This window comes from Leguminivora glycinivorella, chromosome 12, assembly GCF_023078275.1.
Source record: "Leguminivora glycinivorella isolate SPB_JAAS2020 chromosome 12, LegGlyc_1.1, whole genome shotgun sequence".
Classification (NCBI taxonomy): Eukaryota; Metazoa; Arthropoda; class Insecta; order Lepidoptera; family Tortricidae; genus Leguminivora; species Leguminivora glycinivorella.
The window spans coordinates 7404975-7477063 of NC_062982.1; the positions used below are offsets into that span (position 1 = coordinate 7404975).

The 72089-nt window shown below is 37.6% G+C and overlaps 2 protein-coding genes across 2 annotated transcripts; both read left to right on the forward strand.

The window, feature by feature from the left end:
• Window positions 1-6447: 6447 nt before the first annotated feature.
• LOC125231972 (trichohyalin-like) lies at window positions 6448-50322 on the forward strand. The gene is made up of 3 exons (XM_048137579.1): window positions 6448-7206; window positions 10691-10853; window positions 50297-50322. Exons 1-3 carry the CDS (start codon window positions 6448-6450, stop codon window positions 50320-50322), a joined length of 948 nt encoding a protein of 315 aa, XP_047993536.1.
• A 7110-nt stretch (window positions 50323-57432) lies between these two features.
• On the forward strand, window positions 57433-58479 carry LOC125231974. Its single transcript, XM_048137580.1, has one exon. It carries the CDS (start codon window positions 57433-57435, stop codon window positions 58477-58479), a length of 1047 nt encoding a protein of 348 aa, XP_047993537.1.
• The last annotated feature ends 13610 nt before the right edge of the window (window positions 58480-72089 follow it).

Genomic DNA, 72089 nt, shown 5'->3' on the forward strand with positions numbered 1-72089 from the left:
ACGCCGGCAGGTACCATAAAAGTACCAACATACTTAGTGCAAATATTTGTCACTGACCAACACTGAGTTTGGTCGACCAGGCTAATGTTGAGTGTTGACCTAGGATTAAACATGCTTATGAATGAAAAATTTTATAAAATACGTGTCAGAATATTATACAGTGTGTGTATAGCTTGCTAAACGTTAATCCTTTCCAACATCGGTTCGATAAGCATGATGTAAATTTATATTATCTTTTTTTTTTCTTTTTTATTGTCACGGTCACATTCACAGTATGTTATTGTTTTCTAGTTTTTTCTTTTTACGTTTCTCACGATTGTTGCCATTTTTTAACTTCGTGTCCAATGTTTTTGTATATAGGTATTTTGTTTTTCTTCTGTCTGTTACCTTCCGTGATTTTTTCTCACTCGGTGGTCTCATCGGAAGATCAGCGCTGGAAGTCACAGCAACACGCTGAGATGAGGCCATTTCGTGGCACTTCATTCCTTTCTGTTTGTGTTGTTATATGTGATTAGTCTTGACTGTGCTAACGAATAAATTCTTTTCTATTCTATAAATTCTGGACTACATCTGTTCATCATCAAAAGCTTTTCTTTATCCAATAAGATCATAACATAATAGACTTCATTCAATGAAGTTCATTGGTCTATATTAAAGAAAGTTTATTTTGATGTTAGCCCCATATCAAAAGCATTATTGTCTATTACCAAAAAAGTTTCATATAAATAACGTGCTTGAACGTCCAATAACAGTCAATCCCCTCCTTTATCGATCTTTATCTAACCCATAACTACAAACTACGAGAGCTACTGATTTCATCGAGTCATTTAACTGTAATAACAAATTCAACCCTTCTTCCGCGGACATGGGAGGGTTAATGGGGCTTATCGGACCTTCGTATCTAAACGTCGGCCATCAAGTGCGTGCTTAGACGGCTATGTGGCGTTCTAGACCAAAAGGTTTCAGCCTTTTAGGTCTCCCTTCGTGTACTGGGCTTCTCATCTAGCTGAGCCCCTCAGGTTTCCGAATGTCGTCCATCCAATGAACCAACGGATGTCAGTCGCTTCTTACATCCGAAAGCGGCCACCATTCTGTCAACATTTTGGTCCATCTGCCATCACTCTGCCTAGCAACATGCCCCGTCCAATTCCATTTAAGCTTGGTAATGACTTCATCCACGTCTCGCACCTTGGTGATGGCACCGTCGGATCTCGACTTTCCTCGCTCGGTTTTGTAGCTTAGGCACTGGTCCCACCGCGAGCTAGTAAGCTATGAGCTATCGGCTACAAAAACGTACAAAAGTTATTCATTCCCGTGCAAATAAAAGAGACACGGCGATTTTAAAAGCTCACACCGCTGGGCGAGTAACTATAAACATCGCCGTGTCTCTTTTATTTGCACGGGAGTGATTATCTTTTGTTCGTTTTTATAGCCGATAGCTCATAGCTTACTAGCTCGCGGTGGGACTAAATAGTGCCGAGCATGGTGCGCTCCATGGCTTTCTGAGTTAAAATCTGACCAGAAATATATGACTATTGTCAGGAGGGCGCTGTTACTCTGTATGAGGTGACAGTTCAGTATAGTATGAAAAAATTAGTTTTAATGAAATTCCGCAAAATGGCGCGTCGTCATATATTTCTGACCAGGCCTTACTCGTATTTTATTTATGCATATTCTTCTTAGTGAGCGTCCATGTCTCGGCACCGTATGTCATGGTGGGCAGGACACATTGATGAGGTACCATATTCTCTACTAAGCATGAAGAATTGAAGACGCTCTAACAGGTTATAAATATAAATATAAGAGCAAGTTTCGTCTTTACGGTAAGCGACTATGTGGCCCTTTTAGGACCTTTTATTTGAAAACGTCACAAGGATGATTGAGAAAGTTATAAGTGCAGATAATCTTATTAAGTGTTTCGAGTATGAAAAGCATTCCGAGGGTACGTTCAAAATGATCCTATTAAATAAAAAACACATTAAACCTATTTTTAAAACCGAAATGATCTTATAAGCGCTCTGTGGACAAAGTTTTGAAGAATGTTGAAGGATTAAAAAGTTACAACGAACCGAATCTTTCCGGGCGGCCGGTCTGGCCTAGCGTGTAGTGACCCTGCCTGCTAAGCCGCGGTCCCGGGTTCGAATCCCGGTAAGGGCATTTATTTGTATGATGAGCACAGATATTTGTTCCTGATTCATGGATGTTTTCTATGTATGTAAGTATTTGTATATCATATATATCGTTGTCTGAGTACCCACAACACAAGCCTTCTTGAGCTTACCCTGGGACTCGGTCAATCTCTGTAAGAAAGTCCTATAATATTTAATTTAATTATTTAATATATTTAATTTCCATAAAAACGGCATTTTTCTTCTTAAAGAATAGTTATGCATTCACTTTTCATTTTGTCGAAGTGAATCTGTTGATGGATGAACTCTGATAAATATGTGTGATGGCCTTTATTTGAGAGGTAAATAATTTATAGATGGGAGTAGGACCCATGCCACAGAAAAAACATAGTGAGTACTGTTTCTGCTTAATTTTGTTATGTTGTCGAATATACGGTTGATCTTTAAAAGGATGTCTAAAAAGTTGAATAAAATTAAAATTTTTTAAAAAAACCCCTACATATGGACCGATTTTCATGAAACAACTCGACTAATTCAGCTTTCAAACAAAAACAACTAAATCTAAATCGGTTCATCCGTTCGGGAGCTATGATGCCACAGACAGACACACAAACAGACAGACAAACAGACGGACGGATAATATTATTATTATAATAATATATCGTTAATGGACTCATTACCGAAACTTCTCAAATGAACAGGAAATCCTAATTTAGATCCCGGGCAGGCTAGCTGTGAAACTTTTTATTGGTCCATTAAATCGATCAAAGATCGAGATGGATGGAATCCAGAAAATATAACATTGGAATGTATTGGCACACGTAACTAGGAATGTCGTAAAATGATTGTGTAAAGTTATACAGGATGTACGAGTAAATTTGAGACGTGATAAGAATTATTCAAACATATAACAGCAACAACAGGGGAATTTTAAAGTATTTATTTCTCAATATACATAAAATGGTAAAATAAACATAAATAATTAGACTTCTATTGACCGGGATACAGACCGTGATTGATTACCTTTTTGATTTTTGTCGAGCTCCTGATATTTCGACGCAATTGCATGCATCATGATCACGGAAAACTGGCGAAGGCGGGTAGATGTCAAAGTTGCAAGTTTAGTTGGATGTAGAGTTGCGTGGTCTATATCCCGGTCAATATAATTTTAAGTTTAAATTTAAATAATATTATCGCCATACGATAAATAATAATAATATAAGTCTAATGAAAATAACCGTGAATCATTCAAAACTCTATATCCCGGTCAATATAATTTTAAGTTTAAATTTAAATAATATTATCGCCATACGATAAATAATAATAATATAAGTCTAATGAAAATAACCGTGAATCATTCAAAACTCTTAACATAAATAATGTAAAAAATAATATCGTATCGTCTTCGGCAAATTATTGTCGTCTTGGCTAGACTATGACAACGCATCGAAATCAAACAACAAAAATTTGATGCAACAATTTCTTTGCTACATAGAACAAAAAACAAAGCCAGCTTCTTTGCTGTATAGAATGAAAAAGAATGACCAAAAGGTACTAAGTACCATCAGGAATGTTAACAAAGCGACTTTTATTTACTTGTTGCAGATAATTCCAGAATAACAGCTTGAAATATTATCACGACTCCATTTTTCATCCTGTATATTCAATAAATTCATTCAGTCACAAGGTGAATTTATCATTCCTGCATTAAATCTTATACTATTAAACGAGCAATTCTTGTATATTTATTTATTTATTTATTTATTTATTTATTTATATAAACCGACGATCTCGGAAACCGCTCTAACGATTTCGCTGAAATTTGTTATTTGGGGGTTTTCGGGGGTGAAAAATCGATCTAACTTATCCTTAGGTCCCGGAAAACGCGAATTTTCGAGTTTTCATGTGTTTTTCTTCGCGCGCCATCTCGTGTGCAGTAGTTGTATTGTTAAGACAGAATTCTTTCGGTCGATGTAAGTACTATTTATTATAAAGACTAGATGGCGACACAGATCAAGGCCTCGTATACGAAACAACAAACATTAAGTAACTTACAATTCACGGGCGAGGTGTTATAATTTTTTCAAGTCATTTCATATTAATGAAAAGAATACTTAACACGAATAGAAAAATTCACTATTTGAGCTTTTGCTGTAAAACGCGCGCCATCTCGTGTGGAGTAGTTGTGTTGTTAAGGCAAAATTCTTTCGCTCAAACTAGATGGCGACACAGGTCAAGGATACGAAACAAACATTGACTAACTTATAGATCTTATGATTCGCGGGTGACAAAACTTACGTATTCATTAAGTGTTTTAATTATTATTACGAATTTTAAGCTTCTTCCTTTATCTCAGTTCTATTTTAAAACTCAATACTTTAAAAACAGAACATTCTAGAATTATCCGGAAATAATAGGCACAATACCGCCATCTCTATTTGAGCTTTTGTGGTGAATCGCGCGCCATCTCGTGTGGAGTAGTAGTACTATTTATGATAAAACTAGATGGCGACACAGGTCAAGGATACGAAGCACAAACATTGACTAACTTATAGATCTTATGATTCGCGGGTGACAAAACTTACGTATTCATTAAGTGTTTTAATTATTATTACGAATTTTAAGCTTCTTCCTTTATCTCAGTTCTATTTTAAAACTCAATACTTTAAAAACAGAAGTGCTATTACATTCTAGAATTATCCGGAAATAATAGGCACAATACCGCCATCTCTATTTGAGCTTTTATGATGAATCGCGCGCCATCTCGTGTGGAGTAGTAGTACTATTTATGATAAAACTAGATGGCGACACAGGTCAAGGATACGAAGCAACAAACATTGACTAACTTATAGATCTTATGATTCGCGGGTGACAAAACTTACGTATTCATTAACACGAATAGAAAAATTCACTATTTGAGCTTTTGCTGTAAAACGCGCGCCATCTCGTGTGGAGTAGTTGTGTTGTTAAGGCAAAATTCTTTCGCTCAAACTAGATGGCGACACAGGTCAAGGATACGAAACAACAAACATTGACTAACTTTTAGATCTTATGATTCGCGGGTGACAAAACTTACGTATTCATTAAGTGTTTTAATTATTATTACGAATTTTAAGCTTCTTCTTTTATCTCAGTTCTATTTTAAAACTCAATACTTTAAAAACAGAAGTGCTATTACATTCTAGAATTATCCGGAAATAATAGGCACAATACCGCCATCTCTATTTGAGCTTTTGTGGTGAATCGCGCGCCATCTCGTGTGGAGTAGTAGTACTATTTATGATAAAACTAGATGGCGACACAGGTCAAGGATACGAAGCAACAAACATTGACTAACTTATAGATTTTATGATTCGCGGGTGACAAAACTTACGTATTCATTAAGTGTTTTAATTATTATTACGAATTTTAAGCTTCTTCCGTTATCTCAGTACTATTTTAAAACTAAATACTTCAAACAGAACATTCTAGAATTATCCGGAACTAATAGGCACATACCGCCATCTGTTAATTGTAATCCGTACTAGCAAGTAATGTTATTAATACAAGTACAAACAAATAAACACAGTATTTAAATGATAATGCAAACATATAAGTCGTCGTCGATAAATTGTTTGCTGTGCTGTAAAATAATAATTACGAATTTTAATAATTTCAAGTAAACAGTTAAACTAAACACTGTGTTTAATTAAAAGCAAGTATAACAATTGACTACACTCTCTAACTAATCAATCAACGTGTTGCATAACATAATAACATGTTGGTAACGTGTGACAATTTTGTACATGAATGTTGAAAATGTTAAAATACGTGTTGTAGACCAAGAAAATAGTATTTTAAAATGTGTATTTGTTACATTCGTCCACACCAAGACTTCGAAATGCCTCGGAAACCTGCGAGAAAATTATTTAACTTCAACTCACGCAATCAACCCTCATCACAAGAAAACATAGAAGAAAAACCTCCCAACCAGGATTCTCGAACTTCACCCGGGCAAGAAACGCTATCTTTAGCTCGACCTACGCGTGCTGCAAAAGAAAAATGCACACAAAATTTATCTATAATTATCAGTGAAGAACGATCATATGATTTAGATGTTCAACGTGAACGTAATCGCTCGCGTGCATCCCAACGTGCGGCCAATGAAAGTGCCGAACAACGTGAACATCGACTTGAAGATATGCGGCAACGTGCATCACGACGAGTGGTCAGTGAGACCGTCGAACAACGTAACCAACGTCTCAAAGATATGCGGCAGCGTGTGTCTCAACGTGTAGCCAATGAGAGCGTCGTACAACGTGAGCGACGTCTCGAAGATATGCGGCAACGTGTGTCACAACGTATAGCCAATGAGAGCGTCGAACAACGCGAGCAGCGTCTTCAGGATATGCGGCAGCGTGTGTCACAACGTTTAGGCAGTGAGAGCGTCGAACAACGCGAGCATCGTCTCGGTGATATGCGGCAGCGTATGTCACAACGTGTAGCTAATGAGAGCGTCGTACAACGTGAGCGACGTCTCGAAGATATGCGGCAACGTGTGTCACAACGTGTAGCCAATGAGAGCGTCGAACAACGTGAGCAACGTCTCGAAGATATGCGGCAGCGTGTGTCACAACGTTTAGGCAGTGAGAGCGTCGAACAACGCGAGCATCGTCTCGATGATATGCGGCAGCGTATGTCACAACGTGTAGCTAATGAGAGCGACGTACAACGTGAGCAACGTCTCGAAGATATGCGGCAGCGTGTGTCACAACGTGTAGCCAATGAGAGCGTCGAACAACGCGAGCAGCGTCTCGATGATATGCGGCAGCGTATGTCACAACGTGTAGCTAATGAGAGCGTCGTACAACGTGAGCAACGTCTCGAAGATATGCGGCAGCGTGTGTCACAACGTGTAGCCAATGAGAGCGTCGAACAACGCGAGCAGCGTCTTCAGGATATGCGGCAGCGTGCGTCGCAACGTGTGATCAATGAAAATAATGAACAATATGAGCTCCGGTTGGAAGAACAAAAACGTCGAGATAGTAGACGTCGCGCAGCCATAGAAATGAACAATTTACCGACATATAAATGCGCCGTTAGTACGGATGTGTCATATCACGCCTTAGGACCGTTTGAAGTTTTGTGTATCCATTGTGGTGCATTGCATTTTCCCGAGGAACGTGTTTCCAACCGCATAGATAGAAATTCTTTCGGTGACTGTTGTTTGCATGGACGAGTTTCAATGGACGCACCAAACTTTTCAAATGAATTAGTTCGTCTTTTTTTGTATCGTCACCCACTTGCGGAAGAATTTCACAGAAAAATAAGAAACATTAACTCGTCTTTTGCATTAGCATCTTTCAATGTCGAAGATGACAGAACAATAAATAGTCACGGAATTTATAGTTTTATTGTGTGTGGGCAAGTGTATCATAAGATGAATATGACGGCTCATCCAACACAAAACGATGAAGGTGTTTTTGAGCGACCGCTATACGGCCAACTATACTTTTTAGATACCGATGACGCTGTTAATGAAAGAGTTAACCACCCTCTTAATCATGGAATTAGTACCTTACTAATGGAGATATTAGAGTGCATTATTCGAGCGCACAATTTTTATGTACAGGGATATATAATGATGCGAGAAGTAGAAGAGGAAACTAATCGGATTGCTTCTGACCAAGGGATACCTACACCGTACGTAAAGCTTTTATTTAGATTACCGGAGGAGGCTGACTATAGAAGGTATAATATACCAGCCTGTAATGAGGTTTGCGCAGTGTTTACACTTAATGCTGACCAAAGCTTCCCAGATAATGAAATGATTGTTCACCAACGTAATAAAACTATTGTCCAATTAAAAAATACCGATAAGCGAGTGGACCCATTTACTTATCCATTATTTTACCCGGCTGGTACACATGGTTATAGTCCAGATTTGCAGTTACAAATGCCATATGCTAGCCGCAGTCATTTAACTCGACTTGAGCTGGCACAATACAGACTTTCATTTCGACCCGAACTTATAAAATTCTTAGTGCAAGCGCCATCTACAGAAGGGCCTGATTTACGACAAATACCTTTTAATGCACTTCATTTCGGAGGCAAGCTATTTCAACAATATCTGGTAGACACATACATTCGTGTCGAACGTGACCGTATTCAATGGATAAAATATAATCAAAACAAGATTCTAGCAGAACAGTATACTGGTGTAACGCATTTCATTAATACATTAGCCGAAAAAAATGCCACAATCGGTGAAAAGATTATTTTACCTTCGTCATTTCCTGGTTCGACAAGATATTACACGGAGAATTTCGAAGATGCTATGGCTATTGTTCGACGGCTTGGGTCGCCTGATTTCTTTATTACTATGACATCGAATCCAAACTGGCCGGAAATAAAACAGGCATTGCAAATACAATTAGAGGATGGGACAACCTTGGAGCAGCTTCCACAGAACCGTCCTGACATCGTGGCACGAGTTGCTAAATTGAAATTTGACCAATTAATAGATGATTTGGATAAAAAACAAATATTTGGAAAGGTAGCGGCTTTTGTATATACCATAGAATTTCAAAAAAGAGGCTTACCGCATATGCATTTACTTATCATTTTAACATCTGATGACAAGATTCATCAACCAGAAGAGCTCGATGACTTGATTTCAGCCGAAATACCCGGAAATCATGACTTAGAGTTAAGAGATCTCGTACTCAAATGGATGATTCACAATCCGTGTGGAGATTTAAATCCCAACGCAACTTGTATGGTTCATAAAAACGGAAGAACAAAGTGCCGGTTCGACTTTCCTAAGCCCTTCCAGGAAGTATCATCGTTTGTAGATGATGGAAAACCAAATTACCGACGACGCTACAACCCACAGTTAGATCCTCAAAGTCCCCAATTCTCCCACGAACAAGCAGTTTACCGCAAAGATGTAAATGGTCGTCGTATAACACGAGACAACCGCCATGTAGCCCCATACAATGCGTATTTATTAAAAAAATATAACTGTCATATTAACGTTGAGTATGTAGGCAGTATTTTGGCTGTGAAATATCTTTATAAATATATTTATAAAGGACACGATTGCGCATCAATCAAAGTTATAGAAGAACAAAGAACATTGATTTATAATGAGGTAAATACATACATTGAAGGACGTTGTGTAACCCCGCCAGAAGCATCCTGGCGATTATTTGGATTTGAAATACAAAAAAAGTCATAGTGTCCAACGACTGGACATCCACTTACCGGGTCAGTATCGAATCGCAAACTTAGATCACGTTCAGGAAGATTTAGCGGATATTGGTCAAAGAGGGTCCACTTTAGAGGCATATTTTAGACACAATAAGCAAATTAAACAACAAAGAGAACATAACCAGCTAAATGATATAGAATGTCATTATTATTGGCAAATGCCTGAACACTTCAGATGGGTCGGAAGAACAAGCAAATGGGAGCGGAGACTTCGTCAATTACGTGTCATTGGTAGGATTCACAATGTAAATTATATAGCCCAACCGGAACTATACCACTTGCGATTGTTGTTATACCATGTAAAAGATGCGACAAGTTTTGAAGATCTTCGAACTGTCAATGATATGCAGTATGAAACATATAAGCAAGCCTGCTTAGCGCGTGGTTTAGCCTACGACGATCAGCAATGGATAGAAGGGTTACAAGAATCTGCGTTGTCTAAAATGCCTACAGCAATGCGAAGTCTTTTTACACAAATATTAATTTACGGATGCCCTGAAAACCCAAAGCGACTATGGGAAACCTTTAAAAACGATTTGGCAGAAGACTTTATACGCGCAGCTCAACGGAATGGACAGTCTATTGAAAACGCAATTCATCGCGCCTACAGAATTATTGCACACAAATTAAACACTGAAGCAACTGAGGGCAGAAATTTCCAATACTGGGTAAAAACTTATGGCTTCGCTGATCTTGAGGATTGTGATGTTGAAGATAGTGAAAATACGCTAAATACGGATGAATCGGCAGTCTTAGGAGAGCAAATGTATCAACTACTAAAAGGAAAACAAATAGAAATAGTTGATGCTATTCTTCATGCTGTAAATGATACAAATGGTGGCAGAAAATGCTTTTTCATTGACGGTCCGGGTGGCACTGGAAAAACATTTATCTATAAAACTCTATACTACTTGCTTACTGGAAAACGGTGCAATGTGCAATGTATGGCCTTTACCGGTATAGCTTCCATATTGCTGCCTAATGGTCATACTGCTCATAAAACTTTTGGACTTAAAGTACCCCTAACACCAGACTCAGTTTCGAGTATCAAACCTAACTCTTCAAAAGCCAGAAAATTAGCAGAAATCGATGTCTTTCTTATGGATGAAGCTCCGATGCTTCCAAAATATGGCTTGCAAAACATTGATCAACTTTTACGATCTATTGGAAATGAGAATCTCCCTTTTGGTGGTAAAGTGATAGTACTTGGAGGAGATTTTCGCCAGTGTCTACCAGTACAACCGCGAGCTAATAAATCTGAGTTATTAGATCTGTCCATTAAGCGTTGTTCCTTATGGTCCCTGTTTCAGACGTTTACTCTAGAAGAAAACATGCGAGTTGATATAGAGCAACGGGAATTTGCTGATTATTTATTGAAGGTAGGCAACGGTGAACTGCCATTAAACACAATGGAAGAGATTGAATTGCCACAAAACATCATAGCAAACAATAATCTAATTGACGAGGTGTTTGGTAACTGCTTTGCCAGTGAAAATTACGAGGGAATGAAAGATAGAGCAATACTTGCTCCACTCAATAAAGACGTAGACAGAATTAATGAAGATATAGTTGCCAAACTTCCCGGAGAGTACAAAACCTATTACAGTTATGATACGGTGAAAGACCAACCTGAAGGAGCACTTGAATTTACTACAGAATTCCTCAATGCAGTCAACATTTCAGATTTGCCACCACATGAATTGAAATTGAAAAAAAATACCTTAATAATGCTTTTGCGTAATTTGGACGTTTCTGAAGGTCTATGTAACGGTGTAAGGCTCATTGTGGCTGACCTATGTACTAACATAATAAGGGCAAAAATAGTTACTGGTGAACAATCCGGCAAAGAAGTACATATACCTAGGATCACTCTTGACTCATCAAAAGGTCAACTGGGATGTACTATGCAGCGACACCAATTTCCAGTAAGATGTGCATTTGCCATGACAGTCCACAAATCTCAAGGTCAGACTTTCGAATCTGTAGGAGTAGACTTGAGATCATCAGTTTTTATGCATGGTATGCTGTATGTAGCATTTTCCAGAGTCAAGCGACCAACTACATTAAAAGTACTCCTTCCAAAAGAAAATCCTCGGCATACCCGCAACATAGTATGGAGAGAAGTTTTACGTTAGGACCTGATTAAACCAGCCTGCTTATGTTGATTGTGTAAACTGTCAGATAATTATCTTTAAAATAAAATAAAGTACCTATACAACTATAGTGTATCAATTATTTGTTTATTTAAGTGATTTAATGTTGATTTTTCCATACAAATTTGTATGGTAGTGGTAGGTCTGTCATGTAAAAAACACAATAAGTATAATAAAATAGAACACCGAGCGAAGCTCGGTCGCCCAGGTACTTACATTTATTTGTCGCATTGAATGGTATAAATTGCGGTCTATTCATGTTTTCTCACGCTTCCTGTCCAAAATTAAACGAGAGACTTCCTGGCAGATTGACGCGGGGGTTCTTTCGGGGTTCTGCTTTGATTATGATTATTCAGACCCAGAGAGAGAGAGAGAGGGATCATATTATTAAATTAAAACGGGACTTACGTCTCGTCATTATGTCCGTGGTCACGGGTAGACTCAAGTGACTCAACCCTACCCGTGACCACGGACGTAATGTCATGTCCGAAACGTCGGGTTAAATAAACGTAAGTTTTACGCGATTAAGTCCCGTTTTAATTTAATAATATGAGTGAAGATCGTGTTAGTTTAAATCAATATATAGAGAGAGGGATATATGTTATATATCGTGCTCTCGCATACACTTTCGCTATCACTAATGTCTTACAACAGGTTTACATAGAATTTACAGGCACATAGGTAAAAAGACGATATTATCCCTATAATCTCTTTCAGGTAACTTTATAGTTAATCAGAGAAAAAAATCCGATAAATAAGACAGCTGATAGAGAAACTTACACTAGATACTATGTTGTATGAAAATGTAATCAGGAACCTAACGATATAAGCTAGGAACATACTACGCGGACGTCCGTCGTAAAACGACCGCGACCGCGACCTATCAGTGTGCACGGAACAAAACATCCAGAGAGCCAGATTTCGATCGGACGTCCGTGCGCTCAAGGCCACGTCCGCGTCCGTCGACCGATAGTTTGCACGGTTATGTGTAATGTCATTGTCCAGATTCCCGTCCGCGGTCGATTCACGACGGACGTCCGCGTAGTGTGTTCCTAGCTATATGCTGGCTGACCGTTGGCAACCGGCCAGGGTTCCGCTCCAAATGAAACCGTTCGGTCGTCCTTTTGGAACGGGATCGTTCCAAAACGTCGCGCCCAGTTACAGGTGCATTTGATAACAGTATTATTAACTGAAATAGATAGCATACACCATACATTAAAGAAAGCTACCAAGTCCAATAAACATAAATATAAGTACAGTAAGTATAGTCACAGATTATTAACAAGTTACGTAAGTACTAAGTATAGTCTTAATTCGTTCATTTGTCACTTTCGTCAGTAGACTTTGACCAAATGGGTGACGAAAGCAGAATGGGATGAATTTAAGAACTCGACAAGACGATACCATACAGGAATATAGGATATTTTCATTCCTGAGTTAGTGTTTATTTACTTCATTGACTTTTATTTGCTTCTAGACCCTTTTATGTTTTATTTTACAGAAAGCTCCTACACCTTAGGTTTCATACATATAAAACTCGTCACTTAAACTTAAAACATGTATTTATGCATGTATGCATGTAATTATGCATGCATGCATGTGCAAGTATGTTTATCTATTTGTCTTCAACTTCAGAAATTCTTAAAAAACGTACATACCTTAGGTACTTAAAAACGTTCAAATAGAGCTATTGAACGGATAATCAGGCAGACACCTTCATTCATATCGATAATGTCAGATAAAGCTCATATCATATCCACGAAGATAAAGTAACGATTGTCCAATATACATAATATACACAAGCACACATATATGATATGTCGTATTATAGACATAGACATTTTATTAATAATATTATAAATATTACACGTTCATCAATAAAATTATTTAACAGCAATTAAATTAAGATTAATACAATTTCAGTCTAATTACAAATTTCGAATATTAAATATATTATAAAATTATCTTCTTCTTCTAACTTAAGAGCTGTGCTCTTGTCGGTGGAGCAATCTCCAACTCGTCCGGTCCTCTGCAAACTCCTTCACCTTCTGGTACGACACGACCTGAACCTTTTCTTTAATTTGGGTGAAATAGTTTCTCCTGGGTCTTCCTCTTCCCCTCTTTCCTTCTACTTTTCCCTCTACGATGTTTTTGAGAAACAGGTCGTGTCCGTAGCATTGAATACTTTGTTTGAAATGCGTACTAAAATCAGAAAAAATAAAGAACAGTGGTTCCTAAACTTGTCAACCCTTTGACTATTAACAGTATTAACTACATATTAGGAAACTTCATCTTACATCTCTTCCGTACATTATTCCCAAGTTAGGAATAGGAACTGCTGGTTTAGTGACATCTTGTAAAAATTAGTTAATAAGCCGTAAAGGCCCACTGACAATAATTTCGCCGGACGCGTTAGGGCTATCAGCACAGACAGCAGACAGATGTCAAATTTATGAGACACAGATGATAAATAGTAAGTTAAGGTGTAAATATTCAACACAATCTTGTATTGTTCTATGAAAGAATAAATAAACAATAATATACCATAGATCAATCAAACGTACATATTATCTACTCAGCGTGACAAATGAACTCAGTAAAATCCACTGAGTTGTCCGTCTTTAATCGCAACTTGCAGCTTTCGGGCGTCAATTCTTGTAAGTTTAAGTCAACAAAAACATTAAAAATGCCTTGTTACGTGATATTTAATTGCAATAACACAAAAAATATGAACACTCAAGGGCCTGAGACTTATTTAAAAACACAGGCAACTAACAACTTCAGTACAAAATCTGATACGCTCGACCGCCATACAAATATTGGGTTGGTAAGAAAGTAATGAGCGAATCATAACCAATATTGTAATTTTTATTTAATTTATTATTTTAATCATTTATCAAAAATATAACGGCCTTCGTTATCTACTACTTGTCTCCATCGTTCTGGTAAAGAATGAATAGCATCGGCGAAGAAGTTCTTAGGTTTAGATTTAAAAAACTCAGCTATGTACTGTCGTAGATGGGCTTAATCATCGAACTTTTTTTCATTCAAGGCATTGCTTAGCGATCTGAACAATGCGTAATCCGTAGGTGCCAAGTCTGGAGAGTACGGTGGATTAGGTATCACTTTCCAACCTAGCTCCAATAGCTTTAGCCGAGTCACTTTTGCAATGTGTGGGCGAGCATTGTCGTGTAAGAAAAAAACTTTAGCATGCTGTGGACGATTCTGACAGAGATTTTGGTTTAAATTTTCAAGCTGATTACAGTATACTGATGCGGTAACAGTCATTCCACTTGGTAGGAGTTCCCAGTGAATAATACCATGAATATCCCACCAAACGGACAGCATAACTTTTTTCGGGTGAGGCTCTGTTTTTGGTGCCTCTATTCCTTTTTCGTTTGGAGCTAGCCACTGACGTTTGCGTGTGTGATTTATATATAAGACCCATTTTCCATCTCCAGTGATAAGATGGTCCAACCAGTTGAATGTGCGGCGAAAAGACAGAAGTTGTATGCAGATATCGGCACGGCGGTTTAGTTGATCTCTATTAAGTTCGTGCGGTATCCAAACACTGTATTTGTAGTTTTTTCCCAACTCGTGTAAATGTGTTTCTATGGTGACATGAGAACAGCCTAACTCGGTAGCAAGAGTACGACTCGTTAGCCTCGGATCTCCTTCAATTAAGGTTTTTAATTTGGCTACATCAATCTTCACCGGTCGACCAGCCTTAGGTTGATCTGATAATGAAAAGTCGCCACTACGAAACCGCTGGAACCATCGTTTCGCCGTGGCCTCAGACACAATTTCAGGAGCAACACGCTGACATATATTACGCACTGCTTCGGCGGTTGAATGGCCAGACTGAAATTCATATAGTAAGCAAATGCTTTACATACACTTTTAATTCGTCCATTTTCTTCCTTATATTAGCTCGGCGACAGCTAGTGAATGACTGACGAGAAACTGTGCGACTCGCCCTTTATATACTTTCGACCATAGAAGATTCTAGAACTCTCTCAAAAATTTTATGTGGAATTCAATCGATCGCTCATTACTTTCTTACCAACCCAATAGATGAACTTGTTTCTTTTTTCTAAATCTAATAGGATAGTTTCCTACTAGTCAAATCAGATTCTTTTTAAAAACTGTCAAAACGATTTGCTAATATTTTAATTACTATGAAATACTGAGAAGTGACGTCACAGTCAATTAATTTACTTTATATCTTTCTCTTTGACTTATTAAATAGAAATTATGTTAAAACATAACTACTGTCCATGTTTTTCTTCTAATGATGTGGTGCTTTATTTCGTGCACTGCATAAAATATTTTATTTTAAGTATAGGAAACTATATAGCCTGTTCTGTATTTATCAGGGCGTCCGGTGAACCCCTTACTCAGCTTAATAAGCACTTACAGAATGTACGGCGACATCTTCGAAACGAATTAAATTTTAACGCACTCCATGAGGACTGAGGGCGGTAGGCTGTGAAATGGTTCCTCTGGGTCCTAACCTACCACTTACTAACCACTTCTCCAAATAATACCAGTATAATTAGGTCCCTGAGATCATAAGCAACCATTCGACATAAGAGCTCAATCATAAACTGGATGTTCCAGTAAGACATTTGCTAAGTGATGATATTAAGAGTTCTGGACCCTCATTAAGGGTGTCCTTTTAACCAAATATAATTCCCTCGAGTGCCATCGTAATGTGAATATTTGCTGTCTTTGCAATTTGTGTTAAATATTTGATTCTTGATAGCAAAGTGACCTTTTCATTCGTTGCTGCAGATGTTTTACGGACATTTTCCTATTTGCTCATTAGGGAGTACAAACTTGTCCAAAGATATCACAAAAATTATTGATTTGAATAACTTATTGTAGCTGAAATACACAGTTTGGGTTGTTCTTTCAGTTTTATCACAAAGTTCCTATGGCACGTCCTGTCTCCATCATCAGTTCAGCTCGATATTAGCGACTTACTTTTGTTTTGTAGGTATTGAAATGTAAGATTTCAGCTCAGTCCAATGAGAAGTGGATCTAAAGCTTTTGGCTTGAAAATTTTTACCGAACAAACATTTCTAGTTTTTTTTTTATATTGAATATATAATTTATTGAAAAACAAACAAAAGAAAACCACTATAAATAAACTTAGAAATAAGATTTTTTTTTTAACATGAATCTGCTAATTCTTATGAAAAATGTAATTTTGAGAGATAAGCTCGAAATTGCTCAATTACTCCTACCGTTTAATTTTCGTAAACAGTTCACGCTGCCCCGATTTTCCCTAATAAAACTAATGCACTTTTATCAAGCCCCAATCGAAACGGGCCCCGGGGCGCACACAACAATCAATCACAATTTAATGTGGCCCTTTCTGCCCCTATTGACCGATATACGAAGACCATTATACCCTGAGCTTCTGCCCCTGTTGACCGACTACCTACCTACTGTGTGAAAGTTGCGGAAACTTTCCAAAAAAATCGAATTGTTTTGAAAATTTCATGAATATAGGAAATTTAAATTTATGAAATGGAAAGTTTCAATCTCTATATAAAAATGAGAAAGTTTCATATTTTTTCAAACTTTTCAAAGTTAAAACTTCGCAATATTTGTAAGTTTCTGTCGGCACATCAATATGCCCGATATACCGTGACCATTATACCCTGAGCTTCTTCTGCCCTTTTTGAACGATATACGGTGACCATAGTACCCTTGAGAAAGTCTCAGGGACACACAGGAATGTCAGGAATTGCGCTACTAACTAGACTTGTGCTAAATTTGGCAAGTTTTAAAGATGCCAAACTGCCAAGTGGCAACTTTTTTGTTACCGAATTGGGGCTTCCATCTTTTTATTTACACGCAAGAAGTATTTTCTGCCGTACCATAAACGACTATAAGATATACAAATTATTACTTATGCGATGTAGATCTAGATTGTTGGTTCTATGTTTTCGGCATATTTTTAAGCAGCACCCAAATCACCTTGGCAACTTCTTTTCACAGACCCCCTGTGAAAAGAAGAAACCAAATTCTTTAGATGTTAAATTTAGCAAGTTTTTAATACACTTAACATAATAATGTAGTAACTTTTCCATTAAAAAAAAACTTTTGACATTTTTGCAATATTTCCTCGTAACAAGACGCTAAGTGTAAAGTAATGAAGGTCTCGTTACGCTGGTGATTGAAGACCAATCAACGCTCTGATAAGGGCTAGTTTAAAATGTCGGAATGCGGTTTCGGTCCCTATGTTCATTAGGACTGGCACTTGTTTTGCAGCACTTGTGTGTTTCTATATAAATAAATATAAATAGGTATATCTTATTCTAAATATTCTGGAGGATTAGGTACTTTTATAGCGTACATTAAATAAACGGAAATTATGTCACAATATATTATACCCATGTTTTTCTTTGGTTTTTGTCAATTTCTTGAGGGACAGGAATACCTAATTGGAAACGTTTCAATTGAAAACCTCATGGCCGATACTTTTATTTGCAGCTGCGTAGATTGCGGAAAATTTTCACCCAGTTGGAAAATTTCTCTGAAACTTAAATAGTTTCATAGGGAACAAACTCTCATTTTTTTTCTCGTTTTTTTTTTTTTTATAAATATTGTTCTCGCTTTACATATACCTCTGTAGTGATCACTCTCTCAAGTCTCAGGGACCAGTTTGAAAACCAGCGCCAGGCTACCAGGTAGCCTAGCACATGCTGAAACTGGAACCCATTTGCCATTGCTCGCTCAGGTTTTTATTTAGTTTTAGTTTTTAGTATTATTTTATGTTATAGTTGCCTGCAATTTATTTTAAATAATAGTATTGCAGTAGTTTTTAATATTGTATTCTATACTGTTTTTGGCAAATAAAACGATTCTTATTCTTATTCTTATTCATTTTGCAAGTAACATTTCAACGGCAAATCAGTATTGCAGAATTTGCAAATGTTCCTTGGGCACGTGTATAGTGTCGAATAGTATTATTCCGCCAAGGTGTTATTAGGGTTGTGCCTGAATATTTCATTAACGTGCCAGCTGAATAAAATACTACTCGCGCCTTCGGAGCAGGGGCACAGAAACCTTGCATAACAGAACGTTTCAGTACCTGGGTAGTAACCCTACTAGTACAAGTAGCACTATCTACATCAGACCCTTTAGCACAACTTGCCTTGTCGCGCGCGAGTCCATACATCAAGCGCGACTTCAAGTATGGACTCGCGCGCGACAAGACAAGTTGTGTTAGAGGGGCTGGTAGATTCATCTGTTCGTTTTGTCACTTCTCGTGGCCGTGAATCAGCTGGGTTTACTTATTTTCGTCACCCGTTGACATGAGATCGCGGCAGTAACCTAACAGGTATGTGCAAGGGAGAATAAATGTCAATACTTGGTAAAGAGGTTGATGAATTGTAAGTTGTCGCGACTGCAATAATAGGACAACGACATCAATGCAATTTGTCTCGCGTTATGATAAAAGTATGATAGATCTGATGATAATTAATGCACTCATCACAGATATCTATGGGTTATGGGTGTACTATCTAAGTATCTACTCTATATCTTGTCAGGTCAGTCATTGTCATGTCTAGCATAAGCTGTTAATGACAATGACCTTACGGCCACCACGACCAACTTCTGCCACAGTTTGTTATCATCTTCACTAATAATTTAGTTTATTAGCCAGTTCATCAATATGAGGAAATATGGATCCTTTGTATTTCTATAGTCTGTGGCAAGGCCCGCGGGTTTTACACGCGGCTGGCTTACGTTGTTTTCTTTGTACAATTTGTTTAGGAATTCCCTTCCTGTATCTACTAAGTTCATTCACATCGCTTACACCCATTTAAGGCGCTCCAGTTTGATTGTGACCTTGAGATGTCTAAGAACTATTAACGAACGGAGATCTTTCTAAGACTGGTTGTCGAAACAAATGTTTGGTATAGTTTCAGAATAATAATAGGGCTGGCGGCATGTTACAGTTACGACCGAGGGTGTGTACATAATAAGCAGCAAGGTCTTACTATATTTAGGAAAGTACATACATACATCATACAATACATACAATCACGCCTGTATCCCACACAGATAGAAAATATCTCTTCAACCAAAGAAACCTATTTGAACCAAGAGATATCCAGTTTCCCATATCAGGAAGATTTTAATTACTTGATATAAAACATAAAATGTCTCGATGTTTATTACTTGCACTAACCATTTTATATCTTAACATGATTAGCAAAACAATCTTTTTTTAAAAACTTAATCATTTATTCCAAGAGCGTAAACGTTTTGTTCAGTTATAATTATTACTCAGAAGCAAATCAGCAAGTTCTTAAAAACAAGTATAATATTTCTTGGTTCTAAGTAATAAAATTGTTGTATTAAGAGTTATGACGGTTTTCGGTTAAGAGTTATGCATAATTAAAGTAAAAGTTAATGTTTCTTGGGGTGAAACAATTAGTTACTTACACCAAATATATACATTTTTCATTTTAAAAGTTCTGACGGTATTAGATGAAGATTTACATGTTTGAAGTTAGATTTAATGTTTCTTGGGGTGAAACAGTAAGTATCTTAAACCAAATATACTTACTTCTTGGATGTAATTTATCTTATTTCATTTAAAATATATAATTTCTTGAAATGAAATTTTATATTTCTTAGATTGAGTAAATAATGTTTGTAGCGGGGGTGCGCGCGGGGAGAGAAGGGAAAGCCGAAATAACGTGAGAGGTGTGTATTATGTTCAATAACCCGTACGTTACAAGCTTATAACTCAGAACGAAGACGAGTTCCCCAGCCAGTTAGAGAGAAAACTGGAGCGGAAGCACGTTTAGGATAGTCCTCAATAATAGCGCGTAGTTCCCACAGGGAAGCAGGGGGCTATTATGTCAGAATTTGTATTCCTATGATTCGATACATATCAAGTTCCAACCGGCGAGCCTAACCAAATCGGGAAAAATCTTAACACCGCGATGTATGAATTCTATGGGCTGGGGTCAGCGCCATCTAGCGGGTTTTTTGGTAACTAAACCGGTGTCGCCGCTCGGCGCGCGAACTAAATCTTGAAGCAAAACTTTATTATTTTTCGATCTAAACGTGTTGATTCTCAAATGGAACTTGTAGGCATTAAATCAAGAATTTGTGATATGAAGCTAAGAATGTAATAAATCTTGACCTAAGTCCGTGTTGATTTTTTATTTAAAACCTGCTCGAATTATGAATGAAGTCTATAAGCATCAAACCAAGAATTATTATAATCAAGCCAAGATTGTTCTAAATCTTGAAGTAAAACCTTGATATTTTTGATTTGAACTTGTTGATTCTCAAATGGAGCTTGTAGACATTAAATCAAGAATTTGTGACACAAAGCCAAGAACTTAATAAATCTTGACATAAATCTGTGTTTATTTTTGTTTTAAGTTATTCTGGAACTTTGAATGGAGTTGCAAAGCATCAAATCAAGAACTATTAAAATCAAGCCAAGATTGAACTAAATCTTGACGTAAAACCGTGTATTTTTTTTATTTAAACTTTTATGTCTTGACTGTAGAACGTAAAAGTTAAATTAAGAAATTATGATTTCCTATTAAAAACGCAGAATTCTTGTAGTTAAATTGTGGTGAATCTTCTTTTAACAGGTTTTTATTTTTGCTTTGATAAAGGTTACTTGAACCAAAGACGTTTTTTAAGAACTAGCATATTCATACTAAAACGGTGTAATATTTTGTTGCAAATAAATACTTCTTTGATTCAAATCTGTCCTATTTGTACAAAGTTACGACTGAACAATTTTGATTCTTCTTTGAAAAAGGAATATCCCTTTAGGTTAAGACCATGTTATTAGATGAAGAATTATATTATTCCTTTTAAATAACAGTGTTTGAGAGAGTTTTCCGTCTTAAATTAAAATATCTTTTCTATCTGTGCATAAAGAGGTAGGAGAGCACATGAAACTACTAAAGCTTCAGGGCCACTCTTGGCAAATAAGGGGTTAAAAGAAAACGAAACTGTGGCATTGCAGTGGTTTAGGAAAGTAATAAAAAAAACCGGCCAAGAGCGTGTCGGGCCACGCTCAGTGTAGGGTTCCGTAGTTTTCCGTATTTTTCTCAAAAACTACTGAACCTATCAAGTTCAAAACAATTTTCCTAGAAAGTCTTTATAAAGTTCTACTTTTGTGATTTTTTTCATATTTTTTAAACATATGGTTCAAAAGTTAGAGGGGAGGGAGGCACTTTTTTTTCCTTTAGGAGCGATTATTTCCGAAAATATTAATATTATCAAAAAGCGATCTTAGTAAACCCTTATTCATTTTTAAATACCTATCCAACAATATATCACACGTTGGGGTTGGAAAAAATATCAGCCCCCACTTTACATGAAGGGGGGGGGGGCACCTTTTTTTCTATTTTTTATTTTTGCACTTTGTTGGCATGATCGATATACATATTGGTACCAAATTTCAGCTTTCTAGTGCTAACGGTTATCCGCGGAGATTATCCGCGGACGGACGGACGGACGGACGGTCGGACAGACAGACAGACATGGCGAAACTATAAGGGTTCCTAGTTGACTACGGAACCCTAAAACCGGAATTCTCTTTCGCTAAAGCATGCTCGCGGCCAACACATTTTAATGTACCTAGTTAAAATTGAATTGAATATTTAACGCCTGACCTGCGATTTCCATTTTAAGCGGCATCCCTAACGGTGGCTCTTGTTTTACTTATTCAGAGTTTCACACTTCGGCCTTAGGAGTTGTACACTACTAGAGAAGTTTTACACGCTATTATTTCATACGTTTATGGGCATTTTCAGAAATTGGAACCCAAAATTTGTGACAGTTGTTAACAAAAAAATCATGTCAGTTTTGTGTCGAGTATTTTTTTCTAAAAACCAACTTTTTTCATGTTCTAAATGTGGATTATTTTATGTAATTAACACGAAAGCAATATTTTTATTGAAATTTCATGCTTAATTGTCGTCACAAAACTGACATCGAGCTAATAATAAATAAAGCTCATTTCTAACACTCTTATAATGTAAAGTAGATGGGGGCGATACTGGAGACGCATTGCGGCGTAATTATACATCAAGGTCGTTGAAGTGCGGTCGCGCCTTAACTGGATTATCTTCAAAGTTCAATAGTGGAGATGAAGAGTAGGTACTGTGTGCTCAGCTGCTCAGAGCTTTATCCTCCTTACCCTTAGTGCGTTTTCACATTATCCGATCCGATATCGGACCGATACCTATTCCAAACATTACATGCGCCATCTTGGTTTTTTTTCCATTGAAATCCTTCCGACATCCGATATCGGATCGGATAATGTGAAAACGGACTTATGCTTAAACTATTGTCGAGTTCCGAGGGGCATTAAAGTGTCAACGGAAAAAATGTAACAAGAGGATTTAGTTTTTGTGTTTACTTTATTCGAAGAAAGTATATTTTATTACTACTATTTATTATGTTCTGAAAGGTCGATCCGGAAGATCGTAAGTTTGAGTCTTGCTAGAAACGTAACGTTTTTAGGGTTCCGTAGTCAACTAGGAACCCTTATAGTTTCGCCATGTCTGTCTGTCCGTCCGTCCGTCCGTCCGTCCGTCCGCGGATAATCTCAGTAACCGTTAGCACTAGAAAGCTGAAATTTGGTACCAATATGTATATCAATCACGCCAACAAAGTGCAAAAATAAAAAATAATAAAAAATGTTTTATTAGGGTACCCCCCCTACATGTAAAGTGGGGGCTGATATTTTTTTTCATGCCAACCCCAACGTGTGATATATTGTTGGATAGGTATTTTAAAATGAATAAGGGTTTACTAAGATCGTTTTTTGATAATATTAATATTTTCGGAAATAATCGCTCCTAAAGGAAAAAAACGTGCGTCCCCCCCCCTCTAACTTTTGAACCATATGTTTAAAAAATATGAAAAAAATCACAAAAGTAGAACTTTATAAAGACTTTCTAGGAAAATTGTTTTGAACTTGATAGGTTTAGTAGTTTTTGAGAAAAATACGGAAAACTACGGAACCCTACACTGGGCGTGGCTCGACACGCTCTTGGCCGGTTTTTTCTTTCTACATTGCTTACGATCAATATCGCTGGTGTTTTAGATAGATTTTACTCGATAGACTTTACATACTTCGTAAGATAGCACTCGTACATAGTACGCATACATAGATTACTGATCAAGTTACTTCGGCCCATTCTGTGTTACTTTTCACTACACATAAGTAATACAGTAGCAAAATAAAAACTCGTAGAAAAACGAGTTTAATGTGTCACGCCGAGTAAAGGTCGCCGTCTGTATCAATATTTATGAAGTTCCGATTTCTGCGAAACACCGGTTTGGTGGGATTCGCTAATGCGCCGTGAGCACTTTCGCTACTCACTCATCGTAGAATAACTGTAAGTGGAAGACCTGAGTGTACGATCATAATGGGCGTGTATAGCTAGCCAAACACGAACGGATCTGCCCGGCAGATGTGCCCAGATCCGTCCGTGTGTGGCGAGAAATAGTCACGGATTTGCCCACTGGGTACCCGTCCGCTGTCCGTGCTCAAAACCAACGGATCGGGCACGGCACGGCCCGGGCAGCTCCGTCGGCTTGCCCGCGTGTGTGTGTAACGCGGATGTGCCCGCCGGATCGCACCTTATTTAATAGTCCGGGCAAACCGCGGATCAGATCCGGGCCTTGCCCGGCGGACCAATCCGTACGTGTATGGCTAATCGCGGATCAGATCCGAAGCTTGTCCGGCGGACAAATCCGTACGTGTATGGCTAGCTTATGGCGGTGCGGGGCAAGCAAGTCAACGCTGCATAGGGTGTACAAGTGTAGTGCGAAAAGGGTTTCCTTCGTATTTTTCCGGAAACGTTCGTATTTGTCATGCTAGTTCAGTCGATGTCAATTCATCTTGTACTGAGACTGACTGAAATAGCATGACACATTCGTACGTTTCCGTAACAATACGAAGGCAAAGTTTTTCGCACTACATCAGTACCTACGCACGCTCGCCCGCTCCGCTGTAAGTTCCTCGTGCTTACACGTGTAAGGTATTAGTAAAATTGATTTTTCCCCTCACTAGCTCGGAAACACGTGTTTTGTCCTTTAATACCAGCGGGTAAAAACGCATTTTATCCACTAGTGGGTAAAGTAATTTGACCTTGAATAAAGTCAAATTAACTGCTTTAAAATTGATAAAAGTAAGTGAATCTAGTAATAAAGATGATTTACCACCTGTGGAACTACTGGAAGCAGTGATTAAACGCATTTTTTGCATTGTAGTTTCCTCGCTATAGTGAGGGGAAAAGTTTTGTGTTACACTCGGGTGCAAATGTATTTTACTTCTCGTGTGTTAAAAAACTCGCAGGTTCAGGATTCTATTCTCGAACCACTCGCTTCGCTCGTGGTTCAACTATATAATCCTTTCACTTGCTCGTTTTCAATTCCACACTTGGCGTCAAAATACAACTTTGCCCCCTTGTATAACCAAAATGATAGCTAGCGGGGTTGTGGACTGTTATTATTGACGTGAAATGATGAAAACATGTAATAAAAGCACTAATTTTAATTATTGGTAAACAAACACAAGCTTATTTAGTTTCGTGACAGAAGGCAGACTGAAGAGTGATTGATCATATTTCATAACATGAGGACAGTTTTTGAAAGTGACATAATTTTAAACTATGAAGGAGGTCGCGCACCAGCCAGTCGCCAACATACCGAACAAATAACTATTATTTATGACCCCGTAGTTTCAAGATCTACTGCGTTGCGCAAATGTTATGTTTATTTGGTTTCATTTCATCATGTTTTGTATACCAATAAAAGGTAACGTTGTTGTCATACTGTTATGAAAAATATACAATTTGCTTTGTTTTGATTGAAATGGTTGAGCATTGTCTAATTTTCATAATACATATTTTTAATAAAACCAATTTTGATACTGATCTGTTGTAATGTTATGTAAACTAACCCAACTTTTTAAAATAATCTATCGTCATTTTTATCCTAAATCTAAATCTTGTAAATTCTAATTATATATATATTTTAATTTAAGATAAATAGCCTGATAGATCTCACATTTTTATATACTACTGAATTAAATATTATGAATAGATTTCCTGAATAATAATAACATAATGTATATAAACTTAATAATAGTCTTTCAAAATAATGTAAAAACCGTGGAGTCACGAGACAGGCTCTGCCTAGTGTGATCCACTAAATGTGTGACTGACAAAATGACTTATTTTGGAAATAAATTTTACTTTACTTTACTTTACTTTACTTTTAGTGAATCATATGAATTTCTGTATAATTCATAGAAATAAAGGGAAAAATGTATCCGGACGAAACGCAAAAATCACAGTTGCGTAATTTGGCAATTTGTTACCAGCAGGGTCCGAATACGAAGGAAATAGTCCCCCAATATCGACTTTGCGCAGTTTAGTGACATTCGCTGTCATACAATTTGCGAGGGATCGTAAAGGCTGACCTCAAAGAGTTCCATAACCGCCTATTGAGTTGAGACTGTAGGACAGTGAGCTAACCAAGAGCAATTTATGATGAACTAGCTTTAGCCCGCGGCTTCGCTCGCGTTAGCTAGCGTTCCCACTTAAGCGTCGCGTGTCTCCGGGCGCGCAACGGACGTCCACGCCACGCCACCTGAGTGTAATTCAAAAAACGTCTCCTCAGTACATTTTGTATAGGAAGGACGTAAGATGCGCCGCCAAGCGGCGCGGCGCGCGCCACGCCGCCGCCACGCCACCTGGGGCCACTCAGGTGGCGTGGCGCGGACGTCCGTTGCGCGCCCGAGACACGCGACGTTCTGATGTGGCCGGTCCCTTAAATTCAAAAATTGCGGAGTGCTCCATACAAACTTCTACCCCCTATTTATGAGAAGTTAGGGGTTTGGAGAAAGAGACAAGAAGTAGCCTTTGCCCTTCAACTATCTCCACTTAAAATATAACGTCAATTCGTTCTGCCGTGAGACGGACAAACAAACAGACACAAACACTTTCCCATTTATAATGTTAGTATGGATACAGACATGCAAAAAAGGGTTAGGGTATGCTGTTCATTGTATTCAAAATTATACTGGTTTTAAAGGAAACGAGTCAAAGTTATTGCTGTTACATCGATAAAATGTAACTCGCACAAAAAGCCAATGTAGATTAAGCTTTACAATACTTTTACAGAGTGGGGCCTGTAACAAAGGCGAAGAATTGAACTGTAGGCTATTCTCCTTATACTGATCAACATTTGTTCAGTGACTTTTAAAAATTATGAAGTCTTTAAATTTAAAATTTTTCATACAAAATAAATATTAGCTTCAATGTACGCCATTATTGTTGTCATTGACGTTGTCTGTCACACTTTAGACTTAACAGAATTCGCAATACATTACCTCTTAGAAAAAACTTTCAAGGGTGATAAAAATCAAAATACCTACAAGTTATTTTTAAAAGTCGCCGAACGAATGTTGATCAGTATAAGGAGAATAGCCTAGAGTTCAATTCTTCGCCTTTGTTACAGGCCCCACTCTGTAAAAGTATTGTAAAGCTTAATATACATTGGCTTTTTGTATAACTTTTCCCCACTCTGTATAACTTTTCAGCAGTTTTAAAGGTGGGTACACACTTGCGTTACTAGAGTTTGTTAGGGCTATTTTATGGGAGCTTTGCTTGGTAAATAAATCACAAAGTTGGTCGCGAATCGCGATACTGCGGGGTGCAGGCAAATGTTTGCTGCGTTTGCTGAAATTGGAATTGCGGTTTAAAAAGTTGAGTTCTATTAGGTATACAATAGGCTAGTCTCCTACTAGTCAAATCAGCTTCTTTTTATGAACTGTCAAAACGATTTGCTAATATGGAATTACTATGAAATACTGAGGAGTGACGTCACGGTCAATTCATTTACTTTATATGTTTTTCTTTGACTTATTAAATAGAAATTATGTTTAAAAATAACTACTGTCCATTTTAATAATAAAACTATCGTGAGACACTGACATATTAAACATGTAAAATCGGGTAACTCACGTAAAATTGTCGAAGGTCTCTCGAAGGTTACCCGATTTTACATGTTTAACTACTGTCCATATTTTTTTTCTAATTATGTGGTGCTTTATTTCGTGCACTGCCTAAAATATTTTATTTTAAGTATAGGAAACTAGCCTATAGCTGCTAAATTGCATGGATAAATTATGAATATTTTTTTTTATAAATTCGCCATGCATTTTTCCTGCTCACTGTACCTATACACTGAAAAGAATAGGTGATGTGATGTAGTAACATCATCTGTCATCATCCGTGTTAATGTAAACTTAAAATCATATTTACCAACTGGAATGATAAATTAGAAGCTGCATAATATGATAAGTACTTATACTGCTTATATTACATCTTGCGTTTAAAATTTGTAAAACCTTAATTATTATTAAATAATTTCATAATTAATTTCAATTGAATGCCATTTGCTGTGACTGTAAATTGATACAGGTCAAATACTTAAAAAAAAACATATATTAGCATAGTTTTCTCATAAATAATGGGTATGGGTATATTTGGGCCCAACCTGTATTACACGTGACACATTTAAGTTAATTTTGGCTTCGATCGGAACCCACAAGAAGCGTTAAGTTTGGGAACCCGTGTCAATCATCCAGGAACAACGGGTCTCAAAGGGACCTAGAAGGTGGTAAGGTTGTATATAGGGTACAATCAGGAAAGGGCCATGAGGTGAAATAAAAGCGCAAAGTATGCAAAGAAATAAAGCACAAAGAAAGTCTTAAGAAAAAATACTAGCATATAGAAAAAGTTGCCTAGATGGCATTACACCTTGGGGTTCGCGATTAATTAATATCGACATTTTAAACATATCAAGATTAAGAATATGAGCAAAATTGTCAAAAACTGAGGTTCAAAAGTTTTAAGCCTGTGTCAAGAAGATGGCAAAAAGTCTATGCACTTTCCATTTTACTTCGACAGTAACTCTCTATAATACTCGATCCTCTTTGGTATAAGATATTAGTTAGTTATTATGAGGATGTCTTGACAGAATACAGATAGAAAATAGTACATTACGATACAAGTGCGGAAAAGAGGAGGTTCGAAACGAGTGGAGATACGTTTTAAATAAGAGTTATGAACTCCGTCTTTGTACGTGTATTGTACGATTTGTACGACGTTTTTCAGTAAACACATATGGCCTTTGAAAGTTTCGACATTACAAGAAGCTTTGCGCTAGTGCGCACTAGTGTGCGGGTAAAAAAAGTACCATATCTACTAAAAGCAAAAAATATGGTTGAAATGTTAGGGACACTGTACCACGATTTTTTTTATTCGTGGATACCTACCAGGCCAAGTAAATATTAAAAGAATTTAAATACTTATTGCAGAAAAAGTTTGCAAAATATAAATGGCGCGGATTTAGTCAGGGGCCAAACGACCTCTTTTCCAAAAAGTCGTCGACATCTCTTCTAAATACCCAAAATGAGGTATGGATGTGTTCCTCGTTCTTTCCAGATTACGAATTGACCTGTTTTAGTTTTTAGGACGGGTCGAGAAAAAGGGGGGAGAAAGATGGCGGCCGACGTTCATAGATATTTATTTATTCACATCTCGAGTCCTATGGCACCAATCTGTTCGTGCGAGGTGTTTGTTTGCGAGGTTGACATTAAAGTTGTTCGAGATATTTTATATGTGAGGTGCACGGGAAAACGTCTCACTTTGTCGATTGCTATAAAGGCGCTTTGTCAGTTTATCCATATAAAGATACAATCTCGCCTTATTGGTAACCGACAAAGTGGGACGTTTTACTAAACACATTCACATATATTTTTTTGTAAAAAAATAACTAGAAATACGTATCAAAGTAAGTTTCATGTTTTCTGAAGACGCTTAGATTTCTTTTCTGATTGTCACTTTTAAAACGCCCACCCTGTATTGCCTGCCTGAGGAAGCGAGGGATAATTTCCGGGCGTCAATATTTGCTGAGCTTTGGCGGCTTTTAGAGTATCGGGAATCTTGTACATTTACGTAAAATCGGAAAATTGCGGGTTCTGTGGATCTTACGATCGGCATTTTAATAACATTGTATTATTATGTCAAGATACCGATTTGAGTTTTGAATCATTCACGGTTAAATTCATTACATTTAGGGCCGTTTGTATCAAACGGTTTGTAAAATTTTGTTGTATGGGAAGTTCCATAGACGTCTGCTGCGTGACGATGATGGTTTCTGTCAAATGGGGTTGAAGCAACTGGCCCTTAATTATATTGATGGGGTTTTCCGTTGATCGTGAATGCATGTAACTGCGGTGAAATATCGGGAGCAAAAGATGCCCATTGTGGACGTAGGCCTACCCTAGAGGCGTTCTCCAGGGTAGGTACATCGGGTAAGTACAATAAGTGCATCGATTATGGACAAAGCTTTTATGTCCACCATATCCATAATTACCTCTATAATCAGTAATCATTCGTAAATACATTTAAAGTTAGTCAGGCTAAGCTATCTTTACACGGATTTGAATGCAACAAAGGAATATTTTTACAAAAAAAAAATACATTAATAGTGATTTCCACATTTTGTCATTGCAAATACCATGAAGCGTTAGATAGATTTAGCGTTAGATAGATAGATAAACGTATAGCGGTTAAAGCTATGTGAGTCACTGTTAATTTGTCATATTGTCTATGAAAATTTGTCGTCCCGTTTATTATGACGTTTGATTAATTGTTAAACGACGTAAGATTTGTGATAACAATGATGGATGGTCTTGTTAGGTTTATCGTAGTTTATCAAAGAGAACTTTTATTTATAACCAAAGAAATAAATGTGATTCATTTTGATTTTTAACCCCCGCCGCAAAAACGACGGTGTTATAAGTTTGATGTGTGTGTCTGTCTGGCAGTCTGTCTGTTTGGGTATGTGTCTATCTGTGGCATCGTAGCTCCCGAACGGATGTACCGATTTAGGTTTAGTTTTTTTTTTTGAAAGCTGAATTTTCATGAAAATCGGTCCTCTATGTCGCGGTCGGGGGTTTTGCAAAATTTTAATTTTGTGGTTAGTTTATTATCTCCATAGAGTAACATCGTTATAACGATATTTCATCTAATTTTGTCCTGTCTTCCAGGGAGTTGCCGAGTTGCCCTGGCCAAAAAGACAAAAATTGAAGTAAAAATGTAGACACCAAAGCAACAAAAAAAATAACTCATTGTGATAACCTAATACTAAATAACTAAACAAGATATTGTTTACACGAGGCCTGCTCAAATATGGCGATCAAAGGAGATCTCAAAGTCGGGAGCAACGATCTGCCTTCATCGGACCAGTGAGCTGAGTTGCTTGGCGGAATAAACACATGCTAGGCTTCTTTTCTTTAAATTTAATTAAAAAAAAAAAATACGGAAGCATTCGTGCAAATTTATCTATTGATGAATAAATATACCCGTGTATATTTCTTTATTTTCGTGCTAACAATTTTGGCTCAGTGATGCAAACTGAATCTTGGGTCTCCGAAATGAGAGCATGATGGTTGTCCCGATCCATCAGCAAAAAATTTGTTATTGAGATTCTTCAAACATAACAGTGTTTTGTAAAGCGATAATAGAATACATAGATAAGGTAGGTAAGGGTCAAATCCCGACTGGGGGCAAATATAAGTAATCCATTTTTGCAATTTTTTACAATGTTTTCATTATTAAATAGAGTGTCCAGTCCACCGGTTATATACAGTGTGGAAATTAAACTCAGGCCCTGGAGGAAAACTACTTTAAATCCTTAAGCTAGCTCATTTTACTTAAAGGAGACATTCCTTTATTTTTGAAAAGAAACAAATCTGCATTAAAAGATTTTTTTAAACTCGCTTGCTTCGCCCGGGACTCGAACCAACTAAAATTTAAAAAAATAAACACTCCTTATTTTATTATACTAATCGGTATTAGTATTAATATTCAGGATAAAGTTTCTCTAAAAAATATTTGGTTACTGTTCACTTTTAACAAGTAAAAGACACGTAACAGTTCTGTTATCTCTCCAACACTTAAGGACTTCGTATGAAGTACACGCTTGCTAATTGATCAGTTAAATAATTTAAGTGTTACAAAATTGATAGTAAAATAAAGTTGATGTTAGATTTAACGATTATTTTTATTTTTAAGACCAAATGTTTGTTAGAGAAACTTTATCCTGAATATTAATACTACCGATTAGTATAATAAAATAAAGAGTGTTTATTTTTTTAAATTTTAGTTGGTTCGAGTCCCGGGCGAAGCAAGCGAGTTTTAAAAAATCTTTTAATGCAGATTTGTTTCTTTTCAAAAATAAATGAATGTCTCCTTTAAGTAAAATGAGCTAGCATAAGGATTTAAAGTAGTTTTCCTCCAGGGCCTGAGTTTAATTTCCACACTGTATATGGTAGGCGTGTTTAGTGGATACATGTAGAACTCAAATATCATAGTGTAATAATGGAAAAATGGATCAAATACAATTGTCTCCCAGTCGAGAGCAGAAATACCTATTGACAGGTAGGAGACGTAACATTGTTTCCGGTGATGATACTGATTATATTTATTATAATATCGTATAGTCTTATATATTGGATTCTAAAATATTGGTCTTAAGTATAATTTAATTACCATTGTTTTGGTATTGATTGATGTTAAATTTAATAAATGTTTATTTTGTTTCAGGTATGTATTTTGCAAACGACTCAACAGCGGTAATTTTAGTTGTTTATACAGGATGTTAGCTGGATAACCTTTTAACTACCAAGCCTCGAAAAATATTGGCAGTAGGTATGACTAGCACATGTTCATTTCGAATTTGACCATGAAAATGTATACGTATCTAAGTTATTATTGCCGTCTATATAATTAATTGCCATAGGACATTTACTTTTTTAAGCACAAACTATTCAATAAAGTTTAAAATGGATAGATATATAATGGACATAAAACTTCTTGCTTCATTTGACCTTTGGCACGTGTTCAGTAAGACCATTAAACTCGCTGGTAACTGCAGATACTTAATTAACTTTGATATAGATTCCGATATAGATTGCTTTCTTGACTCAAGTACCGTATTGCTACTTGCGCGAACGTTTTCAAATACATTTAAGAGTATAACTTGGTTTAGAGATTTTTTTGAGAGCGTCCACTTGGCGGAATCGAGTTTTCATACATTTGATTCTGAATGCGATTCGACGCGTCGCTAATGGACGCAGTTCCATAAGAAATGCAGAAGACGAATTAATGAGACTCGACTCGACTAGCCTAGTGGACACCAAGCTTACCAACTACAATACATGTGTACTTATGTATAATGAGATAAAACTGTATTGGTTAGGTTAGGCAATATCGATCACTATATTATTCTTCACTTTGGCGATCAAAAAGCCGTATATAACCTTCATTACTAATCTCAATACCTCACTACACTGAGAGAAATTTGCATTGTGACTTTAACAAGTTCGACTTGTTGCGGTTTATCCGTTTGAATCAGCCAAACGTATGTTTAAAACAATATGTGTCAGGTTGTTTTTATAAAATCGACTTGTTGATTCAAATATATTGCCGATTCAAAGGACAAGTAGCATGTTGTTTGAACCAAAGAGCACGTAGGCGCTATTTTAATCAAAAAACTTGTTGAACGAACATGAAAACTGGTTGTATTTTCTCTCAGTGTACCTTCATGCATTCCACGGGTTAACAACGACGCGCACACAAGGCGAGGCAAGGGTTAATATGTTATAACACCGTGTTTTGTATTAATTTCCATTAACTTTAATGGAAGAAGAGTGTTTTAAGTTTAATTTGTTCGGTGGAAGCAATTATAAATCTGTCTATATAACCTTACTTGCCAACAAAACCAAAAAATGCAAAGAGTGTGCATAAAGCAAGGAACTCTGTTTCTGATTTCATATTGCTCTTTAGTTCACTATTTAATTCAAAAGTAATCGAAATGTCAATAAAATAACCCAGTTACCGAACAATCTTCATAAATATTGAACAAAGCGCCCCACGCGTCCAAATAAAGTAAACAACGTAAACGTAGATTAGCATCGCGTATAATTTACGCCCCGCAACTTCTCTGCTAACTCATTCATGGCCAGCTTTATGAATGAACCCCGGCTCCCTGGCGTACTTTATGGGCCTGTCGTACTATATCACCCTGTATACGGGAGGTAATTTTTATAACTGGCAATATTTTCTGCATGTGATGGATGGCTCAGTAAAAAATAAGAATCGTACTCGTACATCAAATATCTTTATTTATAATTTATTGCACTTAAAAAAAAAATACAAATGGTAGGCTTAATGCCGTTAGACACAAGGTTAAGGGTGCCATGTTACATTATTTTTATCTAGACTTTAACTAAAGGATAATTTCGTCTCGAAAATCCTTTAACGCGTGTTCACTCGACGCACAGCGGTGACCTAATGTGCGGGCGGGCGAGCTATTCGTGCGATTCGGGCGACTTTTTTTACTCTACTGCACCGCCACGCGCTTGCTGTCCATAATTTATGAAAACTTTAGAATACTGGGTTAAGGTACGCTTTTTTTAGAGTTTTGGTTTCTGTATAAACCATATGATCATCTCCATAAATATTGCCGGTTATAAAAATTACAACCTGTACATAAACGTACCTAGGAACCTACTTAGATGTGAAACGACAGAAAATGGTCCATTTTACCGCGCCTTTACGACTTAGCTTTAAAATAGGGCTATTTTGAGTCTACTATTTTACTCCACTCCCATGGTTTTGTTTACAACGTTGTGTGTATGTGTGTGTGTGGGTTTGTTTATGATTATATTTCTGGTGTGGTCTTGAAAAGTGAGTAAGTTTTACTCGTGCTAGGGTTATGTTATTCAAGTGTACCTACCTAATGTTTATAAGTATACAGTATAGTACCTATGATTCTCCGAAAACTGCTACCTAAATAGTAAATTTCCGTACTATTCATGGCAACCATGCCATGAATAGTACAGAAACTTACTAGTAAACATAGGTATAGGTATGTTACAAGATAATTCTCGTCGTTTTTATTTTTTCAGTACATATGGTGCTGTTTTTCCGCACTAGTTCGCAAAGTGGTAAATTTTTTGTCAGTTGAAACTTCAGGGCTATGCTATGTGTACTGAAAAACGTCGTATGAGACACGTCTGAAGAGTAAATTCGTAACGCGAGTAGAAAGAGCGTACACCCATCTTAAAGGCCGGCAACGCACCTCCAACACTTGGTGTTTCGGGTGTCCATGGGCGGCTGATCGCTTACCATCAGGCGACCTGTCTGCCCGTTTGCCTCCTATCCCATAAAAAGAGATCCCTCCCTTCGGTCGAATTTTAATTTATCGTCACTCGTTCTGAATTTACTGTCTTTTGCACTTATTTATACAGTATGTAAACTAACGAAAACCATTTACTGTAACCCGTAAATGTCCAGGTGATACTGAGAAACTTTTACTAAGGGATCAACCCCGAAATCACGAAAATATCTTCTGACAGTTTCATAGGTAGTTTTATTTTATAGTAAGTATTTCCTATGGGAGAGTAAATTTTTATTTCGCGTTTTGGGTGTTGGTCCCATAGTAAAAGTTTCTCAGTATCACCTGGACATTTACGGGTTACAGTAAATGGTTTTCGTTAGTTTACATACTGTATAGTAATTACTATTGTTTCCTGAAATAAAACAAAAAACTAAAATGTTGAACCCTCGTTGAACCACAACAACGTTCCGTTTGTTCAAAGTTTTAAACTGTAGTAGTCCGCCATATTGCATCACATGGCCGATGTTTCGTGTTTAAGGAAAGTTGTATGATTTATTGAAGGTATTACCACTCGTCTTATGAAAACACATTTATCATGCTTAGCACAAATGCAGGCTTTGTTTTCGTGCACATCTTGCAACAATTGCATCGTTCGTTGGCTAAACTTTATGTACACAGATGATGCTCTATGTAATGACCTCATTATTATGAATACACCGTGTTTTTTTTGTTTTCCGTCATATTCGACACGTCGTTAGGTTAATTAACAGGAACCACCCGGTATATCGCTTTTTGTTAAATTCGTAAAATAGTACATTACTACAGAGGCCGGGACAAAGGGGGCCATTTCCCGCCGAGGTATGTATAGTGCTTTTCTCAAACATGGTATGAAATAAATAAAGTCTACTGAAACTTTGGATGGCTGTATCTCCTAAACGGTGCGTCGTAGCGCAAAAATAATCGAATTTTCGTTCTCCTTTGATACCCCGTATACGCTTATAAGAAACAAAAAGTTAAAAAAAAATTAAAAAAAAAAAAAACGAAAAAAAATTTTTTTGTATGAAAACGCACCCAAAATCAAATAATGTCTAGGGCCCGTACCAGTTGCAGTCGGCACGTCTATAAAGCCCCTTATAGTTTTTTTTTAATTGGCTAAATACCTGGATGTTATGTCACAATTATCTGTGTTTGGAAAATAAAAAAGAGGACTTTGCCGGCCTTGGCCTGCAAGGTTTGTGTGAAATTCCATTATCTATCAATCGTCCTAGCCGCACCTGCAACGTCATACTTCGCTGCCAATTATAAGGCACATAACATCAATATTTCATACCATGTTTGAGAAAACTTATTTTTTGAATAACATGATAAGAGTAACAGTTAATACACTAGTTTCTTAGATACATTATAATCAGAGATCGGACCCGGAGTTGGTCGTCATTTGCATGACGTTTTCTGAATAATGAACCTTATGTTGTTAGGAAGACACCCAGTTGTCCGATCTGATTAATAAATGACCTAGGACCTGACCCTAAACAAATTTTAATGGAAAAGAAATAAACACGATGTGTTTTAGTACTTTTAGTACCTAATGTCACACCTCGGACACTGGCGATCAAATGAAAGAGGCGCGTTCCTAGCACACAGTCTAAGCTCGTGTAGCTGAACGCGTACCATGCTTGTAACTATGAGTGAAATATGACAGGCCGACTGTTCGCGTTTTTGACAGGCGGTAACTGTGAGGACCGAGAGGGGGTGGGCGGCACTTTCAGCGGGGATCGCGAGTGGCGATACTGTACGATAGTACTCTTTATTATACTGTGCCTATGTACTTCATTAACCTACTTAAAACAAAGATGATTTTCTCATCCTTGATCTGGCAACTTTTCTTATCCCGTAGGTTTACTCGTAGTTAATTATTCAGTAGCTTTTAATATTAAAGCGCACCGACTTCGCAAGAAAAAACGGATTCATTTGCATAAGTTTAATCACTTGCTTTGTTAAAAAAGGAAGCACTCGCTGTTGTTTACGCAGGATTTCTAGTTTATTACGATTAAGCATTGAGGGAAGCTGTGGAAAAAAATCTCACACGCCTGATAGGCCTCCGTGGCTCAGTTGGCTGAAGCGATTTGGTCGATAGTCCAAAAGGGAGTAGCTTTGAGGCGTTTGAGCCCTGCTGGAGATGTGAATCTTTAGTTTTCCTTCCCTAAAGTATTTGAACCAATGAATTCTATCTTTGATCAAAAAAATCCCGATTTCACGCATTATTTTTACGTTCTGCTCATATTTTCTTGTACACATAGGATTGGCTCATCTCGGACACATTCTAAGCTCGTGTAGGTAAACGCGTGCCATGCTTGTATGAGTGACATATGACAGGTCGACTGTTCACGTTTTTGACAGGCGGTAACTGTGAGGTAACCGAGAGCGGGTGGGCGGCACTTTCAGCGGAGAGCGGGAGTCGCCATACACTACGATAGTACTCTTTAATATACTGTGTGATAGGTACATTAGTCATGTAAGTAGGAACATAGTCAAAAGTTTTTAGTTCATAATCAACGCTAAATGTACCAACATTATTATTGTGTCCTATTCGTACACCACAACAACAACATAACTAGAATTGATGATTTAATTATGAATTGTTTAATTTATTTATTAATTTTAATATAATTTAAAGTGATTAAAAAAAATGTAATTTTTAATTTTAGGATAGGTTTTAATACTCATTTATATTTTTTCTTGCTGTGCATACATGTTTTGGACGGCATTCTTATTTGAAACCTGTAACTTGTAGCTGCTATAATAATGTATTGAATGTTGTCTGTTTTGTGTGCCTTATGAATAAAATAAAAAATAAAATATTAACCAAAGAATTCAAACTAGATTATTCTAGACTAGGCAAGAATTCGTGCGTTAATTTCCACGCTCTGCACCTAAGTTCGCCTACATTACACGTGTCACCCCACATACCTGGTGTTCCCTGGAGAATTTAACTTTTAAATGTTACATAATGGAGTTGGGGTAATGGAGTTGTGGCCTTAGTTTTAAATAACAGATGAGCGACCTTGGGAGGGTCGATTCGGGTCATTAACTGCCTGATTGCCCTAAGACTGTGGAGCTATCAATTGTAGGTTAGGCAGTAATAATTTTATTCTGCGGTTTCGAAACCAGTGGAAGTTCAAATTTCTTTTGAATACGAAACACTTTTCAGTGTATTTTTAAATGGTTTTTACAGAAAGAAAATAGTGCAGGAAAAGCTATTAAAGACCCTGCGCTTAGCTGCTGTGACATGAGTAGTGTCTTTTTAAAAAAAGGATTTAATTTTTTTTCTAGAAACACCTTAAAAATTTGCTGCTAAAGGGAGACAGACCAGCGATAACTCGTATTAAAAAAACCGGCCAAGTGCAAGTTGTACTCGCGTTGTAAGGGTTCCGTACAATACAAGAAGGGCTTAAGCGCCTCCTTTTTAGTAGGAAATTAAGTCATTTTTGCAAATAATTGATATTTTGAACAAAACGAGACAGAAATGAGTTTATATGTAATATTCAAACCCGCTCACACAATTTCAAGAGATTTGGTAACTCCTTGCAGCGGCAGTGAGTGAAAAGAGTGTTGTAATGTACCTACAACGTATCGCACAGTATTGCATTTCGTTCCCACAGTAGGAATTCTAGTTCTAGATCTGATTTGTGTACTCTCCCGGTGTATTATTAGAGTGTTCTGGCCAGCCGTATCGCAATTTATCGGCACCAAGCAGTGCAGTGCAACTCATTAAGGAGGAGGTTAGATTGGAAGGTACTTGAGCTTTTGGCCATTTTATATTTGGCTTGGGAGCAATGGCTCTGGCAATTTTTGATGCTAATTGTTGTTCTTTGTTTACAATCGGTTACATATTTAAGCTAGTGCATTGATGTCGATTTAAATGTTGAAAATCAGCAGGAAAGTGTAAGTAGCGTGTTTTTTGTGAAAAGGTTGGTTGGCCATATCATGGAAAAGTCTAATGAAACCTAATTAAATATATCTTGAAATAAATTAATTTTGAAATGACATATCACAAAATATATAACTAAAATTCCCAAATTGAAACCCTCCTCCTTTCCATTATAGCATTTTCTCTCCTGTAGCGTCTTAATGGTATACTGGTGTCCTAAATGTACAATTAGTGTCACAGTCACTAATCTAGCTGTAATCTAGACATCTAGCACCTATGTAAGCACTTAGACAAGCTGGAATTAATGCAAATATATGGTAAGTCGCAAGAATCTACTAAGGGTAGTATTAGTAGGGCTATATTATGGTAGCATTTCAGGTGATAAAATAAAATATTCACGAACGCTAAATGGAAGGAATATATTTTGGAAGTCATATAAATGTCACAATGTTATATGACTTATATGGTGGGAACCGTTTTATGCGAAGGAAATAGGTATAACGTGTCCATGTTCGTATGTAGGTACATATACGTTTACAATAATCGTCGTCTTGTACATTTCTACAGGGTGCCCGGTAATTAATGGACAACCTTTTAACCACCAAGAGGGCACCTTATACTGGTCCAGAAAATCGACTTTAAGGTTTAGTAAAAGTCGCCTAGTTTTCGAGATTTTCACACCTTTTAAAATTTTAATATGTACTACCTAAAATTTTAAAGTGTGAAAATCTTGAAAACCAGGCGACAGGTCGATTTTCTGGACCAGTATAAGGTGCCCTCTTGGTGGTTAAAAGGTTGTCCATTAATTATCGGGCATCCGGTATATGGTGAACCAATTGGAAGTATTGGAACATAGGCCACTGTAGAACTATGTCATAGTGACGTTATAAATCAGATTGAAGAAATCTCTTACTGCTTGTCATTTTGACATGGTTGTAGAGTGGCCTATGGTTCCAATTGGTAGACTGTAAACAGGTATGTATGGAGAATGAAAGGTATTTTTGTAAGTATGTGTCGATTCGAATTATGCAAGGAAACTTTTTTAAACAAGAATGCTTGTTCTTTGTAATTTACCTGGAAAGTTTTTGTTAGTTTCTACTTCTAGTAAGTATGTATTTGAGCATAACCCTTTAGTAACAAGGTGTTAGTATGTTATTGGAAGCATTGTACGCCGTCGCGGACTTTGCCTGCATGTAACATGATACTGTCACTACCACTCACTTGCCGCGTTGAAATACACACACTATCTGTTGCACGACATCCATTGCGTGTTTTACTTGTAACTATCTAGTGTATGCGAATAAAAGACGGCAATGGATTGGTGTTATTAGATAGTTTCAGGGTAACAAAGGTAGATTGGTATGAAGGAAGTTATGTAATGTGATATAAGACATAGTTGTGTGAAATATGGGACATTTCTCATAGAAACACTTGCGGTTCTGTTGTCATGTCATGTTACACTTGTGAATGGAGATTTTGCGATAGTTAGTCTTGTCAAATTATTCTTTAGGAAACGTTACAACGGAAATCTTATTCATAGAGAGCTTTTATACTACGTCGGTGGCAAACAAGCATACGGTCCGCCTGATGGAAAGCGGTCACCGTAACCTATGGACGATTGCAACTCAAGGAGTGTCACATGCGCGTTGCCATCCCATTAGAAACTTCAAGCAAAAAGGAGTGTACAAGTTCTAAGGGGGTTCGGGTTGCCGACGACTTAAAGGACAATAGACGGAACAATTTCCGTAGGTCCTTCCGTCACCTCACCAGCAAACTGCACCTTCGTTGAGCTCTGGCAGCCTTACTCACCGGCACGAACACAACACTATGAGTAGGATATACAATTTGTACTTCTACCAATATTTTTATTTTTATCTTTTACTACGTATTTACAAATATTCATTTTGTTACTACCTATTTTCTGGTGACATAACTTACAATCGATTAAAACTAAGAGGAGAAATTAATTCTTTATGCCGTTATGTCGAAAATAACCCATTATAACCTTTCATACATAAGTGTGATTGTCAGTGTTCGGATTTCGATACTGCTGTACATAATTATCTAGACTAATCTAGACCATTAAAAAAATCGTTTTCCAAAATATGCAAAAATATTACATGCTTCTTAAACATTTGCCCCCTTATTCATAAACTTTCACTAAAGTTATCAAGCCGATAAAGTTCGTTTGTCCCTTTCCGACGTATTGGTGTGATAGAAAGGGACAAACGAACTTCATCGGCTTGATAACTTTAGTGAACGTTTATGAACAAGGGGTTAGTCTATATCCTTATCATAGACGGATAAGAGCTTATAATTATTTCAGAATTTACCCGAAAACGGTCCTTTACATACAGATCTGTATCTACAAGAGGATAATCATCTCAGAATCTTCCCGGAAACCAATTCCTTAATTGAATTGTCGGCTCAGATAATTGGCAACTACACAATCTAAACTCGGTTAACGAACAAAGCGTGATGAATATGCACAACAATCGGTAGCAGGGGACTGATTTTAAAATTTCGAACGCTCGAATTCGCCGTTCGAATGTCGACGTAATGCTATTTTTGAAAAAGGACGGCTAGTAATTTTAAATCTGATGGTACTGACCACTCGTAAATCGTAAATCGCTAGTAGTGGAGATATTATTGAACGAAATTCACGAAATAGAATGATCGACATTCAAAAATCGGCCCCTGCTGATACGAGTACACGCGGATTCGTTTGATCAGCGGCTGATCAGCGGTAATTAATTCTGCCAATATTCACCGAACACACTATTTTAATTGAAATCTGATTATAGCCGTGGATCAAAGCGTGCGTTATTATGCACCTGGTTGTATATTAGGTAGCTATATAGGTACTATGGTACATTTATTTATTTCACACGTTTATGTGAGTATTTGATGTGTGGTGACGGGTTAAGAATTTCACCACCCCCTTTCTTCCCGTGGGTGTCGTTGTAGTCGACTGTGGGATAGGGGTTAAATTGTGGCGTAGGCGAGAGGCTGGCAACCTGTCGCAATGTCAAAATTTAGATTTCTTTCAACCCCTTTTTGCCAAGAGTGGCACTGAAACTTAGTAGTTCATATGCTCTGCCTACCCCTTTATGGTATACAGGCGTGATTATATGTATGTAGTACTTGAGTTATGAGGGGGTCAGAAGTAGCTCCAAATAGTTTGTGTAAATTACACACTGTGCTGGTCGCCACTTCTGTTACGTGATGTTTGCTTGACAGTTGACACGCTACCGCGTGTCTAATAAGTAATAGGACATTCTTACACAGATTGACTGAGTCCCACGGTAAGCGAAGAAGTAGAGGCTTGTATTGTGGGTTCTCAGATAACGATATATTTATAATATACCTAAAAATCTTATAATACTAATACATAGAAAATAACCATGACTCCGGAAAAAATGACTGTGCTTATCACACAAATCAATGGCCTTGCCGGGATTCGAACCCAAAATGACTGTGTTTATCACACAAATCAATGGCCTTGCCGGGATTCGAACCCAGGACAGCTAGCAGGCAGGGTCACTACTCACTAGGCCAGACCGGTCGTCAGATTTAGCCTATTATGTTGTTGTAGAAGGAATCGGTTAAATTCCTTAGAGTCACCTAAGTAGTATGCCTAGTTCTCATTGTTTCTATGCCCATCTCCATTGGAATTTGATCTCCTAGTTTTATTTCGCCAAGTTTCCAGAATTTGGGTTCTTGTTTTTTTTTTCTTGTTTTGTTTTGGAAACGGGACACAAGTAAAAACTTTTTTAATAATCATTCACTGAAAAAGTGTACGGAAATGAAACTGCGACACAAATACGAAAAGTTGCCAAAGCAGCGAACAATATACTTGCAAGTTCCACCTTGTTTGAAACGATAACTAACTTTATACGTACGCATCCATACAAACTTCATAATGGCGTGACCAAAATATTAAGCACCGAAAACCAATCTTGGCGAATTCACGGCCCAGGGGGAGCCGGAATTTGCATCCCAATAAATTAAAATTACATTTCCAAACAGTGTTGGTAAAGACTCGAGTCTTTATAGTTATTTGTTATACAAGGGGGCAAAGTTGTATTTTAACGCCGAGTGTGGAATTGAAAAACGAGCAAGTGAAAGGATTCTATAGTTGAACCACGAGCGAAGCGAGTGGTTCGAGAAAAGAATCCTGAACTTGCGAGTTTTTTAACACACGAGAAGTAAAATACATTTGCACCCGAGTGTAACACAAAACTTTTCCCCTCACTATAGCGAGGAAACTAAAACGCAAAAAATGCGTTTATCACTGCTTCCAGTAGTTCCACAGGTGGTAAATCATCTTTATTACTAGATTCACCTACTTTTATCAATTTTAAAGCAGTTAATTTGACTTTATTAAAGGTCGAATTACTTTACCCACTAGTGGATAAAATGCGTTTTTACCCGCTGGTATTAAAGGACAATACGCGTGTTTCCGAGCTAGTGAGGGGAAAAAGTCTTTATCTATAGACTTCTTCTTCGTCTTTTCGTGTCGAAGTTTTTTTTCTATTTTATAAACAGTAGATGCCCAATAAGCAGCAGCATTAGGTATAGGTACCATCCCTGTCCCTCAGATCTAGTTCTAAATCTATAGACTCTACTGAGATTTTCGACTAGTTATCATAAGCAGACTTCTGCTTCTATACATACTTTCTTGTAAAATGAAATCGTCTGTGTATACTTGAGTTCTACAGAAAATTAAATGTTGTCTTCACATGCACAACATTCACGGAATAGATAGTCATATATTTCAACAGCGGCGCCTTAAACGACTCTTAATTAGAAAGCATCAACAATATTGATGTCACTCTTTAATTCAAGATACAAGTTTATATTAAACATATTCAATTTTTTTTATACCACGTCGGTGGCAAACAGGTATACGGTCCGCCTGATGGAAAGCGGTTAAACATTTAAGACATAATGACGACATTGAGTCTTACTTACTGTGTTGGCTCAGCGATCCGAAGTGGATCTTGGTCTCCGACACTATAGACTACGCCATTCGCTCCTATCCTGTGCGATCTGATGCCTCTCGGTCACTTTAAAGTCAGGTCAGACAGATCTTTCTGGACCACATCGATAAATAAATTGAGTCTTGGTTTTTTTATTTTAGACTCGAGTCTTTCTCGTCCCTAATATCCAAGCGCGTGGACCTCGGGCGAAAATTCCTCGCGATAATTTCAGCCGCACGTGACCAAAAACGTTCGGCAACGAGTCGATTTCGAAAAGGATTTTTAAATCGAATGCGGAACCTGCCTCTGCACTTTCGATTGATGGGATTCGATTCTTGAAATGCTGATTGGTAAGTCAGTGTGGGGTTATTAAGTACCTATGTGCGTATTTGTGGTCTATTGCCTGGAAATATTATGCAATGTTTTAGGTTTTATACATACATACATACATACATACAATCACGCCTGCATCCCACGAAGAGGTAGGCAGAGCACATGAAACCACTCAAGTTTCAGTGCCACTCTTGGCAAATAAGGGGTTGAAAGAAAACGAAATTGTGACATTGCAGTGAGAGTTTGCCAGCCTCTCGCCTACGCCACAATTTACCCCATATCCCACAGTCGCCTTCTACGACACCCACGGAAAGAAAGGGGTGGTGAAATTCTTAACCCGTCACCACACGGTTTTATTTGCAAAAATATAATATGTAGCTTTCAAAGTAATCCGTTTAATTTCTATGAAAATTTCAGTACGATAATATAACAATTAAGTTATTAACTATAATATTATTAATGAGGATGAAAACAGAAGGGACCTTTCAAATTCCAATGAATGTCTGGCTGTATAAGGCGAAACTGCATATCCCCGTTATTAAATTTTAGCCATTCCTGACAAAACTAAACTTTTCTGTCTATTTTTAATTAAATGCTTGGTCCAAAAGCTTTTAATTAAAATAAATGACAGAAACGATTTTATAAGCCAAACTTCTGGTTCAGATGAAGGCCCCAGGCGTATGGATGGACCAATGGAGCGAGAGGATAGTTTATATTAATTTAATTTACTGCTTCATCTGTTTCGCGAAATTTGTAACGAAAATTAACGAGAAATGAATATTCAACTTTAGATGGTGAATTTTAATATTACTAGTAAATGGAAAGTAAAACAAGCGAATTTAACACAAATAAAAAAATAAAACAGCATTTGGAGTTTCTCTTCATTAATACTTGTACCTAACAGTAGTGTGTATGGCCAATATTAAATATAAATAAATAAATATAAATATTATAGGACATTCTTACACAGATTGACTGAGGCCCACGGTAAGCTCAAGAAGGCTAAATTAAATTTGCACATTCTGAATCGTAAAAACTGTAGATATGTTTTAAAATTCAATCTAATTAAACGAAATAGCATTTAAAGAGCTCTTTATTGTGGATCCTTGCGCTTTCGTTCGACTGACCATTTCTTTTATCAATGTTCTGTTTGTTTATACCATTCCATTTTGGAACGTGTTGCGCTCATGCTAAGATCAGCAGTGCTATTATGCTTCCAATTTTATCCATACTAACTAATATTATAAATGGGAAAGTGCGAGTGTCTGTTTGTATGTTCGTCTTTCACGGCAAAACGGAGCGACGAATTGACGTGATTTTTAGTGTGGAGATAGTTGAAGGGATGGAGAGTGACATAGGCTACTTTTTGTCTCTTTCTTAAGCGAGCGAAGTCCCGGGAAAAGGCTAGTAACTTATAAACGTGGATAACATCTGTTACTCTCACACTGACATACTTGCCAGAAAGTGACGGATGCTTTTAAATCCACGTGATAAAATTCGAAGCTTAACAGTGTCTCTGGTATCTCAAGTAAATAAAAATCGTATCGAGTAGAATAAATGGATACGTTTTGTGGGATCAGCCCAGTATGGAGTGTAGTGTGACCGGTTTGGTCTTCCAAGCAGAAAGGGACAGGGGTCACTTTCCCACACAAATCTGTCAGTTTTTGCCTATGGGATTGTCATTCAAGTGGCATTCGAGGACTTGGTAAATAACCAGTAAAAGTGAACTTAGACCATTGAAAAATTCATTTTTCAAATTGTTTGTCACATAAACTGATTACACCTTCAGATGCGTCTGTTTTATATCCAAAAATTACAAACTTACTTACTTGCTTCCGTGATCAATTAAGTATGCCAGCTGACTTGATGGCTCGTGTTTATTATATCCTTCCTTATCACAGTTTCTTTTCTAGCTCTTGCATGTGTCGTCCACCTTCTTTGAATTAACTCTTCCTTTGCAATGATAAGAATTGCTTGAAAAAATCCGCACTTGAATCCTCCTAGTACCTAGGCGACTGAGCTTCGCTCGCAGTTCGAAAACTCGAAAATTCGCGTTGACTCAGTTATGTAGATCGATTTCACACCCCAGAAAACCCCCACATAACAAATTTTAGCGAAATCGTTACAGCTGTTTCCGAGATGGCCGGTGAATAGTACAAGAATTGCTCGTTTAAAGTAATTAGACAGATAGATAAGACAGATAAGGGCCAATGCAATGCCGCTAACTGTATTGCCAAGTTTCCACTAGTCCCACCATTCTACCATGTAGGAAGGCGATGAGTTGAATTTTATATCTCGTTTTATTTTGTCTTATTTGTGTCCCTAGAGTTTACACTGGTTCTTCAATCTCTCACTCATGCTCGCTCGACCAAATGACAACTATATCTCCTATATAAGGCTGGCTTGATTTACGACATGAAACTTATTGGTGCACGTATCGTAATTGCATTCTTGCGTCCCGCTGGCCAGGCAATAAGCCTAATGAACTGGTCAGCTCGGGAATATGGCCCGAGATGACATCGTACGTTAACGAATACGACTTCGTGTATCAAACTATTACAAACCACGGGTTTTGAACGATCTATCGAGGTGAAAATAGTGGATTTTTTTCACCAAACAATACATTTTCTAAATACATCAAGTACCCTCAAATTTATTTAATCATAAAAGTAATGCAAAATGAAAAGCAAGAAACAAACGGAGGATACAAATTGAACATGAGATTTGGACGACGACGTAACAGCGTGACTCCGTTGCGTCGTCTGACTCGGTGTAGGATTCGGCAGGTTGCCCTGGAACCGCCGCAATACCACACCCTTTTGGAATATGTACGAAAAATTGTACACGGGGACTTAGGAGGCTCGAGGTTGACAACTTATAGGTACAGACAATATAAAGTAGGTACCAAATGCCAATCCTACTTGCTAAAGCAAAGTGATATTAAAAAGTTGAAGTTCATTACCCTCATTCACTCCACTACCCAGACGAGGTGTGTCCAATTGTCCATCCATGTAATAACCGCGTACGAAGCCTTTTATTTTCAATACTTTCTACGAAAAACCAGTGAAAATGAAACCTTTATATCCTTTACAGTAAAATTTAAATGGAGACCAATTTTAGAACTGGTTTGACTGAGGCTACATGTCTCAAGTAAGGAGAATATTCAGCCTTTTACTTAGTAAAAAAATCCAATTGGTTCCGAGGACCGTTTTTTGCCGTTTTAATAAAATGTTATTGGCTGTGTAGTTATTAATATGGCAGTTAGTGTAATGACGGCAAATTACAGGCGATATGGAGCGATTTGCGAATCAGATTTGGTTATTTACGACTTAAAACAATTCTGTTGAGTGTGATTATTTATGGGTACATAAAACAACGATCTGATATAAAAAATTATTTAATGAGTTAATATAAATTGAAGCCTGTTGTATTATATGGATCTGAATGCTGGGCGACAAAGGTAGAGTATGAAAGGAGAGTGCACGTAGCGGAAATGAGAATGTTGAGATGGATGTGTGGAGTGACCAGAATGGATCGGATCAGGAATGAGTATATTAGGGGAAGTTTGAAAGTAGCGCCTATAACGGAAAAGATGAGGAGTGGCAGGTTGGTGGTACGGTCATGTAAGAGGAGGGATGAATGTCATATAGGCAAAAGAATGTTGGAGATGAATGTTGATGGATGGAGGGGAGAAGTAAACCCAAACAACGATGTATGGATTGTGTGAAAGAGGATATGAGAAAGAAAGATGTGCATGAGTGACGTGAGTGTTGAGATGACGAAAGATAGAGGAGAATGGAAGAGGAAGACGTGTTGTACCGACTCCTCATAACGTGGAATGGAGGTAGGAGGAAGAAGAAGAGTAGCGGCAACGGCAACAGAAGTTATTTGTTGCAAGTGTTTCCAATATTTTTGTTTTTAGTGTTTCTTCATTAACATAACAAACTAATATTTTTAAAATTATTCTGTTAAATAATCTACGCGAGCTTCTTGGCAGCCACTTTAGATTCCCAAATGATATTATATCTTACGCTTGCAAAAATTTTAGTCGCTCGAGTTCTTGCAGATTTTTCTTAAGGTATTTTCCACGAAAATTCGGACCATATACCTCGTAAAATGCATATTGCATAATCTGTCATAAAATGTAGCGGGCCACGACAGCATAAGTCATTTATTAAGGTACCTACAGCGGGGCAAATCTTGACTAGGGGAACAAACGTAACTGGTCCATTTTTTCCAGGTTTTACAATGTTTGCATTATTAAATAGAGTATCCACCGTATGTAACCCGCCGCTGAAATACTTCACTACACCGATGTGAATCTCATACTTGTATAACAGTTATCAAAGCTATATCAAAACTTAATTTGAGGCACACGTTCCGCAGTCGAGATTAAATTCCTGCCTCGAGATAGTCGAGATATCACACGAACATGACAGGTAACAACGCATTTGGCGTTTCAAAATGATATCGAAAATGTATTGATGAAATGTGCTCGCTCTCTCAAATTTGGAGATTAGTGTGTGGGAGTGGAATGAACTGATTGTTTTTAATTGGTATTAATATTTCGATTCTAAATAGGGTCCGGTTGAGAAAATTACCCACAGTCCCACACGTATGATGAGATGGTCGTGCGTGATGTGGTCAAAATCGGCTTGTTTTGATAACAACTTTGTGACTTGTCGAAATTGTACATGTTTTTATAATATTCAGTGCGGCGATGAGGCCTGGGTCCTTGTAGAGAGTAACAGAAAGATATTTTTTTTTTGTAAACGAGGACTTAATAAAATATTGCTATGATGATATTTTCTATCGAACACATTTATAATTTTTTTGTTAGGATGTGAAAGGTTCATTTCAACAAATCTACGCGTCATTGTGATGGATAAGAACTCCATTCCGGAGATATTCTCAGAAACGCAATTGATGCGAACTAAAAACAAAGTTAAAACTAAATTAAAAATAGAGTTAAAAACATTTTCAGGAAATTCGTATTTACGATGTCTCATGGTTAAAATATACACGAGACGAGTACGTTCAATATCCAGAAACAAAGTCAGTGTACACTTTAACGGAGAGTTGAGTCATTCCATCGCTTTGGAACAAAAGTTGGGTCAAGGCAAAGACCTAAATATACGACACCCATGGCTTACGATACCCGATCTCACACAAACAGGAGAAGGACGCATGTGTCTGAGTAACTACTCAGAAATACGAGTTCGTCATTAAACTGGATACAAATACAATATGCGTTTTAAGATAGTTATAACTATACTGTTTTATTTATTTATTAGAAAAAAACGCGTTTTTAACAGAAAATACAATGATTAAATTAAGATCATGTGTGTGCCCATGGGTTACCTAGTAGGAAATGCAAAAACCGGTTAACTTAAAAAAACCGGTTAATAACCGAACCTTTTCCTTCATTATTAACCGGTTTTGCGGATTTTAAGTAAATGGCCGTACTACGCAATTATTACCATTACCTTCAAGAATTCTGATGTTGATTATATCGTAGCAGATATTACTTGTACGATGAGGATCATTTTTATCCAGTTTTTAGATATTTTGTAAAATGCGGAAATTGCCAAAAAGGGAGAATTGTGGTGAAGACTGTGATTTGTCAGTTTTGCGTTTTCCAAGCATGTCGTGAATGTCCACAGCTCCCAGAGCCACTACTGGTTTTCTTACATCAATTTTTGCATTACAGCAATTGAAATGAAAATTATTATCAAATATGGTGCATTTTAGATCTGTCTTCATGAGTTTTTGGTATGAGCGAAAGTCAAAGCCTCTGGTTCCGAATTGACGTAGTTCCTCAAGAAAAGCCTCAAGATTGCTATATTTTGGCAGCCGTGCTAATATTTATTTATAATTGTGTTAAAAAAGCGCTACTTTTCACGCTATCTGAACCTACATTGCCAAGTTAGTATCGTTGGCTGCCTTTGGTTCGCGTAATCTGCGCGCAATTGAAATAAATCCCGACTCAGTTCGACAAAGAAACGTTTTGGCTCCGTTTTATCGCGACTGAAGAAATACTATTATTTTTGTTTAGATTCGATACGGGTTCATGGTGTTTCTGTAAGATTAAAACCTATATTTCGATACTCGAAAAGGAAATTCGTAATTCCTGTCCGGTAGTGTTTTAATTTATTACCAGTCATTTTGAACTTCCTCTTTTCGGCACTTGTATCCTAATATTCGTGATGTACTAATTATTAATTACTTTTGTTTTTGTTGCAGGTAAGTTCACGTGTTACTACAAATAGATAAGCTTACTGGTATGATATAATTAGATAGGTATTAAGTATGTAACATACACTTTGTAAATGCAAGACACAGAAAAATAGCAAAGCTCGTTTATTTAGAAATGATGATGAAACGTAGACCTTCACATAAGCTCTTATTGATGATATTACTACTTAATGCTCATGGAATCATAGGTGAAGGTCTACATCGCATAGCTTCCAAAATGTCAGCCAAAGGTTCAACGGTATGGTTCAATAGAAATAAATATCTTCTATCTGTATTATTTTATCGAAGACAATGCTGCTTTCTTGGTAACTTGGGCTGTTCTGTTATCTGTTTCGCCGAGTAAATTTATTTACTTCCTGATGTAAAATAATGAGGTTTTAACTTTTAGTAGGTATTTATTTTCAGAGTTTTGACTACTCAAGACAAGTTCTCAGTCAAATAGTAATCAATTAAAAATATTGGAAGTGAATGGTCTTGATTTAGTAGGTATCTAACGACATTGAACAATATTGAGTTCTGTGTGCGTAGCCGAATGCACAAACGATAATATCTCTTTCGTAGCTATCTACCTCTATCGCTCTTGCGTATTGGCGCGACAGAGCCAGACTACATTTCTTCGGCGTTTCGGTGCCATTCGGCTAATACGGGGCCTGTTACGTTTGATATGTATTTCGTAGCCGGTCATTTATTCTACATAGTACCAATTTTTATGTCGGAACAGCTGTATATACTTTATAAATACTTTAATATACTTTAAAAACGTATATTTACTAAAAACATTTGTGGTTTTCCGTCAGACAAAGTTTCTTACGCGGCTTATGCTCTCAGTGGAGTAACCCGTTATTTTCAACAGGTACCTATAAAAAAAAAATCGTTCTTGCATATGTACATATCCGAAGCATTGCGTGTAAAGTTACATAGACTTATGTTTAGAAACCAGTCGTCGTATCATGATCATGTTTTTATCACTTGTCATATCATGCCTCACTTTCGTACTTACATACATGTTAGAACGTGACAAACATGGTGATAAATCATAGACAGCCTTCCATCTTTGTCCTGCTGATTATAAACAATATTTTGTCTCATAAATATAGGAAATTTTGTAAGCTCAGTTTAATAGATGAAATCAAAAGTTTTTTTCTACACAAAACTTACAAATAATGATAACAATGAAGCTGGCTGGATACGATGATTACATCCGTCACGGTGCGTCAATGCCACGGGCCAGATGTCTGCCCGAGAGTGACGAACATCTTTGTTGTCGACAACACCTATGGAGGCGGCAGTGCATTATATATAAAATATAATTATATCCTTGGAAAACACGTTCCTGCACATTATTATCAATTTAAAGTTATTTCTGTTTTTTTAATGATTCGAGTCTTATAGAAATATAATCACACCACAACAAAGAAAAATGGTACAAATAAGAAGACATAAAACTGAGTATAATTTAGCATTTTGCTGGCGACTTCTTCTTCGACATTTGGTAAAACAATCACGACAGGTAACAAATTATAAAATACATACTAAAGCAAATAAACATAATAATAATACATCTACAGTGTTATTTTTAGTCTACACTTCTTTTACTCTGCCTGTCTACATTCAGTTCCGAGATTTTGATTGAAAGCCTCCCAAGACCTGATAAGTAAAGCCCAAATCACTCAAGACTAACAAATTTAAAAACAGCTTAACTCGCTGACTTAAGTCTTCAAGGGAAATTCATTCAGTTTAAAGCAGGATAAACATTCAGTTATACGATTTGACACTAATCCAATTTAAAATAACGTTATTAAGGTATTGAAAAACGATCACCGTAGCCGTTATAAGCCGGGTTAGAGGGTCTTCCTCAATTTGCTTTTATAAATTTGTTTTCTAAATTATTTGAGGTTTTGTTTTAATTAATTGATGAATTTATTAAGGTCGACAATTTTATGAAACTGACTTATTTTTTTGAGGTTATCGTTCTATCTTATTCGACCTTTTAAATGAGAACATAAGTCATAAGTTATTCCATCGTTTGCATATTACAGTCGCATTTTTTTAAAGATATCTAATGTGACTTGACTTGACCTAATATTGAACATTCTGTCGACTGCACTAATACCGCCTGTAATTCGGATAAAATCAAAGGTGATCTAGAACCCCCCACATTTACCACATCCAAACATTGTTACTCAAACGCAAAGCGTGCAGGAGTAATCACCTCGCCCAATTGTTATCTGTACTCGTACTCGTATTTCTACCGAGTATGAGTATATACTCATAAGTATTACGTATTTGTATATAATATTAGCGTCTAGGTGGCGAGGTGAACGCCCGCCTAACCCGCTTTGCTGGTACTTGGGGTTTTTTGCTGGATAGGTGTGTTGGTTGGGTTTCTTATAGGAATTGTGTTTAAGCTTAGTTGATAATAAGTAGAATTTACCTATGAAAATGTCATGATATGACGATATTCAACAAGAATTTGTTTTTAGTGAATCCATACTAATATTATAAATGGGGAAGTGTGTGTGTCTGCTTGTTTGTCCATCTTTCATGGCAAAACGGAGCGACGAATTGACGTGATTTTTTAAGTTGAGGTAGTTGAAGGGATGGAGAGTGACATAGGCTACTTTTTGTCTCTTTCCAACGCGAGCGAAGCCGCGGGAAAAAGCTAGTAAGGATATAAGTCTAGGACGACCTTTGGTTTTCTTTTTAATTTTGTGTTTATGAGAATATTTTGAGAACAACAAAACACAAAAATCTGGGTAAAACTTGCTGACCTACTTCAAATCAAAGTAAATATCTTTATTGTTCACTTTATATGTATTTATAAATAAAATTACATACTTGTTCCATTTAGGTTACAGTACATTTTGTCCTTGTATATTAAGATATCTCACATAGTTATTAATATCATGATAGGTACTTACTAAGTAATCAAAATGCACAAGGATTCCTTGTTTCATTGCAATCTGAACTAAATAATTAATTTGGTAACATTACGTACCTACATTACATAAATAACTTTACTTGTTTTGTCTTTAAGAGGACGACTAGGGAACAAACCAAATTATTTTATTAAATATTTTTTGAATGTTGTTTTTCAAGTAGTCACACTACTATATAATATAAATTATAAACTGAAATAGATATCATATACGAAAGAAAAAAACGGCAAGGCCCACTGGTGGCCGAGCCGGGAATCGAACCCCGGTTTTCAGCTTACGCGGCTAACGTCCTTACCACTAGACCACCCGCCCACCGTGGTACCCGATGAAATTTCTCTATTGTATATTATCTCTGATAAGTTTTACGAAAGCGACTGCCATCTGACCCTCCAACCCGATGGGTAACTAGGCCTTATTGGGATTAGTCCGGTTTCCTCACGATGTTTTCCTTCACCGAAAAGCGACTGGCAAATATCAAATGACATTTTGCACATAAGTTCCGATAAGCTCATTAGTTCGAGCCCGGGGTTCGAACCTAGTTAAATACCTAAGTATTACGATTATTAAATAAGATTATTATGTGTATAAAAATTAAAATTTTGAAAAGTTCGGGAGCTACGATGCCACAGACAGACAGACAGACACGTCAAACTTATAACCCCGCGTTGTTTTTGCGTCGGGGTTAAAAGATATCAGAAGCTCTCCCAATGTCTATTAATTATCCGCCGCATGCACACTAGTTGCACAATCGTGAACATGATGCACGGCAGCATGAAAGTTATGGGGCTTAATGAACTTGCATCGTTGCACTTTCTCTGCGCGTGCGACGCGACTAGCGCGCTTGCGCATTGGGGCACTGCGTCTGCGTCTGCGCTTATAGCCGGGAAAATCGGAGTTTGTCAATAGTAGGGATTTTTGTCTTTTACTTCTATAAAAGTACTTTTAGAGTGACAGGAAAGATTTTTTATACCACGTCGGTGGCAAACATGTATACGGTCCGCCTGATGGAAAGCGGTCACCGTAGCCTATGGACGCCAGCAACTCAAGGGGGGTGTCACATGCGCGTTGCCGACCCATTAGAAACTTATTACACTCTTTTTTGAATTTGATGAAGAACCCCATACTGTAGTTCATCGGAAATACCTCTGCATGCTCATACAGAAAGAATTTGAATTTGCGAATTAGAAGATCAATATTAAGTAATTACAAACACTTAAGTTCGACTTCGTTTGTTTTTATTAGCAAATGAAATGGTAGATTAGAATAGAATGTTGTCTGCAATGTGACAGTAACTTTGTTTGCGTGCGTATAAGACTAATAAACAAGTAAAATATACGAGTATACTCGTACAATGCAATATTTTCTAATTTGTCCCAATTTAAGATTTAATTTGAAATACTATCCAAGTTAAAGCTTATTTTCAATATAAACTTTCATTAACCTGTCTTAAGTTACTTACACAGACACTATGCGTCTCCGAAAAAACTAAATACGTATACCTAAATATATCTTAACTTAAATAAACAGTATAATAACATATATAGAGGAAAATAATATAAGAATTAATCATATAGAGGAAAATAATATAAGAATTAATCCCGCCAAGGACTATCCCCAAATTGTTCCCTACCTGGCCCAAAAGTTCTAAATATGCCAGCTGCGTTGCCACGCGAATGGCCAGGGATATTTGTTGAATCATATAAGATCCAGCCCGGGGGTCACCCCCTCTGTCCCTCAACCGGCGCCCAATCTCAGCAACCAGCTTCTTGGCCTCGGCACACCAAGGTCCAGCCGTTTCGATGGCAACCGGTACGAAGTCGTACACTGGTCCCAGGTTCGCATATTTGCTATGTTTCAATTTGGCAGCAAAACATTACACATTATACACATTTACTTAGTATTGGAGTACAAAAAGCTACTGTCTCCCCTTGCTCCTAAAGGTTGTCGACAACCGCAGCTCATTTCATTTCTATTAGCCGTGACTAGTCATGATATTCAAGCTTATATTGCCATCTCGCTGTCACTTCCTTTTTACATATTCACGAAAGAGATGCAAATAGAAAAACTACCAAATAAGTTCAGAATGAGGCGTTACCCTTTTGTTTGTCTTTTATGATCGTTTTCAAATTAATTTGTCTCGCCTTTTAGACACGTCTAGACTTTTCATTACAAGCAATTATCACCCTTATAACATCACCCCTAAAGGCTAATAGAAAGGTCCTTTACTAACAATAAAGGAGTGTTTGTTGCTTTCGTTTCGTTAAACAATTCGTTTTATGAGTTTGTTTTATAACTTTTAAATTTATATGCAGCGACGAATAAAAATAGATTTGTTACATGATACGCCACTACGTGTTCCATTTCGTACAGTTTACTGTTTCACCACACGATGTACTTATGTTTATTGGTAAGTCAATAACTACTGAGGTGATACTGCCTCTTCTTCACTCAACTAATGCTCAGCAAGTGTAGAGATGTTATTCTTTTAGCATCATTATTATCAGAATCAGCGGTATATCTTCAGAATATTGTCTATCCTTTAAGATATCGTGCAGTAGGCCTAGCACATGATTGCCGCGAGTGTATGTCGCCGCGAGATAGATCACACGTCTTCTTCTAACTGTATTAATGACATAAGGACGGGTAGTCTATCTCGCAGCGACATACTCTCGCGGTAATCATGTGCTAACCCTGCTGGTATCGAGACAAATTTTATAAGTTTAATGATACCCTTGTAATGTAGAAAGGTCAATATAGATAAGTGTGTCATAAAGAGATAAGTATTTGACTCGCCTTTACATTACCAATGTTCAGTGTTTATTCAGTGTTCATACGTTAATAACACTAATCGTGAGTAGCAAGTATGAACTCGAAAAATCACTTTTGACAATGAATAAAAAGTGTGTTCTTTATAATGCAGAAACGTCTGCGAGCGATATTACTTACATATTTTTCTTGCGCGGAATCTTGAGTGTTGCGAGGGTTTCAAGGCACAACATTTTTCCACACAAACACGAACAAAAACTACCCACATTCTACAACTACACACATACTACAACTACGCACACTATAAAACATCAAACTAAATCAAATCCGTCAATTTATTCAATATTTATGATTCAAAATCATCATTTATAAGTAAAATCTACCAGCCAGCTTAATACGACATCAAAATTTAGTATGAAAATACTTTGCACTCTTGTGGAGAATGCAATTTTGCTATTTATCTGTTTTCGAATAGCAAAGAGAGTCTTTACCAGTTGGTGCGGTGAAAAGAATATCAATTCGCGGATAACTACTACTTGATTTAGATTGTCATGGATTACCGCTAAGAAACACCTGATCCAATCGATTAATTGAGTATATGTATTGTGTAAATTATCTAAATGAAGTAAATAGATAAAAAAATCGAACCGCCAATACCTCGCAACTCCAAGTTACGGTGCTTGATTCCGGAAATGTTTTTTCCTGTAAATAACTTAAACTGTCAATTTTCTTGGACACGTCGGAAACGACGACGATGCAATACACGGTTTTACTCTTTGTAGTAATGTCTTTATGTTGACCGCTGGGAATATTGACCAAGTTTTAAAAAAACTTGAGTGTCAAACTAAGTTAACCATGAAAGGCAAATACAAATGTATACCTACTTTGATCTGTTAATATGATTTAAATAATAAAACTGTAGGGGCACGGCGGTGACGCATGCATTAGAGTCAGCAAATATGAACTTATTACTTTGGAGCTTTAGCTAACAGTCAGTCAGTCACTGAGCGCGAGGCATACAGCGCGCACACAAACTAGTAGTCGTACCGCGGCACCGCCTGGCCCTCACATAGTTTTGTGTACTTATAATTGTAACCTTCTGATCATATAAAGTCGGATTAAATACAGAGTAATATCGGACATTTAAAGTTTAATTTATCTCCAGTAAAGGTTACCCATAGACTCTTTAAAGTTCGCCACAGTGAATCATTATAGTAACTATTTAACGTTTGGCAATAAACGTTAAAGTGGTGACCCCGACGTGATCTAATTGGTACCCGACGTGATCTAATTGGTACCCGACGTGAACTTTAAACCGGTGTGGTGAACATCATTTAAGTCAGAGGAGCCAGGCGGGCTGCGAAGTTGTGAGGACTTTTGTGAATGAAAGTGACATTCCGTGCAGTGACAAGTGCGTAAATGTGCGATCGAGGATCCAGACCAGTGGGCGTGCCAGTTCTAGCGGGCGTGCCAGTGCCAGTGACCGTGCAAGGACAGATACCGCCAGAGCGTCCAGTATCCAGCGCCGAGAGGTTGGAACAGCAGCCTACAGGGACAACTGAACAGAAAACAGCGACCATGGAGAGTGAACTAGCCGCGATTACAGTGTCAGCTAGGATATATCCTTTCTGGAAAGATATGCCTAAGCAATGGTTCAACCAGTTCGAGGCGATCGTGGGTCCCCAGAAGATGTCCAAAGAGGCAAAGTTCGACCTGGTAGTGGGCAAATTAGGCCGAGAAGAGCTGACCACGATAGGAGACATATTAGATAATACGGAAAGGAATTACGACACCCTGAAAGCTAGGCTCATCAAGGCGTTTCAGGAAAGCGCCGACCGGCAGTTCAACAAACTAGTGAAAGAAATGGACTTAGGGGAACAGAAGCCGTCGCAGCTTTACAGAAGAATGGCCGAAGCGGCCAGGGACGCTAACGTCGCAGAAGAGACTGTCCGGAGGTTATGGTTGCAGAGACTCCCGACAGCATCGAGAGCGCTCCTCGCAATGGTACCAGAGAGCGCAAAGTTGGAGGATCTGGCAGCGGTGGCCGACAAGGTGCAGGAGTCCATGGGCTCGGGGGTGATAGCAGCTGTAGCAACCCCGGAGAGCCAGTTGACCACGGCGATAAATGCTGACCTGATAAGTGGGTTCCGAGATATGGCTTTGGAAATAAGGCAACTTAGGACTGAAGTGAACGAACTCAGGTCAAGGCCTCCGACGAGAGATTTCCGTCGGAACAGGAACCGGTCGCGATCAAGGTCGCGCGGCACAAACAGGAATCCGAATTGGTTGTGTAGATACCACTTTAAGTTCCGGGAAAATGCACGGAGCTGTACCCAGCCGTGTGCCTGGGGCAGGCAGCAGCCGTCGGCAGGCGTAGCGCCGCCGACAGCATATACCTGGCAGCAGCAGTCGGCAGGCGCGGAGCCGCCGACCGCGTTCAGCTGGCAGCCACCGCAGGGAAACTAGACGCGGTGCACCCTGGAGCGGCTGGGGGGTGCGTGGAGCCGAGATCGGAAAGCCACCGCTTGTGTGTTTTAGACTTCAATAGTGGTATTAATTTTCTTGTAGACACCGGAGCAGACGTATCCATCGTACCAGCTAGTAGATTCAGTGCCACAGTGCGTCGCGAGTGTGGTTTAAAATTGTACGCAGCTAATAACACGGAAATTAAAACTTTCGGTACAGTGTCGCTAGAGCTCAATTTAGGACTGCGGAGAGCGTTTCGGTGGACATTTATATTGTGTGACGTGACTCGAGCCATCATCGGTGCAGATTTCTTAAGGACTCATAAGTTAATGGTAGATTTGGACAGTAGAATATTAGTTGATAAAGTGACAAACTTTAGATGCGTAGGGTCTATTGAGCATTGTGAACATGTGTCCATAAAATGTATTCGGGATGATAACCCATACCGTGACATCTTGATGCGTTACATGGACGTAGCAAACCCCGTATCGTTTAAAGAACCTGCTAAACACAGTGTAAAGCACTACATAGAGACATCAGGTCCTCCGGTATATGCGCGAGCTAGGCCGTTACCGCGAGATAGATATGAGCAGGCAAAGCAGGAATTTCGTAACATGCAAGCTTTAGGTATTTGCAGGCCGAGTAAGAGTCCTTGGGCCAGCCCTCTACACATAGTTCCGAAGAAGGACGGGCAGATCAGACCGTGCGGAGACTATAGGAGGCTGAACGCTGTCACGAAGCCGGACAGGTACCCGATTCCCAGGTTACAAGACTTCACGTACGGATTATCGGGTAAGTCACTATTTTCCACTTTAGATATCAATCGAGCATATCATGCCATAGAAGTCGCACCTGAAGACATCGAGAAAACGGCAATAATTACGCCTTTCGGATTATTTGAGTTCCCAAGGTTATGTTTTGGATTACGTAACGCAGCACAAACGTTTCAGCGTTTCATGAACGCTGAATTACAGGACATCGAGGCGATCACTGATAACCTAGGCGCAAAGTCTTCATTATTTTGTTACATAGATGATATAATAGTAGCTTCAGAGAACGATAGTGTGCATAGGGAACATCTTGCAAAAATTTTTGAGCGTTTCGAAAAAGTCGGTTTAACGATTAATTTGAGTAAATGTCAGTTTGGATTATCGCAGGTAGATTTTTTAGGTTATACAGTTTCAGAAAACGGATTACGACCACGCGACGACAAAGTAAAGGCTATTATTAACTATCCGAGACCCGAGACCGTTGAGCAACTTAGGCGTTTCTTAGGAATGGTTAACTTTTATAGAGCACATCTAGGTAAAGCCGCGGAGATACAGAATCATTTAAATAAGTTTTTGCACAACTCGAAGAAAAAAGATCAGACGAAAATTGAGTGGGACGCCGAGGCAGAGACCGCGTTCGAGCAGTGTAAGGAAAGCCTTAAAAGCGCCGTTACATTGTCATTTCCGGTACCGGACGTTCCACTAGCTCTTATGACCGACGCGTCTGGAACTTGTGCAGGTGGCGTGCTACAGCAACGCACGAATAACGTTTGGAGACCCCTTGGGTATTTCTCAAAAGCATTTTCAGAGGCTCAGAAAAAGTACAGTACATATGATAGGGAATTGACTGCAATATACATGGCTATAGCACATTTTAGAAACATGGTAGAAGGCCGGAGATTGATAGTGTATACGGACCATAAGCCCCTCACGGTAGCGTTAACAAAAGTAGGCTCAGCGAAAGAAACACCTAGGCGAGCGAGACAGCTAATGTTTATAAGCGAATTTACGAGCGAAATAGAACACATTAGCGGCTCTCAGAATATAGTTGCTGACGCGCTATCACGTGTAGAAACAATAGCGTGCCCTGTAGCAAGCGATTTCGAAGAAATTGCGCAAGCACAGGAAGCAGATAAGCAGTTCGCGGACCTGTTTACAACAGATAGAACAAAGTATAAATTGTTAGGCATGCCAAATTCAAACGTAAGGTTATATTGTGAAATATCAGGTGACGTGGCTCGACCGTATTTACCAGAACAATTCAGGAAGATAGCGTTCGAGTCAGTACATAATGTTAGTCATCCTGGGATTAGGACCACGCGTAAGATGGTAGCCCAAAGATATTTTTGGCCAGGCATGAATAAAGATGTAGGCACATGGGCAAGGGCGTGCGTACAGTGCCAAAGGGCAAAGGTAAATAGGCACACGATATCGAAGTTAGGTAAATTTCAGGACGCGGAAAGGTTTAAGCATATTCATGTGGACATCGTGGGACCTTTACCCACGACAGCTCAAGGTTTTAGGTACATAGTTACTATGATAGATCGTCGCACTAGATGGCCGGAAGCCATACCAATTGTTGACATGACAGCGGAAACAGTATCTAAAGTTATTTATGAAAATTGGATTTGTAGATTCGGTTGTCCAAGTTTAATTACAACGGATCAAGGTAGACAATTTGAAAGCGATCTATTTAGGGGTTTGATGAAATTTCTAGGCGTTCAGAAGGTACGTACAACGCCTTATCACCCTCAGAGCAACGGGATCGTCGAACGTTGGCATCGGGTAGCTAAAAGTGCTCTAACAGCCAGGTTAGCAGACAACGCATCCTGGACGGACGAGCTTCCAACGGTTCTACTAGGACTCCGAGCAGCGTGCAGGTCAGACAATGAGGTAAGTGCAGCTGAGATGCTATACGGTCATGTATTGAGATTACCGGGTGATTTTTACGTTCAATCACAAAAAAGTTCCGACGACCCATTTTCATATGTAGAAAGACTTAGATCTGTAGTTGACAGTCTACGTCCCGCGTCACGAGCGAATAGCGATTCAAGAAAATTATTTGTGCATAAAGAGTTAGAGTCATGTTCTCATGTTTTTGTAAGGAATGATATGGTACGTAAACCGCTTACTCCTAATTATGACGGACCATATTTAGTTTTGAATAGAAGGCCTAAGACTTATAAAATTCAGTTACCTAACAGACAAGTAGAGATATCCATAGATAGGTTAAAACCAGCATTTTTGTTAAATGAACAGCCAGAAGTAGAAAGTTCCTCTGAAAAGACAGGTAATAGTAATACAGGTTTGAGCACAAATGAGCCTAAACAGCCTTTAGTGCAACAAACGCCGACACCTGTGACTCGTACCACGCGGAGCGGGCGAGTTATAAATAGGCCAGTTAGATTTTTGCTTGATGGATAGTTGTCACATACAGGTAGTACCACAGTCAATATATGGGAGTACAATGACTTTAAGAATATCTATGTCGAGAGCTAAGGAGTAAAGTTACTTGCGCGGAGGGTTTCCCGCAAGTGATCATTTCTTAATTCAGGTTTTCCTAAGTGCAGGAAACCCGGGTCCACTACATTTGTCTTTTAACTTAGTATCTCCTGGATGGAGACTGGACCCTGGGGATGGAAATCCCCTAAAGTAGGACGTTAGTCACTCCACCGGGTGGATGGCTACATTCAAACATAATTACTTATTGCTAAAGTTTTTCAGTTTCAAGTCGGGCTCTATATAAGAGTTCCGCAACTTAGTTTAGAGTTAAAGTACGGCAGGTCGCGTAGGTACTGTGACGATGTTTAATTGCTAAGTATGCGTATCAAGGTGGTACGTGATATGTCATAAGTAGTAATATACTGATTCATGATTGTTGTAGCATATTTAAACAGATGTTTTTCTAAATACATGTATTAAATCCAAATTCATCTCGAAACGTATTAGACGTTAGAGTATCAAATTAGTTTGCCAGTTTATATAATATTTCAATTGTTTAACAATGGGATTATCTCAAGGAAAGCAGGACGATAGTAACTCACACAATGCTATAGCTATAGCAAAAGTAGAAAATTTGTCTAATCAAGTGGAGTCAAAACTAAATTATGTCGGAATTGGACTCATCGTTTTGGGAATAATTTTGTTTTTGGCAATGTGTTACATTGTAAGAACGAAATGTAAGCAATGTGCAAGATCGTGGGTACAGAGAACTGTGGAGAACATACCACCCACAGCGATCAAAGTTCATACTGTTCCTGCTAACCCACAACAAGTGTATTAACAATAAGTGTCATTATGTGAAGAAACATGTTTAGCTTGTGTTATTAAGTTTTAAGTTCTCAGAACTAGATGTATGTTATTATAAATGAAACAGTGTTTGTGTAATGTAATGTAATGTAACTAGAGCGGATATGATTTCGCAACTCTTGTTTACCATATGAACGTTAGCTTGGTAAGCGTTCCTTGAACCTTTAGCACTGTAAGGTTTGTGTTACATTGTTAGCAAATACTTGGCTATTATTAGCTTTGATTATTTTTTGTATGATGTTGTATTAATTTGGACCTTTTCTTTTCTTTTAAAAAAAAAAAAAGAAAGGGGGGGAATGATGTAGGGGCACGGCGGTGACGCATGCATTAGAGTCAGCAAATATGAACTTATTACTTTGGAGCTTTAGCTAACAGTCAGTCAGTCACTGAGCGCGAGGCATACAGCGCGCACACAAACTAGTAGTCGTACCGCGGCACCGCCTGGCCCTCACATAGTTTTGTGTACTTATAATTGTAACCTTCTGATCATATAAAGTCGGATTAAATACAGAGTTAATATCGGACATTTAAAGTTTAATTTATCTCCAGTAAAGGTTACCCATAGACTCACAGTTAAAGTTCGCCACAGTGAATCATTATAGTAACTATTTAACGTTTGGCAATAAACGTTAAAGGTTGCACTGGCCGTGGTCGCGGAAGACTGACGTCCCAGCAAAGTGTCACCGGAGATGTAAACAACACAAAACTACCCGATATTAATTTATATAAATTTTCGGGGTATTTATTTGTCTACCCCGAACATTTATATAAATTAAGTGCAACCTGGCCGAAACGTTGGGAAAAAAGGTAAAAATAATGTTAGGTTCTCTGTGATTTAAACTTATAATATATTGATCCATATTACCTACCTATAAGTAATTCTAAATTGGTTTGTCGCAAAATAAATTACTCTTATTATTTCGATAAAATACGAAAAAATATTTTTTATCACACACTCTGTTTATTACATTTTCCAAGTCCAATTACGTTATAACATTCCAAGAAAACCTTTGAGTCCGTATAAATAAAGTAGTTACATAAAGTAATGTCTTTTATCTGTCTGAATAAACCGTTATATCTTTATTCAGACCATTGAAACGCCTTTTTTGACCCTCCGCGGCAAGGGCACGACTTACAAGTTACAACCCGGTACTTACATTTGTTAGTTGAGCGAGAAAGTGAGACATTTTAGTCCCAAGTGTAACATGACCTTAGACTATCCAGAGGCCAATTCAAGCTTTCATTTTGACTATTTTTGATATCAAAACTATATGAATACGCCGACAGACATCATTGAGAATAAATATGAAATATTATTTATGGATCTAACAATATAAGTAGGTATGAATTGGCTTCTTATTGTAAAAATTATCATCTTATTTATTATAATTAGAGTAGGAGTAGTGTTCGGCGGAGCGAGCCGCGTGACATCAAGCCGCAAGAGGTACTACTGGTAGGACTGTAGCTAGTACAGTACCACTGAATACGCTAGAAAGTTTTTTCAATTGAATTACATGAACATCGAATGCCTGCTCCCGTACCAAAACTTCCCCTGCTGGACAATAACCCACAAAGGTATCGAATACGACCGGACGCTGTACCTTCATTCAAAGATTCCAAGACAGCTTAACCGGACATGGGTTTTCGATGTTGGGAGCATGCTCTGTTCTGGATTTTTTCATTTATCTTTTTTTTACAGTCCAAACTAATGTACATTATTCATCATCTTATCAGTCTTTTATCACTCACTGCTGAACCATAAGACCACCACACACAGATCAAACAAAACCCTATATTCGAGGGCACCATTCACTCCTCAGCTAATCTAATCCAGAAGTGACCCATCGTCCCTAGTTATATTGGTTTATCTGTCCTGAGAAGGGATGGCTGGGAATGACAAGAGCCAACCCTAATGTATCTTACGCGATCCAATTTTCACCTTAGCATCAGTTTGCATAGTTTATTCAGAGGGTCCTAAAGCTGAAATATACACTGAACACAGGATAAGGATCTTGCTGGCCTTTATTTGTGACATTGATTCTGTATTTTATTCGATGGCTATTGGTCAAAACTTGTGTTTAAGTAAGTAGGTTCGCCGTGTTTATAATAGTACATTGTGCAACAAGGGGAGGAAGTTGAATATCACTAACGAGAGTAAGTTAAATCGCGACGGCTTGCCGGAGCGATTTAAAGACTCGAGTTAGTAATATTCATACTCCCCGAGTTACACACAATGTTTTTCATCACATTTGAGAGAAATATACAGAGGAAACAGTCATAAGGCAAAACCTTCAACCGGCGGCGCGACCAGTAGTGTATCTTGATCTACATCAGATTATTCATATTAAATCCATTGTTTTTGATAACAAACACTTTTTGAACGAAAACAAACACGAAAAATACTGCATATAAATTAAATGCAACGTTCAAAAAAGCATATAAATCATATAATTGAACTAAAATTGTACTTTATTTGCAACGGTGGGTGCCTCGCGTACGCCCGCGGTCAAGCGCGAGTAGAGAGCATATTGTCAGATTGTAAATTATAACAATTTATCTGAGTTAAATTTTACGAAATAAATGCAAAACACACTGAAAAAATTGTAAAACATAAATAAAATGCATTTTTCATACCGTATAATATATTTAACAGCTTAATAGTAAAATTTTGGTTGTGCAATAAAAATCCTTGGCAGATTGAAACATCCTTTGCCTGAAGTATTGTACGGATTGTATTAATTTTTAAAACTAAATCCATTATTCCCTTGGGAATAAAATAGTACATTATGCTTCAATACACGTAGACGCAATGATACCTTTAAACAGCAAATGTGATGAAAAATGTATTAAAATTTCGATGCATTCAATCCTTTGTTCCATTATACTATAACTACGGCGAAATTGTTTTTTGTTATACGCATCCATTTTGAGATACAGCGAAGAAATGCTGCCAGATTTTACCTGGTGATTTTAAGTTTTAATACATAACATAAGACAGAACATAGTACATTCACTGACCGTTAATAATCTAATATAAAAAAAATAAAAAAACCCTGACGTAGTGGATCGATTTTCGTCAAACATGGCTAAGAAAACTCCCGACTAATTAAGCTTTCAAACAAAAAAAAGAAGTCTAAATTGATTCGTCCGTTCTAAAGCTACGATGCCACAGACCGACACACACACAGAGACAGATACAGACACAGAGAAAGACCCTTAAAATTTTGCAACACCCGTCGTTTTTGCGTCGGAAATAAACTATTGAATGTACATCGCGTGTCCATAACAGGGTCTTCCTTGGGTTACCATTTTCCCCAAAACACGTGAAATCACTTGGTGGAGAGCAGGTGCGATGCTGTAGTCATAATACTCATCATAATAAAAATATGATTACCCAGTGAATTTGCTGTTACGGGGAAAATGATAGCCGTGTTGGGCCCTTATTATTAATAAAATATTGTTGACCACGAATTCCTTACGTTTGTAGGAATAAACCGTATCTAAACTTGTCCTTTGAGAACTCTTGAAAATGATGTAATGAGGAGGCACACTCAAAGGTTATGACAGATGGCGCCACCTTATTAGTTGCACAGATAAAGAATTTCATACGTGAGAGCGAGAAGATTTTTTTCTCCCTCTCACACTACAAATCTCTCGCCTACTCGTTGTAGCATATTTTTGTAGGCAGAATGAAGTAGCTGACTGGCTGAAATGGAAAACTGCAATATATTTCAACTTTTTTCTATAATAATAATCAAACTTAATAAAATCGTTTCCACTCCCGCTTATTTACCCGCTTATAAATGGGAAAGTGTGTGTGTCTGTTTGTTTGTCCGTCTTTCACGGCAAAACGGAGCGACAAATTGACGTGATTTTTCAAGTGGAGATAGTTGAAGGGATGGAGAGTAACACAGGCTACTTTTTGTCTCTTTCTAACGCGAGCAAAGCCGCGGGCAAAAGCTAGTACTCTATAAAATTCTACTATGTCAGTGTTTCATCGAGCGTGCATCGATATGCATGCGATGAAGTGAGAGTGAGTTTTTCTATGGTTTTATAATTATACTCAGCAGTGTATGATCATATTGTGAGACTTGCTATCAGTTAATGAAGTTGGAAACTATCATCAGACTCGCGGACATCACGTCAAACCCCAAATCAGTAGCTGGAAGTAGTAGGTTCCTTGGTTTCTAAAGGTTGAATGGAAGAGAATTATTCATGGCATTAAGTTCGCCTTTTGTACATTAAGTTTGTCTTTTGTGCAATAATGTTTAAATAAATAAATAAATTAGTACTTAAAGGAAAAAACTGAGATAAACAAGAAGATCAAAAGCAAGATACAAAAATGTAGGTACTGCCACTGAGATTGGAATTACTAAAATAAAATGTTTTTATTTTAATGGTCGTAATTTATGCTTACCTATTGCGCATATGAATTCACCTAAAGGGAGACACGCCGCTTCATCAAGCACCTTGTATCTTAGGAAGTCGCTAGTTCCAGATGTCAGTGACCAACAAAATACGATAAAAATCGGCCCCAAAAACGCTACAAGTCCCGCTTCAGCAAGCACTAAGCCCACACCCTTAGGCACTAGTTCCGAATCTTATCACGTCGCCTTATACCGTCATTTGAAAATGTCAGCGCGTAAAGGGCGCGATGTATGCTGGTTCATTGTTCCAGAAACTTTGTAAAGTGTGCCAAGGATCGTCTCTGCGCTGCTGGCTGATTTCCGTTAACTTTAAGTCAAGGTTTTTTAGGATAAATTACTTTTAATTTCTTTAAGAAACTAGTGTATAAGTCTTACTGTTGTCGAGTTCTTCAAATTTATGGCTATAACTTACTTACTACTACTACTAGTTTGTTACCGCGACGACCCAAAGTGAGTCTTGGCCTCCAACACAAGAGCACGCCTTTTTACGCGGTCCAGAGCGACCTCTCGCCATCCCTCGTTGACGCCGAGTTCTCGGAGATCTATAAAATAAATTTAATGGCTCAATAAGTGTAACTTCCTAGAGTTCCTAGTAAGGTGTATTAGAATAATTTCGAATGACAGAAATGCTTGGGTAATTTCGAAAGGGGAATCTTGATACGATGAAAATAATGGTGATTTTTGTGCGACTTTCGAAAATAGACGACTTTTGAAATTACCCTAATGCACATTTTTAGGGTTCCGTAGTCAACTAGGAACCCTTATAGTTTCGCCATGTCTGTCTGTCCGTCCGTCCGTCCGTCCGCGGATAATCTCAGTAACCGTTAGCACTAGAAAGCTGAAATTTGGTACCAATATGTATATCAATCACGCCAACAAAGTGCAAGAATAAAAAATGGAAAAAAAATGTTTTATTAGGGTACCCCCCCTACATGTAAAGTGGGGGCTGATATTTTTTTTCATTCCAACCCCAACGTGTGATATATTCATATTCATATTCATTTATTTCGTAAATGCACAGATACATTACACGTCAACAGTTACAGTTCATATATTGTTGGATAGGTATTTTAAAATGAATACGGGTTTACTAAGATCTTTTTTTGATAATATTAATACTTTCGGAAATAATCGCTCCTAAAGGAAAAAAAGTGCTTCCCCCCCCCCTCTAACTTTTGAACCATATGGATAAAAAATATGAAAAAAATCACAAAGTAAGAACTTTATAAAGACTTTCTAGGAAAATTATTTTGAACTTGATAGGTTTAGTAGTTTTTGAGAAAAATACGGAAAACTACGGAACCCTACACTGAGCGTGGCCCGACACGCTCTTGGCCGGTTTTTATTATTTATTATGACATGTGCCGTCAGATACTTGACGTGTTCATTGTTCTAGAAAATTTTGTAAAGTGTGCCAAGGATGGCCGAGGAAAAACTTTGAATTAAAGTAAAAACTGTGTCGCTGTGAGAGCGTCTCGACTAGGAAAGGAAGACTTAATTAAAGTAGTTTCTTTATCTGCGAGATTACAATCGAGTTGCAAATGGAAATTTTTATTTCTTCTTATTATCAATCAAATACCGAGTCGTTATAGGATTCCTCAAATATGTAATTAAATTTAGACACCGCAGGTTTAGCATATGAGGATATCCTTATATCATTTATCCAATTAAAAGAAGACGTGTGATCTATCTCGCGGCAATCATGTGTTAACCCTGCTAACAAAAAAAACAACGCATAAACTGTCTTACTCCAAACGCAAAAGGCTTAAGTTTTTCCATCAAATTCCTCCAACCCTTAAAATATTGAAACAAGTCAAAACAAAGCTAATCCGGTTAACAACCTTACCCGAAACTTCCTCAACCTTTGAACTCAAAAGCCTTCTAAAACCACAAACGCCTTCAAGAAATAACTTCAAAAACTTGGTAGGAAGGCTTATCTTGTTATGGCCTCTATTGGACTTATAAACAGGTCAAAAACGTTGAGTAAACTATCTATTTCTGTGATTTTTTTAATGATATAGGCAGCAAGCGAGCTGACGAGCCGCCTGGTGGGAATCAGTCATCGCCGCCCTTTGACATAAGCTATATCAGGGGATCCACTTAATGCGTTGCCGACCTTTGAGAACTCTAAACACCTGCTTCATGAAGATCCCCATATCATAGTGCAAGGGAAACACCTCAGAAGGTAGCTCATTCCACAACTTGTACCTTCTGGGCAAAGAGGCCCGATTGCTCTTGGCAATATTTACAGTAGTTAGTAAGATTTTGGAACATTTTTCGAAAATTTACATGATTCAAATTTTAAGAGACGGTTTAAATTTTAAATATGACTATTACTGACCTTGTATTTTATGAAGCTCGCAGGAAAGTCCAATAGTTAAAAAAGCTTTGGCCCAAAATTCATCTTCAATTTTGTCAATGTTATTTTAAAGTAGTAGACCCACAAAATCTTTGGTGCTCTGCAACTGTTCTGAGATAAGATTCTCAAGTTGAAATTGTGTTAAAGAACAAAGTTAGTGAAACAAACAATCGTGAATCGGTCCAACATTGGTATCCGAGGCACGTGTGGCCAAGTGCGTGTAACATTAGGGCACCCGGTTACAAAGTAGGTACTTATCACGTACTTACTACAAGACATTGAACATAGGCCGAGTTTTGTATTCTGATATTGTAGGTAGAACTGTCGGTAATGGCCTATATTCCTATTTTGAATTAGCCGGAATTATTGTAAACAAAGGTGTGGCCGGTGCTATAAAAAATTTGCACCATTTGAGGTATTAAAATTGCCGATATCTTACAAATTTAATAAAAATCATTACATATTCCATTACGGCTTACGCAAATAATGACTCTGTTTAAACGAAAATAAATTTCAACACAAAACATTACATTTTCTTAACAAATAAGGGGGATAAACAATATTATTTTAAATGATTCAATACAGCACCTACACTATGAAATAAAAAAGACCGGTTAAACTTTGCATAGTGACATTAGTGACTTTTGAGGTCATAATGAGGCTGAAATCGCAAAAAAAAAATGTTTCATACATTTCAACTGTCGTGATGCCGCTCATTTCTATGGACCAGCCAATTTTTTTTTCGCGATTTCAGCATTGTTTTCATAATAAAAGTTGTTCATTATGACCTCAAAAGTCATTCTGCAAAGTATGGCTGGTCCTTTTATTTTACTCTGTATACAGTCACCGGACTAACAGAACGGGTGGGAAGAAACGTTCTATATTTATATCTACACGATAAAATCCTTCGGTGATTTGTGTACTTGGCTGTTATAAAAGCTATTTTTCTATTCCACTAGTGGCAGGCAAATGAGAAGTGACAGATGCGCCGGGGGAGCGCTGAATGCGAAACACGCCACTAAATATTCAATAGTGTAACAGGTTCCTACGTTCCGCAGATGCCAAGAAAATCCTAAGTGGAAAGTTCTTGTGACATCCAGGAACATGTCATTTGCTAGGAAGACAAAATGAATATGTAACTTAGTAGCTAGACCTTGGTATGTTTTGCGAATTTGCGAATAAATGAATCTCGATTCTGATGACAACAATTCGAATCAGGACCAGTAATCAGCGGTGGATCTTACAACACGCTTGCAGAAACATTTATAAGCTTTTTTATCCAAAGTGTCAGTATAAACTCGTAATATTTTTGTTAGTAGGTTTTAAATCGTTTTTATTTCTGTTAAAGGTTACAAACTTTCGTTATTAAGTTAATTCTCATTAACCTGGGCCTATGTGACAAGCAAAAGGGTCTTGTCTTTCTCACCAATTGCAAGGTTATGTCAAAGCTGCTTTTTGGTTTCACATAATTCCGAATTTTTCATATGTGTAACATTATTGTCATTATTGTCAACCCTTTCCCTTCCTTTTCCTTTCCTTTTTGGGATATTATATTTACGAGAATAATTCCAAGTGAGAGCAGTACGAATGTCGAAGGGAGTAAATCCACTCACGTTGGGGCTTTGTACGAACGTACGTGCGCATCATCGCAATCGAAATACTGTTAAGTGTCAATGTCATTGTACGAATGTTAACCGACTGCCCTAGAATGTTATTTTTTGTTTTGATCAAATCGGGCCAAGCTATGCATGGTATTTGCTATTAAATCAAAATCATATGAAAGTATGACTTTTATTATGGAACTTACTCACTTTTTCCGTCCAAAATGGCGTAAACTTTGCTCAGATGGACTAAGTCCTGTGTCCTGTGTTTCATCTATCACTTTGTACAAACTACCTATTGCTACTATTGTGTCTGTTCTTGTTAAAATTCGTATCTAGTTAAATGTCTATTCGTTCGATATATTTACATATTTCTATGGATAATTTAAGTTCAGTTAAAATACGGGCTTTAATTTACACATTATTCTGCCTTTATCAAAAAACTCCTTACCATTCTCATGAATTTTGCTCTTCAGCAAACCGAACACATCGTGATTCTTCAAACAGAATGAGAGCAAGTTTTCATTGTATAATATACCAGTAATAGTCGCCTATTTGCACTGTATAAATAAGTAAAAACACAGTCTCGCTCTATTAATTCTGAATATCTTGCTATAATATCTGCAATACCGAGTAGGTCAACAGAGAGCAATAAAAACTTAAGGTTTTGTTCGAATTGAGACTGCAACAGGATTACTGCTGCTGTTTTGCAACGCGACACTACTGCTGCGTGCACTGCAGTCGCAAGTGTCAAATAGTTTGTATGAAATTTGACGTTTTCTGAAGTGATGACTGATCGCAGGACAACGTAACTGGCGTCTGCATAACTGCCGGAAACGTCAAAATTGATGACATTTGTGGCAGTAGCTACAGTAAGGGGTCTTCCACATATTAGGTTTTTAAAAAGCGACGACGCGTATCTTCCTCTGGAGTTGCATTGCAGGCGTCATATTCCATACGGTGACTGCTTACCACTAAGCGGGCCGTATTATGCATGTTAGCAGCTCGGTAAGTATTACAGTTAGCAGTAATGTAACACTGTAATACTGCAATGCTGGTGCTGTCTGACTATTCACGCAGTAATTACGCACTGCAGTAATTCTGTTGCCGTCTGTATCCGAACAGTACCAGTATGAAAGCAATA

Bases quoted from the DNA above. Each gene is read 5' to 3' on its own strand.
- LOC125231972 (XM_048137579.1), top strand. From the start codon at position 6,448: ATGCGGCAACGTGTGTCACAACGTATAGCCAATGAGAGCGTCGAACAA. The intron at 7,207-10,690 runs GTTAGTACGGAT...TCCCTGTTTCAG, and splicing joins TACCGACATATAAATGCGCC to ACGTTTACTCTAGAAGAAAA. The intron at 10,854-50,296 runs GTAACTGCTTTG...TTTTTGTTGCAG, and splicing joins TCTAATTGACGAGGTGTTTG to GTAAGTTCACGTGTTACTAC.
- LOC125231974 (XM_048137580.1), top strand. From the start codon at position 57,433: ATGTGCGATCGAGGATCCAGACCAGTGGGCGTGCCAGTTCTAGCGGGC.